The sequence below is a fragment of the Chenopodium quinoa genome, unplaced genomic scaffold (assembly GCF_001683475.1).
Source record: "Chenopodium quinoa cultivar QQ74 unplaced genomic scaffold, ASM168347v1, whole genome shotgun sequence".
NCBI lineage: Eukaryota > Viridiplantae > Streptophyta > Magnoliopsida > Caryophyllales > Amaranthaceae > Chenopodium > Chenopodium quinoa.
The window spans coordinates 2,742,823-2,814,911 of record NW_018744304.1 but is presented as its reverse complement, the minus strand read 5'-3'; the positions used below and the strand labels follow the sequence as shown (position 1 = coordinate 2,814,911).

The window sequence follows — 72,089 nt, the reverse complement described above, 5'->3', positions numbered from 1 at the left end:
ACCGGCAGTTTTGTTATCTTAGTCTCATTTGATCAATTCAAACGGCTGCAAACATGCCTTTTTTGACAGTCGATAGGGCCATTTGTTTTAAGTTTATAGAGCAATGTGCCACCCGAATGGGAGATGATCTCTGCGACGAATTCACCCGAATGGGCGTCGTCGGACGCCTCCTCATGTTAGAGCAGACGGATTGTTTAATTTAATAAGATCATCCGGCCATTGGCCTTGATTTGATCACTCCGGCCATTGGCCTCAATTTTGATCATTCTGGCCATTAGGTACCACTGGTATTTAACAACCGCCAGTTTTGTTATTAGTCTCATTTGATCAATTCAAACGGCTGTGAACTTGCCTTTTTTGATAGTCGGTAGGGCCATTTGTTTTAAGTTTATAGAGCAATGTGCCACCCGAATGGGAGATGCTCTCTGCGGCGAATTCACCCAAATGGGCGTCGTCGGACGCCTCCTCATGTTGGAGCAGATGGATTGTTTAATTTAATAAGAGCATCCGGCCATTGGCCTCGATTTGATCACTCCGACCATTGGCCTCAATTTTGATCATTCTGGCCATTGGCCTTATTTTGATCATTCCGGCCATTAGCCTCAATTTGATCATCCGGCCATTGCCCTTATTTTGATCATTCCGGTCATAGGCCTCAATTTGGTCGTTCTAAAAGAAACAACACAGCCGCTAAGTTGTTTAGACTTAGCTTATATCTACTCATGTTGGAGCAGATGGTTGATTTTAATTTTGCCGCCTGCACATTGTACAGGCGGTGGTTCTACTTAAGCCAGTTCAACATACTTTTAGACCTTTTGTATGCTTCCCTTAAGGGAGACTTAAACCAATATTAATATTCTCAATGAGAGTTTGAACGGTCTTTTTAGGCCGCCATACTTTAGTATTGAATCAATAATAATAACAATAATAACATGATAACAATATAATGTTTATATCGATGTATTAGAACGGTACCTTTCAACGGAGGATTTTTGCCAATATGTTGGACGCCATTTAAATGCCTCCTGCTTTATTCATGACACCGAGCTCTTCAAATGGCGACAGGAGGCCATGAGACGCCGAGTAAATAAGCTCGAGAAAAGAATTTGCTCTCAGATTATACAGACGACTCTTTTGTTGAGAAGCCTCCTGTTGTTGTTTTTTTTTTGAACCATAATAATGATGAACAACACTTATGCTGGCAACATTTATACATGAGGTAAGACTTCATGCAATATACATGCGGCAGACTTCAAACTCTACCAACACAGAAAAGCGTCGAACCCCACACTCGGTCATTACCCATGGCATTTCATGAGGTTGCATTGACCCATGTACATGCGGTAATGATCAAACCATACATACGACCAATATATTAGCTTCGAAGCGACGCTTGAAGCCACGCTTGTGCTTACACTCGGAGGCCGCCTCATGATAAGGCCAGCTGTTTCAAATGCTCAGCTTCAAAGACTTGTGATAATGCCATTAAGTGTCGACTGCTCATTGATCATTGCACCCACGGCAGCTTCAATGGTGTACCAAAAGTATCACCCAACCGGACAACTCATTGCTCTAACCACATACATACAGGCGGCTTACCAAGGATGCACCCACAACCGGCTTCAATGGTGGTTAGAGCTTGCTAGCTGCTCGGGTTTTTTGTTTTTTTTTTTTTTGACAATAATAGTTAAACACTTATGGCAAGGCATCCAACCCCACACTTGGTCATCACCCATGCTATTTCAGGGGGTTGCACCATATACATTTGGTATGACTTAAGCCAATGCACACGGTCAATCATGGTGCCGCTTGCAATGAACAATCTTCCATCCTTCATCATTTACAGCCGACTTTTCTTGATTTGCAGCCTGGCCGGATGCCTTGTTGTGGGCCGATCATTGTGGAGCTTACTTCATTAGGCGAATTGCAATAGGAACTCCCGCGCATACAGCCAGCTTCAAGGTTGCTGCCGGATGTATTGCACAGATGCATCACGTCGGCTGACTCTTGCTTATGATGTTGCTTGTAATAATCATAATAATGAAGATTGGTGATCTGAACAATGCTCAAACTACCCAAGCTAACCAGGCGATGCCTACGCATGCCGCTTGCTCTTTATTCGGCCTCAAACCACACATGATTGCCGCTTTATGAGTTGCATCAATCGTTTGGCATTAAGCATCATACCATGCTTGTGCTCACACAAGCGTCGCCCTACTTATTCCTGGTAAGGCCGACTGCTTTTTATGGCCACGAGGCTTGCTTAGTAACAATGGCCACCCGGTCTTTAAGTGTACACCTACAGCCGTTAGGGCTGTAAACCAGTCCAAAACCGGACCGGACCTGAACCGGACCTGTTTGGACTGAGACCTAAATCAGTGAATTTCGAGGACTGGAGACCAGACTTGAATCAACAGGTCCCGTTCCGGGTCATACCTGAAAATTCAGGTCCGGTCCAGGTTTAGACCTGAATTTGTATTTTTTCGTTTTTTTCCTTAATCAAGCCAAAGTTTCTAAAAAAAACATCATCAACTAACCAAATTTACATATCTCGAAACTTAACCTTCTAAATCTAAGGGACTAAAAAAAAATTCAAAATCGAAATTATCAGAAAAAAAATTATACAAAAATTTGAAATTATCTAAAAATATAAATTAAAATTACAATTATATATTTATATCAAAAACTAATTATAATCATAAATATTGAAAAAAAATTAGATCTATATTTTAAACTAAATTAAACCTAGATCTATAATTCAAAAACCTTGACGGTGTGTAGCGTCGGTGGGCTTGTGATGAAGGTGGCGGCAGCGGCGATGGCGAAGCGTACAGAGGTCGCTGGAGCAGAAAATTGTATAACCAATCGATTTATACAATATATATTTATATACTTGGTACTAGTATTTGATAAGGGAAGCGTTCACAATGATTCCCAAAATGCAATTTATCAGCTTGCAAGGCATTAGAAATCATTAGAAAAGTGAACAAGAAGGTAGGATAAATTAACAGAGGACTAAATAAAATAGCTCATTCTAAGATGGCTCATACTCTCTTAGGAAATTGCATACATCTATTAGGCGGAAAAACCATATAACTTACCCTCTCTTTGCTCTTTTTTTTTACTCCCACATCTGTACAAGTTTACCTGTTCCCATAGTTTTTAAGTTTCACCCCAAAAAAAATTAAAAATAAAGTGAAAGCAAGAAAATGAAAACGAGGGGAAATGGAAGATAAAGAGGTTGGGAAAACATCTCTGCAAAAAGGAGGAAGAAAGATGAAGCGAAGAATTTTTCTTAAAAAGAAAGAGACTGAGAGCCGTGAGAGAAGAGGAAGAAGAGGAGAAATGAGTGTGCTGACTGCTGAGACTTGAAAGTATGTTAGGGTTAGGGTTTAAGGGTATTTATATATAGACCTGAAACCCCCGGTTTTAGACCGGACCAGACTGGAAAACCAAAAACACTTGTTTTCAAGGACCAGGACCGGACCTTAATCAACAGCTCCGGTTCAGGTCCGGTCCGATTCAGGTCAATTCAGGTCGGTTTTATGTACACCCCTAACAGCCGTATTGTTCATGCTGGATGCCTCATTCGAGGTGATCGCAACGTTTGCAATGTATGCAACCACAGGCGGCTTCATTGGTTCAGCCAGTCAACTAGGCAAGTAATACAGCCGGTGATAAGGCAGGTTGTATGGTTAGAGTTGGCCGGATGCTTGGCTTGCTAGGTGCATCACACTGCTTAGTCCGGGCTATTGCCTTTTGGTTGTGTGTGCAGTTACTTGCCTTGGTCATCCGGGCTATGGCTCGGCTATCTTACATACAATCGGCTTTCGAAGTTATCCCAATGGGCATCCAGCCACGAGAAACCAGCTAACCCCCTTTGATAACCACAACATGAAGACCTTCGGTGAAGGATGATAATACAACCGGTTTTAAAGCTCCTACAACCGGCTGCTTGCTGGCTGGTTGCTCTCTCTTTTTTTATTTTTTTATTTTTTTACAATATAATAATAATAATGATGTACAGTAATCATAATAATGATATGATTATGATGTACAGTATGATAATGTTATACAATTCACAAGGAAGTTTTTAAGGGTGATACGACAATACCATGGCAATACCACCTCTATAATGCCGCTTGAATGCATATTTTGACCGTGCATTGCTAGGCTGGGAGAATTCTTCATTTGCCTCATGCATACTCTGCACCATAGTGCTTAGCTAACACAACACCCATGCGGCTTTCACCTAGGTAGTTGTCGTTAGTCATGTTGCTTGTACTCAAAGGAGAACCTCGGCAATCGCCTTTATCCACCGCTTGTATGTTAGCTGATGATGGCCTTTGGATTATGTACTCACAGCCGACTTTTATGGTGTAACTCATGTGACACCCATCCGGTTTCGTGAGCTTGCATTTGATTTTGTCCACACAGCTGACAATAATGTCGGATGCATGGTTAGAGATGAATGTGATGTTATGAAGTATGCTACCACAGCCGGCTTCAAAAGTACAACATGTGTGCCTGGCTTGGCTGCTGCCTGTCCAAGTACTTCACAGCCGTATGATTGCCTCTTGCTTTCAAGCTCGGCCTCGAACTCTTCATTTTGCAAAGCATCAAGCCATACACACGACCATTGCCCAAGCCATTGGCTATTTACACACGGGCTCTCAATGCTCTGCTTTGAAGACTTGTGATAGTGCCACTAAGTGTCGTTTGTATATGCTGCCCCTCACATCCACTTTTGTTGGTTGCTGCCATCCTTTATTATACCGCTTGCGCGCTACGCGATGGCGCTGAAACACGCACTCACAACCGGCTTTGTAATGTGTACATGTTAATGTTAAACCTCAATCAGGAGAGATGCCGGCTGTATGTGCTTGAAACAGCAGCCATTTAACTCTTGCTTTTAAGGTTAGGCACTTAAGTAGCCGGATTCAAGCGTTTGGATATGCTAAGTTGTCGTTTGAAAATGAACTGGCGAGGACCAAGGTAGGTGCTCATGCGGATTGGTGTAATAGCCTTGGGCAACCGGATGCCTGCTGCTTTGCCTACACTCAGTCGCCTTAACATTGACCGTGGCTTGGTTTGCATACACAAAGCCGGCTTAATGCTTGATCATGATGATGCTAACACACATATAATCGTTGGAGCCCCTCTCGGCAGGGATAGCGCCGGCTGCCCCATTGAACGCAATAGCATGGCCACTTCACTTGGGGTAGCATGACGCCTATGAATAAATTGTTGACCGGCTGTATGCAATGACTCAAGCCTCTTGTCTTATGCTTACAAGAGAGTTCTTGGACACCTCATCCATGTGTGGATATGCCGGAATCATTAAGGACATTTATACAACCGTACATTTTTTAACAACACTCATGCCACTATCGACCCCAGGCAATGCTTAAGAAGGCCGCTTGTATGTCTACAAGCTTGGGCATGCCGACCGGGTTATCATGCTAGGAGCACAGCTGATCTTCTATGCAAGCAGCGCAGCCGGTCAAGTGCAGTGTCGCCTCTTCCATGCGTGATTATGCCAGCTGCCCCCCTTGAGTGCAATTGCATGCTCTTGTTAGGGAGAGTGCCGACTGTATGGTATGCTTACAAGGGAGCTCGTGGATAACTGTGTATTAATCAGCCCCTGCTCACACGCATGGACGGACCCATTGGACTCAACATTGAGGCCGCCTGTATATAGCTGGGCTTGAAAGTATATGAACTTCCTTTAACCAGCTTAGCTACCGCTTTTTTGCTAACATGCTTGAGCATGTCGGCTGACTAAGAGGCTGCTTGGTGGCAGGATGCCGCCTGTTTAAGCATGGGATAAGTACAACCTTATGATTCCTGTAGCATTGGACCTTTGGCCTCATGGTGCCTGATGTGCTTGACAGTTGGCTTGATGACGCTTGTATTACTTGGCGGTCTAGCGCTTTCGCACCAGAAGGTTATTTCTTTGAGAACACAAGATTGTTCCCCAAGGTTTTTTGCAGGCGGAGCTACTAGTCCTATTGGACATTTTTGCTGCCTGGCCCTTAAAAAGAGGCCGGGTGAATGCATGGTTGTCCACACGGCATGTATGGCTGCTGAGGCACATACGGGCTTAGTGGATAATCTGAGAGTTGGTTCAGACGGACATGCCGCCTGACTGACCCTCTCGGTTTGAATGTGAATACCCCATTGAGGTATCCTGAAAGCTGTCTGGGTAGGTCGACGTTTAAGTCGACTCAGATATTTAGGATAGGGAGGAGGCACTCGGTCCTTGACCTCGACCATAGGCCATTTCTTAGTAGCAGATGGTATAGACTGCTATGAAGCCATCTTAGTAGTACTCTCCCCACAGACGACGCCAAATGTTTCGGGATTTTTTTATTGTCCTGTAGGAGAGTTACAACACCAAGACTGACCTACGGCTGCCCGTACCTGCAAAACAACGGAGACTCCCAGGGGTGGGAGTTCCGCCTCCGACGATCAAGTTAGAACGTGTATGAGGAGTAAAATGTGATCAGGCTCCTCTTAGGAGAGGGGTGATCTTCCAACTGTCTGGGACAACCTCAATTTCTGAGTGTTTCACTCTCTGATTTGTGTGGATTGAATGTGTATTCAATATGAATCCCCCCTTCAACTCATGTAAATGATCAGTATTTATAAAGTTTTAGGAGAGGTGCCTATTAGGTTATTTAACCTAATTTGATGGGCTTCCACCGCTTAACGGTTTCTAAGGTTATGGGCTTAAAGCCCGTTTTTCCCTTTGAATGACACGTGTCATGCTCTAATTGGCTCATTGAGCGCTGAGCTTAAGGACACGTGTTGCATTAGCATAGGTCCATTTGTTAGCGGTATTTTTACCCCAAACACTTTTGGTTTCGAGCAAGTAACCATTGTTATTCCCGATACAATGGAGGAGGAGCTCTATCAAATACAACAGTCCATAATGGTCTCAAATACTAACAATCATCGAATCTATCAACATTCTTCGAAAAGAGAATATTCATGAGGACGACGATCATCACAATTAGGGATAGTTTGTGCAAGCCCATATTGTCTCATGACCCTAGAAAGAAAATAAAAGGTCAATTTTGACAAGCTTGGGGTACGACAAAAAGGTTAATTGTTGACTCCCTTCATATTCTCAATCTTCCACCAAGGAACAACCCACTTGATGGAGAAATCGCGAGTCTGGAAGATTTTACTCCACTCCCGATAACCCAACCTTGTAGAAAAGCATTTCTTCCTTCTCACAAAATAATTTGGAGTATACTTTTCAACGTCATCGGGAGGATTAATTAATCCCATTCGCTCTATTAGCCAAATCTACAAACATAAAAACTAGAAATGGTTACATTACGAAACTAAATATTTTTTATTTCTGTAATTAAAAGTATTGATTTTCTACCTGTAATAATATAGAAGATCCTCGAATTGGTGCTTTAGGATCCTCTTTCAATTCATCTAACCCCATCATTGTCTCTCTAATAGTCGCAGGTGATTAGGGGATTTTTATCCACCAATCACCGTCTGACAAGTGGACCAACCAGGTTCCGCCACGTGTCCTTCACGTAGGCCAATAGGAGCCTGCCACGTGTCAATCACAGATACGTCCTCTACGGACCAATCGAGGCACGCCACGTGTCCACCCATGCCAAATGGGAAAACCGGCCAACAAGGCCCAGTCCTGTCTAGAGGCCCGGTCAGCCCTAGGTTTACCCTAAACCTAGAGAGTGGCACGCTTCTCAAGACTATAAATACTTAATTAATCCTCATTAATTGAGTAATCAATCAATCAAGAAATCAGGAACAGGGAAGAACAGAAACATTACGGAACACTAATAACCGGCTAATCTCGCTAACAAAGCAGATTACCAACATTAAACACTCTCACCTAGAGAGGTCTTGTTACTTTAATTTCCGTGTTAATTACTCCTTAATCAGGTACTAACTTGACCGTTGGAGGCGGAGCTCTAAGGAGTCTCCGTTATTTTGCAGGTACAGGCGTCCGGTTCCAGTCTCGGAATTGTAACTCTCCCGCAGGACATCAGAAAACCCCGAAACATTTGGCGCCGTCTGTGGGGAGAGTACTTCAGAGATGGCATCCAAGTCTGTACCGACTCCTGAAGAGAGGCGTCCCCTAAACGACCCTCAAGTTCAGTCGGACCATGACACCGAAAGTGAATTTGAAGTGGAAACTCATACAGCTCCAGACGGGACCCTAAGGGTCCGACGTACCCGTCATACCGAAAGGAGGGAACGGGAGCATCTTCAAACAGGAAGCGAGCCAGCAGGCGCACCGCCTGCTCGGCAACAGCCGACTGATGGGTCTGCTCCCATCACAAGGAACGAACTCATGACCTTCATGAGGGACTTCAAGGGAGAGATTCAAGAGTTGATCAACAAAAAGCCGCCTGCTTCAGTCAAAGAGCAGTCGGCCAAAAAACCTTCCACTTCACTGAAGAGGAAGCCAGTTCAAGGGCGAGAGGCGACTCCTCATCCTAAATCCAAGAAGCGGGAGCCACCTGCTCTTGATTTCACAAAATTCCGTTATCCTACGGGAAATAGGAAACCGGTTCGTCATATTCAGGCGGACGGGTCAAAGCAAACGTTCACAGATGCTCGGCTACTGCTAGAGCAGAAGAAGAGTGACCGATTGTCAGAGTCGGCTTCTACCTCAAATTTTCAAGACAGTTTGCGAAATGCCTCGATGAGGCATACTCAGTCGTACCATGAGAGTCAGTCAGGCGGCACCTCCCGTCAGTCCGGCTTTCATAGTGCCCAGGCGGTACCAAACTTACCATTTGTGCCGCAACAACAGTATTTTATGCAGCCACCTCCATTTGGTGGACCTGCAGCAAAAAACGTCCAACCTATGGACTGGCAGCTACGGTTGCTTAGACTTGGTGAACAGCCGTCGGCCTTCTCCAAGGAAATTACTGAAGCCGCTCAGCCGGCCAAAGTAAAAAATGTACTAGTAGGCGCCTATGACGGCACTACTAACCCAGAAGACCATCTGATGGCATTCACCAACCTGATGTACCTTCAAGGGTTGGATGATCCCACTTGGTGCAAGTGTTTCCCAGCGACTCTCAAGGGAATCGCACAGCAATGGTTCGGCAACCTGCCGACTGGTTGTGTAAACAGCTTCAGGACGCTTGCTTACTTATTTGCCTCCAACTTCGCCATGAACATCCCTGCGAAGAAAACGACCCTTGATTTGGGAACAATTCAGCAGGGCGAGAAGGAGGGGCTTCGTTCTTACATCAGGCGGTTCAACCTGATGAGAATACAGATTCAAGGGTTACCGGATGAGGTAGCTTATACTGACTTTTTTAGAGGTCTCAAAGACGGGTCTACCTTCAAATTTGATTTAGTTCGAAAAAGGGTGGCGACTCTTCAAGAGGCCTTGATTGAAGCAGAAGCCTATATACAGGCGACTGATCTGTGTACGATAAAACAGTCGGACGGGAAAAGGTTCGACAAAAGAGAAGGACGACAGAAACAGTCGTCTAACAAAGATGAGAAAAGAAAAGAGGTCTGGGCGGTTGATTCCTCTAAACAGCCGGCCCAGAAAAAGAAAAAAGAATTCAAACCATACTCCCCAAAGTATGTGTTTAACAAGGATAACCAGTTTATCCTAAAAGAAATAAAGGGACGGTTCTCAATTGAGAAGCCGGTCCCCATGAAGGGTTCTGCAAACAACCGGAACCAAGACAAAATCTGTGCTTATCATGATGACGTTGGTCATCACACCAATGACTGCATCAGTCTCATGCGGTACCTAGACCGCTTGGCTGAGCAAGGTGATCTTAACACTTATGTCAAGAAATCTACGGGGAACACTTCCTCAAAAAAGCAGTCGGCCAAAAAGAATCAACAGGCCGACAGTTCCGATACAGATGATGCAGTCGTCTACACCATTGCAGGCGGCTTCTCAGGAGGCGGCCCCACTATTAGGGGCAACAAAGATAATATAAGGCGGTTAGATGTAAATTCTGTTCACCAAGAACGGCCGTCCAAATATACATTTCCTGAGATTGTCATCACTGAAGAGGATCTAGGAGGGGTAAGGGGGCCGCATGACGACCCTCTCGTTATTGAATGTAAAGTGGCCAACCAGAGAGTTGGCCGAATCCTCATAGATACCGGGAGCTCCTCAGATCTCATCAGCAGCAAATGTCTGTCAAAACTGAAATATCAGACGGACTGCATACAACCGGCCTCCCACCCTTAAATAGGGTTTGGAGGAGGAGTCGTCCACCCACTGGGACGAGTAGATTTACCCATTCGCCTGGGCGAAAAAGGGGAAGGACGACACATGGTAGTCCGGTTCCTAGTAGTAGAGGAACTCTCGGCCTACAACATGATTCTGGGTCGACCAACCCTGAATAATTCCAAGGCTGTTATAATCCCGTCTCTTATGCTGCTTAAGTTTGAGAGGGATAATGGAACAGTCGGCTCCCTAAGGGGAGATCAGAGGATGGCCCGAGAGTGCTATCTCTCGGATGTCAAGCCCACTGTTATGGCCACTGGGTCAAGTGGAGAAAAAACAGACCTTGACAATGTCAAGGAGAGTGCGCCTGTTCAAGAAACAGGCGACAAAAAGAGAAAGGCGTCCCAGACAGAGTCCGCAAGAAAAGCAAGAAAATAGCAATCATTGGCAGAGGAGCGGCCGGATGAGTTTCGCCCTCAGCCGGCTGGTGAGCATGCGGACCTGATCTTAGACGACTCACGTCCTGACCGAACAGTCAAAGTTGGGACGACTGCTCTGAGAAACCTTGGTGACGACTTTCACAACCTATTGAAAGAATACAAGGACATCTTTGCATTTGAAGTCCATGAAATGCCAGGCATTAGCCCTGATCTGGCAGTACATAAACTCGCTGTGGATCCGAAAAAGAAGCCGGTACGACAAAAGAAGCGGAACCATGGCGAAGAAAGAAGTCAGGCGGCAGCCGCCGAAGTTAAAAAATTACTTGATGCAGGGTTCATTCGGCAATGTTACTTCCCAGACTGGGTTGCAAATGTGGTGCTTGTTAAAAAGCCGAATGGCACCTGGCGAATGTGTGTAGACTACACAGACTTAAACAAGGCGTGCCCCAAAGACAGTTACCCTCTGCCTAAAATTGATAACCTGGTTGACTCAACAGCGGGTCATGCCTTGATGAGTTTTATGGACGCCTATTCTGGTTTCCATCAAATTCCCTTATGGAAGAAAGATCAGGAGAAGACGGCCTTCGTCACTGATCAGGGGTTATACTGTTACACGGTCATGCCGTTTGGTCTTAAGAATGCCCCGGCTACCTTCCAACGAATGATAAACACAGTGTTCTTTGATCAGATTGGGAGAAACGTCGAGGCATATATTGATGATATGATTGTCAAGACTAAACTTCAGAAAGATCATCTGACGGACCTCCGAGAAACTTTCGCCACACTCAGGCGGCACCATGTCATGCTCAATCCCAAGAAATGTGTGTTTGGAGTTGAGTCTGGGAAATTTCTCGGATTCCTTATCAATCAGAGAGGAATAGAGGCGAACCCTGAGAAGGTGCAGGCGGTTATTGACATGCAGTCGCCTCGTACCATCCGAGAGGTTCAGAAGTTAACAGGTTGTCTGGCGGCCTTGGGGAGATTCCTAAGCCGATCAGGCGACAAATGCCTATACTTTTTCCAGGCAATTAAGAAAAAGGCAAGGTTTGAATGGGGGCCGGATGCTGAGGCCGCCTTCCAGAAATTAAAAGTTCACTTGCATTCCTTGCCGAGGCTGGTCAGCCCTTTGCCCAAAGAGGATCTCTACATGTACCTGGCCGTCTCTGATCATGCGTTAAGAGCTGTGCTCCTTGCTGAAAGGGACGGCTGTCAGCTCCCGGTCTACTTTGTCAGTCACGTACTGAAAAATGCCGAGTTGAGGTATCCCCTAGTGGAGAAATTTGGTCTTGCACTCTTCATGGCTGTTAAAAAATTGAAGCCCTACTTTTTGGCACATGCAGTCGTCGTGTATACCGACCAACCAATCAAGCGGCCCCTTACCATCATGGATTCGTCAGGACGAATGATCAAATGGGCCATAGAAATACAGAGCCTCGAAGTTACTTTCGAGCCTAGAAAAGCAGTGAAGGGGCAAGCCTTTGCTGACTTTATTGTAGAGATGACTCGTCCTCCTGACTCTCAAGTTCCAGACCAAGTCTGGAAGGTATATGTGGACGGAAGCTCTACTTCAAATGGTTGTGGAGCAGGCGTCGTATGTCAATCTCCAGAGGGCGACAGGTTCGAGTATGCTCTACGCTTCAGTTTTCAGGCTTCAAACAATGAGGCAGAATATGAAGCTTTACTAGCCGGGATCCGCATGTGCAAGGCGGCAAGGGCAAGAAAAATAGACGCCTGTTCTGATTCACAATTGATAGTGAGTCAGTACAATGGCGAATACGAAGCAACCCATCCGGCCATGATCAAGTATTTACAGGCGGTCCGACAAGCAGTCGGCTCCCTTGAGGATTTCCATCTGATCCAAGTGCCGAGATCAGAAAACAACCAGGCAGATGCACTGTCAAAATTAGCATCATCCGCCTCCTCCGATACTCCTCGAACTGTTTTTTGGGAAGTAATGGAGAAGAGAAGCATCGAGGAAAACCCTATTGGAATCCTAGACAGAAGCTCAACCTGGATGGATCCAATCAGGGCATATCTGACAAACGGTACACTGCCGGATGATCGTCAACAGGCGGCAGCACTGAAAAAACGAGCCTCCTGTTTTGAATTGATACAGGGAGAACTTCACAAGAGGGGGTACCTTCAACCCTTCTTAAAGTGTGTTACTCCTGAAAAGGGACGAGTGATACTAGATGATCTTCACTCTGGTTACTGTGCTTCTCATATAGGTGGTAGGATGCTTGCTCAAAGGGCAAGGCGGCAGGGCTACTTTTGGCCTACTTTGGAAGCAGATGCAATGGAGATGGTGAAAAAATGTGACAAGTGCCAAAGGTTTGGCAAATTAATTCACCGTCCGGCTACTGACCTCACTACCATTCACAGCCCACTACCGTTTGCTAAGTGGGGCATGGACATTCTGGGTCCATATACGGCTGCTACAGGCGGCAGAAGGTATATACTTGTTGCCGTTGACTACTTCACTAAATGGGTAGAGGCGGAGGCTGTAAAGGGAATCAAGACGAAAGATGTAATTTCATTCATTTGGAAAAACGTCATCACTCGGTTCGGGGTTCCCATGTCTATGGTTTTTGATAATGGTCCCCAATTTGAGACGCCTGTTCTCAAAAGCTGGTTGGGAGACCAAGGAATTGCACACTACTTTGCATCTGTCGGCCGTCCACAAGCAAACGGCCAGGTAGAAGCCTTTAATAAAATCATCTCAGACGGACTCAAGAAAAAGATTGAACGAGCAGGCGGCCTATGGGCGGATGAACTACCACATGTTCTCTGGGCCATTAGGACGACTGAAAAAGGGGCGACTGGAGAAACTCCATTCCTCCTAACTTATGGTGCGGAAGCTGTTCTTCCAATAGAACACTACGAGCCGACTCTTCGAGTAATGCTGTATGACGAAGAGGCAAACTGGGAAGCCATGCGCCTGGCATTAGACTCACTTCCTGAAAAGAGGGGCAATGCTGTTTTGCGCCATGAGATCTATCGCCTGAGAATGACTAGATCATACAACAAAAAAGTACACAGGCGTCCACTCAAAGTAGGGGACTTTGTACTTAGAAAAATGGAAGCAGTTGGTAGGGCTAATGAGTCTGGCAAACTAACTCCCAATTGGGAAGGACCCTACCGAATCTATGAGGAAGTCAGGGACGGTACCTACCGTCTGGAAACACCAGACGGACAACCGTTGCCACGAACTTGGAATGTAGATAACCTTAAAAAATATTTCTTCTGAAAGATGTAAAGTAAAGAGCTACTTAATAAAGTTTGCACTTACTATTCATTTTTTGTATTACGAGGGGCATGCCGTCAGTACCTTTACAGTCGGCTACTCTCCATTGAGTTTTTTCACTCTATCTTCAGAGGGGCATGCCGTCTGTACCTTTACAGTCGGCTACTCTCCATTGAGTTTTTCACTCTATCTTCAGAGGGGCATGCCGTCTGTTCCTTTACAGTCGGCTACTCTCCATTGAGTATTTTACTCACAATACTTAGCTAAAAAGATTAGGGCCTGGCCGACCCTGTGCCTAACAGGCGGCTACCCTTCTTTTACTTAGCACCTACGTTCACCAAGAACTTACCAAGGCCACCGGCCGAATGATCAGACCAGGCGCCAAGCCACCTGATCAAATCTACAAAACTAATACGACCTGTCCCAACATCATAGCAGGCGTCCGACGGCATCCCTCCGGATGAAATTCGTCGCAGAGAGCAGCTCCCTTTTGGGTGGAACATTGTTCTATAAACTAATTACACGGCACCTATACGACTGTCCCCAAGGGCAACCACGTAGCCGTTTTTGAGACAAGGATGACTCTATCACTAACCAAACCAGTGGTAGCAGTTGACATCTGAGTCAGATGACCGCCTGTATTACTTGGGATAAATGCAGGGGGTACCTATTGAGTTAATAGCCAACAAACATTGGCGAATCAAGGGGTCTAGCCGGCCTACGCCGCCTGGTACCTCTACTACTCAATCTCGATTGTGACGAAGACTAAGTAACTCCTATGTTAACTTAATAGTCACTCAAACTTAGTATGGAGCCTAAAAGGTATGAGTCCTCCGCCTGTTTTTAATAAACAGGGGCTCTCAACCACTACTCTTGCTAGGTTAACAAATTACGAGTTAAAAGCCAACATTGGCAATAAAGGGAAACAACCGGTACCCGCCGCTTGTTATCCTACTTAATTCCTTAGCAACTAGGTAATACTATTTACTTGGTCAGACCGATTGAATATATAGTTCGAATACCGATTGAATAAATGGCCGACTGATCGTCTATCCTGGAAACAGACAACCAGTCGTCCAGGGGCATAGGCGGCGTACTTACTATTTGTACCTGTCTGCAACGTTCGGCCATACACAACAGTCGGTCTAGTGAACAATGGGATATTAGATGTGGAATACTTAGACAAATTTGAATCAAAACAAAAATTTGATTAAAAATAAGCCGGTCATTAAAGACCAGCAAAATATTCAAAACCCCGGCCCCCTGGCCGGGTAAATACAAAGCAAACGGCACGCAGGCCGTGGAAAATATACTTTAAGCTTAAGAAGGGGGCAGTTCAGTATTAGCAGCTGCCGCCTGGTCAGCACTCTTCTTGCTGGACTCGGCTTTAGCTGCACCCTCTTTTGATGCCTTACCCCCAAGTGGCACAAGCGCCACAACCGGCTCTTCCTCCTCCTCCAACGTACCTTCCAACGCCTCTTCTTCAGCAGCCGCCAGGATCTCTTGATTATATGTTTCCGAACACTGGCGGTACGTTCTTTCCCATGAGGCAAAGTCGGCATTGGGGAACAGGCGGCCCCAGGTCATGCGCTGGATTTGAGCGGAGTCTTCCACCATCTCCCGGACGAGCTCTTTCTTCTCTTGCTCGGCCTTTTCCGAGAGCTCTTGGGTAAGACTCTTCTCTTGGCTCACCAGGCGTTCTTTTACGTTGGCCAAAGATTTCTCCATGGCTTCGTAAGAGTGCATTTTTTGGCGAAGTGGTTTCAGCTCGGCCTTAAGATTTGTGACGGTCGCCTCCAGCTCGTCATTCTTCTTCTGGGCCGCCTCTAACTGAGCCCGAACAGCGGCGGTAGCCTGCGCCTGATAATAAAGAATATCAATGGTCAGTACTTCATTTTGGGCAATTTGAAACATTGCCTTATCACAGTTGGAGGCGGCCATAGCTTTTGCGGCCTTTACCTCTTTGTTTTTCCGATCAATCGGCTTGCGAAGGCTGTTAACTCGGAGCAGGGCCTAAGTACAAAAAAAAACAGGCGTCAGTTTCCAAACAAAAAAGATAACAGGCGTCCTGGAACTCAAATACTCAAAAATATGCTAAGTATACCTCAGCAAGGACCCCTGAAATCCCATCAAGGTCAAGGGTGCCGGCACCCCTGACCGCCTCCCTTTCAGATGGAGGAACTACTTTGATCATGGACTTGGCTACCTCAACCAAGTCAAGCCCCTGAGGGCCGGCTGCATCAAGTGTAAAAAAAATAAAAAAAAAAAAAAAAAAAAAAAAAAAAAAAAAAAAAAAACAAGTTAGACCTAGTCAAGAAGGAAGCAAGTGTGAAAGTTTTTACAAGTGATTGTCCATACTTCTAGGCGACCCCGACGAGGTTTTAGAAGAAGTGGCCGGCTGCTTCTCAGCCGCCACTATTTTCCTGGAAGACCCAGGAGAGCTTGCAACAGTCGTCCTCCGGGCCTTGGGGTCCGGCTGTTGCGAGGAAGAAGCTCTTGGAGTGCCAGACTGAAAACAAAGAGTTAGTATATGCATAAGACAACTCCTAAAAGAGGAAGAGTTTTCGAAGCCTACCAAGGGTGCCCCCTTGTTGGGGGAGTCGGCACAAGACTGTTGCATGAGAGAGGCCCGCAACATGGCCGCCGCAGTCTTGGATGCTGTTATTTTACTCATGGCGTCAGCTGCAAAAAATAAACAGCAAAGTTAGTAAAGATCCCAAGTAAACAAGGCGTGAAAAAAACAGAGTATTTGTCAGGCCGGCTACCTCTAGAGCACCGACTGCTGAGGCCACAGGCGGCCAAAAAGTACTCGTCATAGAGCCACTTGAAGCTCGGGACGCAGTGTAGGGGTACTTGCTCTCGTACCCCTGAAGTAGAGTTCACCCTAATCTCTACTTTGAAGAGTCCTTTGTCTAGGATCTCTCTTTTAGCCTTTGGGGGAACAGGCGGCATGCTGCGGCCGCCTGCGAGAAGAGGCGGATCCCTATTCCACTTGTTAAAACGTTGGTTCAGCTCCGTGTCTGAACCCTCAATGATAAGGAAGGTGTTCCGCCAATCCTTCCATTTGTTCGCCTTACCTCTCGTCATGAGGTAACCCCTATGGCTTGTTAATTGATACCAGCCGGTACCTCCCGACTTAGGGGTCCGGCTGAGATAGTTCATGTGGGCGAAAGCCTCAAAGCTTGGCTCCACCCCGTACATTTCGCACCCGGCCACATAGCCGAGTACGTTTACCCAAGAGTTGGGGGCTAACTGCCATAACCCCAAATCATACCCATCTAAAATCCGCTGAACAGCCGGATGTAATGGGAAGCGCAGTCCAGCTTTGATGGCCGCCACATAGCAGCCAAAGCAGCCGTCATCATAGCTGGTACCAGCCGGCCAGACGACAGTGTCTTCTGGATCCGGCACGAACAGTAAAAATTCCGGGCCCATTCTGTGGTTAGCAATAAAGCTCTCCACTTTGTCTTGCATGGTTGCGATCCGGCCCCGGGGTACCATGCAGTAGTAGGGGGCGTTTTCCTCTCTGTAAGAGGCGGACGGCTCCGCCCAATTGTCCCCCTTCTCAACTGCATGAGAAAGTCTCGCCTCTTGTAGGCGGCTATGTCTTTCTTCTGAGCCTGGAGAACTGTGGCCAGAAGAGCTGGACTCGGACTCGTCCTTTGACGAGTCCGAAGAGGACGACTCCTCCCCTCTCCCAGAGGGGCCCGCCTCCTCTCCCTTAGAAGGAGCAGGAGGAAAATTAGACATATCAACGGTAAGATGGGAAGGGACCACCTTGGCCCCTCTCTCAGAACTGTCGGCTTGGCAGCCGCCTCGTTTCAATTCTACATCTGACGCCTGGTCAGATGTTTCACTAATGAGCACCCTTTGGGAGGAGCCGTCTGAGTTTGATATCATAGCAGTCTTTTTTGTTCTGGCCATCACGTTCTGCATAGACACAGATACAGTCGGACTTTGTATAAAGGGCAAAGATGGGTCCAGAAAAGGGCAGGCGGCACTCCTAGTCCTAGATTCAGCCGTCCCCGGTGACCGGCTGATCACTAACTTAGGTCGTGTCGTGTGCTTCCGTGGTGCCATTTCAAAAAATAAAAAGAAAATTAAGAGTAAGAGAACTGAGTTACCTGAACGAGTGACGGTTGATGAAGTTCTGGAAATCCGGTGCAGTCGGCTTGTCAGAACAGGCGGTAGGCAGAAAAGGTCCGAAATGTCAGAGCAAGTTCAGGGGTCCGAATGTTCTCGCAAAGTTCTCAAATGTGAAAATGACCGAAGTCAGCACTTCCTTATATAGGCAAAGTGAGAAGGCGAAGGGTCGCTTCCAAATTCAAAATTTGGGCGGGAAAATCTCTCGGCCGTTTGCAAGGTGACACCTGTAGCAGGCCGTCGCCTGTCACCGTGCGACACCTGTCACAGGCGACACGTGACCAGTCACGTACCACCTGTGAGGGGCAAATGATTAGGGGATTTTTATCCACCAATCACCGTCTGACAAGTGGACCAACCAGGTTCCGCCACGTGTCCTTCACGTAGGCCAATAGGAGCCTGCCACGTGTCAATCACAGATACGTCCTCTACGGACCAATCGAGGCACGCCACGTGTCCACCCATGCCAAATGGGAAAACCGGCCAACAAGGCCCAGTCCTGTCTAGAGGCCCGGTCAGCCCTAGGTTTACCCTAAACCTAGAGAGTGGCACGCTTCTCAAGACTATAAATACTTAATTAATCCTCATTAATTGAGTAATCAAGCAATCAAGAAATCAGGAACAGAGAAGAACAGAAACATTACGGAACACTAATAACCGGCTAATCTCGCTAACAAAGCAGATTACCAACATTAAACACTCTCACCTAGAGAGGTCTTGTTACTTTAATTTCCGTGTTAATTACTCCTTAATCAGGTACTAACTTGACCGTTGGAGGCGGAGCTCTAAGGAGTCTCCGTTATTTTGCAGGTACAGGCGTCCGGTTCCAGTCTCGGAATTGTAACTCTCCCGCAGGACATCAGAAAACCCCGAAACAGCAGGTATGGGATTTCTTCCGGCATCAACTTGTTCCATAATTGTTGCTAATATGGCTTGACCCATATGGCTACTACCATTAGTGAGTAAAAGTTGACTAAACATGTAAAAATAAAAAGGAAAATTGGCGAGGAAGGTCCTTTTAAGTGGTCGACCTTGTGAGGAAGGTCCTTTTATGAAAAAGGTGGCACTAAAGGTCCTTATATGGGGATTGGGTTGTGAGGAGGGTTTGTTGACCAAATTCCGGCGTTGACCAAAATTTTTCCGGCCAAAAAAAGTCACGTGCCTAGCACGTGACTTCTTTAAATGGCCCCTTTTTTTTCTTTTTTTCTATTTTTTCCCTTTCCCTATTCTTCGTCGATTTTCAGTTTCCCCACCCCCCCTTTATTAGTAAAATCAATCAACAAAAATTTAAATAACAAAGGATTTTAGATGGGTTTAATACCTTATTAACCATAGTAACAACAACTTCAAGAATCTCACCCTTAAAAGGACGAAATACAACACATTTATACTTAACAGGGAAAGTAACAAACCTAGTTCCATCCCTTATCAAACCCTTTCCAACATGCTTAATTCCCATGATTGCCACCACAAATCCATGACGCCCAATGTTAAAAATCAAAATTTGGAAGAAACCTAGAAAACACAATTCAGTTAATTTCAATCTAAGCTAGTAATTCAATAGATAAGCGTTGAATTGAAAAAATTAGGGATTTGATTTAGAGAAATAAAAAACCAGCAAGTACCCTCGACGTCTTTCATAAGCTTGGAGACGAGTTTATCGCGAAGGCACGTGCCAAAGTGGCGGGGGTGAAGCTGCATATTTCTCTTGGGTATGATGTGGAAAAACATTGCTGCTAATTTTTCCGGCGATAAATTACAAAGGGAAAGTGAGGAGAGAGATAAGATGTACAGAATTTAGAGAGGTTATAAATTTTTTTTTTTTTTATTCATTAGAAAAGAGGGAAAAAAAGAAAAAAAAAAGGAGCACGAAACTTTTTTTTGCCGGAAAATTTTTGTCAACGCCGGAGTTTGGTCTAAAGACCCCCCTCACAACCCATCTCCATAAAAGGACCTTTAGTGCCACCTTTTTCATAAAAGGACCTTTCTCACAAGGTCGACCACTTAAAATGATCTTCCTCGCAAATTTTCCAAATAATAAAGCTCTTCTTCTATAAATTTGGAAAGAACTAGACTTAGGACGATCAAAGAAAAAAGATGCAAATTTTCTTAGATCTACTTCTTTTCCATGAACCATGAAATTTAAATAGACTTCCCTAAGATTATTAAATTGACGCCTAGTAGGAAAACCAAAAATAGCTCCAAATTGCACCAGTAGAGGGCTAATTTCATCGGTTCCTAGCCTAAAACAGTGGGTGTTAGGGACCCAATATTCAACTGCAGCACGAATAAAATCACTATCAAATTCTACACTCCTAAGACCCAATAGGCCATTCATATGCAAATATTCAAGCTCTTTTCGCTCACCATTGGTCAAAGACCGACACATTCGCGAGTAATCTCAGTATATTTTTTAGCCATGGTTGTTAGAATATTAATGCTACAAGAATATGAAAGCTAAAGACTTGAATTATGCTGAATCTGATGAAGTCGAGGGCTTTTTATAACCAAAATTGACACAGAAGTAGATTACTATTCGGAGTCCGATTCTCGAAATCATCGCCACGCGACAAAACCATCGCGTCGCGACAGAGCCATCGCGCCGCGTCAGTACTGTCGCGCCGCGATGGACCTTAACGTCCCGCGACAAAAACGCGGTTATGCAACCCTTTAATTAGATTTCTTATATGGCTCGTTCTCTTCCATATTCGATTCAATCCAAACTAAATTTCTTCACCTTTCCCATCTTATCTCAAATTACTTATTCCTTATCATCTCCTAAGAAAATTCAAACTCTTCGTTTTTTATCCTTTGACGACTTGTATTTTTTTTCCTTTTTGAAAATTCAAGTTATTATTTTCACTCACTCATTTTCAATTTATTTTTTCATTTTTTCTTTATGTGGAGAAAGTCGGATACCCTCCACTTATAGTAAAAATGACTAATCTAGGGGGCTCAAAATCCACCAGATCCATCTCCTTCTACAAAATGATCAAACAATCAGTGTATCTAGGGGCTACAGAAAAGACATAAAAGATCAACGATGATTCACGAACCTCATCGCAGTAAGGTGGAGGATCCAATATCGGGATCAGCAACTCCTCATAATCCCTCACAAAAAGAATGAGCCCCTGAAAGCCCATGGACAGGGTGCCCTCACGAGCATGCTCCAGAAACTGCCCCTGGCTCCTCATCGAGGCAGGCGGGTCCTCAAGAACCAACGGGGAGTCAGATGAATACTGCTTCGCCATTCTCTCGCCCAGGTACCACACAGGGTGAGTAGTACCCAAAAAGATGTGCCTCTCTATCGTCATCTGAAATGCCAATGAAAACTCGCCGAAATCAAACCACGAGCAATAACGAACCTCAGGGCACTGAAATTTAAAAGACATGTCAAAATCTAAGACATTGAAAGAAGAGTAAGATGTAAAAGATATCCTTACCCAAAAAATGGCAGCTTGAATAATGGTTTTAGTGGAAACAGAACCAGCCAAACGACCGCGTTGCTAGCGGCCATCGGGAACGCCCTAGTCTCGAGCCTCCTCGGGGCCAAGGAAGGAAAGTACTCGTAGAACCAAACCTATGGGGAATCCAAGAACTCTAAGAACCAGCGAATGATGAAACTCGAGCAGAAACCAAAGGGTGAGAGAAAGGAATACCTCTACGGGTTTCCAAAGACTTGAGACGGTGACCTCTGCGCTCCTGCTCTGCTGACGACACCCCTGCTGTTGACTCCGAAGTAGGTCACCATAGCCAACGGTGGCCAAGTCAAATGTGCCAACCAAAGAGAGATCGCGCAAGGTGCCCAGGTAGCACAGTAAAAAACGACTCCCTCTGCCAGAAGAAATGGTCCCAGATAGAAGAATGAGGACAAAGATCTAGAATCTCTGCTCTAGAGTTGTCCTACGGTCATCAAAGCTCTTCACCAAAACAAAAGAACAAACAAACGTCATGCTCGTCCTCTTCAACCTCGCGTCGACCTGGGCCTTATGAATAATAGGACCTAGAAGTCCCTCAGCCTCGGGAGATGTCAACTGCGTCATATCAGTCATAGCAATCGAAGAGGAGTAGAACTCGAGTCTGCTGATGATAGAAAAGTCGAGCGTTGTGATAGTCATCTCATCCCAGGGAAAATGAAATAAGTTCGTGGTACCAAAGAAAAACTCTAGGAGACCCCGAACAATGAAAGGGCTCTCCCTAAAGGTCTAGAAAGCATCTACAACCCTCATCAAGGGAGTCAACCCGCAAGACTCCCAAAGCACCCTAGTCGTATCACTTCGAGTGATGCGCTGATGTAGACTAAGAATGAGCTTGTTACCCGAACCGTGACGACGCAAGCCCTCCTCAGAAATACCTGAGAAAACCCGGTGCAAAATGTGGTGGGTAGGCTCAAAAGCCAACGTACGTCCATCCCAGAGAGGAGGGGTTCACCTTGATGAACGACTAGTGGAAGCACAACCGTCACCTCTCTCCTCCTCCCAAATAGGAGAATACTCTCGATGAGCAGACCAAGAGCGCGAACCAGAATCAAGAACGCGATGATGCATGCTATTTTAATTGAGAAATAAGAAATCAATGCTTAAGAAACTTTGAGTTCACCTAAGCCGCATGATATTATGTTCTTCGAAATATAGACACAACTATGCAAAATAGAGCATGATTCCAATTCCTGAAAGGATTGGTGTCCTTCGAACAAGTGTATTATTCAGATAAAGGGTTCAGAATTAATCACGGAGTTAATTATTCAGTGAAGTCAAGTGATCAGAAAGTCAGGCTAGAGGTGATCTCTGATTCATGAGATTAATATTAAACCTTGATTAATATTATATTCATCTCACAGCTTTCTTTCTACTGAACCCAACGGGTCACACCCAAGCGTGCAACCAAACTAAGGTGACAAATTAAGCCGAAGGCGTTAATACGTCAAACTAGAGGATATGTATTCCGACGTCGGATTCCAAGATTCCAGCATCGAACCTGAATGTCGAACGTCGAGTTAAATTCTAAGAATTAACGAGATGTACAAATAAGTCAAAGTGCATAGCCCTAACCTCGTATCGGCCTAGCCGTACGAGGGCTTGGATAGGACATGCTGCCGCAAGCAAGCCGCAAGCACCAGCAGCCCGCAAGATCGTGCGAGCTTGCGAGAGCAGGAGCAGCAAGTAGTAGTATGGCGTGGCTAGCAAGCCCGCATGCTGGCAGCTCGCAGCAAGCCTGCTAGTACAGCACACCAGCAAGCTCGCAGCGAGTTGTGGCTAGCGAGGCTTGCTAGCAAGCCTAGCATAGCAGCCGAGCAACACACAATAGCCGAGCAGCACGGGGGGGCTTTCGATGCGTGCTAGCAGGCGCATGTCGAGCAGCGCACAAGAGTAGCCCAACCGAGTGGGCTTGCGGTATGGCTAGCAAGCCCAAGCCAAGTCAAATGGCCTTGACCGGCTATACCTTGGTTCCCAAGGGTGTTGACCGGTCATAGGCTGTTGTGATTGGTGGGTTTAGTGAATTGGGGAACAAAGAGGAAAACACGCATCAAGGGTATGATTGTCTTTTCTTCTTTCTCTCTCTCTCTCTCTCTCTCTCTCTCTCTCTCTCTCTCTCACTCTCTCTCTCTTGTTGTTATTAATTATGTGTTTAATTAATTAATTATTAGAATGCCATGTTTAGTTGCTTTTATTTATGCGTGGATCTTTAGGCGGGTTTTGTTTCCGCGCGATGTCGACACCACAAAACCCAACAATTCGCACAAAAACAATAAGTTTTCATACCAAGATATTTTTTGCAAGATTAAAACAATCACTACAACATTTCAAGAGCAAAGAAACAAGAAAAACAACGAAGAACAAGTAACATTGTAATTCACAAACAAGTGATGTTCAAAAATGGTGAAATGCCCATTTTTTCACCAAATCAAGCAAACTTAGTCTCAAAATTCTCTCAAAACAACATACATTCATATACAAGCAATTTCATGGCAAGAATTTAAACAAAAGTCATCACAAACAAAAAACCCTAAATCGATTTTTTCACGGTTTTCGCACGAAATTTCACCAATTTCAACCAAAAATTGAAGATAATTCAAGAAGAATTACATTAAATAGTGTAAGGAATTAGGATTGTGAAGTTTTGCAACAAATTTGAGGCGATTTAGTGAAGAAATGAGTGAGAAACGGCCGAAAAACGCAGCAGCAATGAACGTTCGAAATGAACTGAAAAGAGGAAGATGAAAAGAGTTTAAAAACTTTGACGTCAATTCCAACGTGGCGCGACAGAACTGTCACTGCGTGATGAAAGCTGATGTAGCATGTCAGTCTTGAGGTTCTGCAAAATAATCTGTTGAACGACGATTATCTCACTTAAGCCTCGTGATGAGCAATTGATCCTTCCCGAAGCCTTGTGATGAGCAGATTATTCTTCCTTAAGCCTTGTGATGAGCATTTTATAAAATCTTGATTTGACCAGTCACGTTTGATTAGTGATCAGCCCGATGACGACCACGTTTGATTAGAGATCGGCCTAATTACGATCAAGTTTGATTGAAGATCCCCAGATGACAATCCCATTTTGATTAGGTCACATTGATTAGTGATCGGCCCAATTACGATCACATTGATTAGTGATCGGATCGATTACGATCACATTGAGAAGTGATCGGCCCGATTACAATGACATTGAGCGGTGATCGGCTCGATTACGATCACATTAAGCGGTGGACTGCCTGATTACGATCACAATTTCTAAGGATGGTTCGATAGGACTCTCGAGGCGAGATATAACCATTGGAATAAGATTTCCACGGAAATCAATTTAAGCTCGATAAGATCTTGAAGAGTAAGGTTTTACGATAGGTTAAGGCATGAAGACGAGAAGATTTGAGAAGACAACTCAAGGCAAAGTGGTCTCCGACAACTCTCCCTAAGAATGAGAAAGTTATCACCCGATTTAAGAAGATGGCTCAAGGCAAAGTGGTCTTCGACAATGCTCCCTTAAAATGAGGAGGTTGTCAAACAAAATGATTTGATAAGATGTCACCCAGAGACGTGTACCCAGCGATATTAGATACGCGTTTCTTTCCCTTAACTCCTTTTTTTGTAAAACTGATGTTTTCTGCATATATCGGAGTAAAAAAGAATGGTTTAGGATCGCAGAACGCTCTGGATCATTCTCCGTCCCTATCGACTTACTTTGACTTTTGTTTGAAACTTACATTTCTCCAAACTCAGTCAAAGTAAGGGCTTCTGTAGACAACTAATTGTGTCTCCCCAAGAACCAAACCCATTGATGAGTACCTTTCACATTTTGATTGACGAATTCGGCAAAGTGTTGAAGAATTGCTCAAGGTTTCCTTAAGCCTTGACCATGTTTCTAACCTTAAACAAAGTGTTTTTAATCCAAATCATTCATTTCGTGTCTTTAAATCCCAAATCATTCATTTCAAGTCCTTAAAATCATTCATTTCGTGTCCAAATTATAAAAAAGTCCAAATATGATTTCTGGTCCATATTCCCAGTCCAACTATTGTTTGGATGGATGGGGATTGAAAAGAGCTTTCCAACGATATGACTTAAAACGAATGAGTTATGGCCAAAATACTAAACTGAGCCCAAACCGAGCCTAAGTCCACCTTTAGTACGACCCAATGATTATATGGAGTCCAACTATTTTATTTTAGGCCCTATCATATCATATAACTAATATATAAAGCAAAAATTTTAGCTAGGCCACGAGACAACGACACTTGGCATTCCAACTTTTCGCCAAGTATCTTGCCACGTAGGCGACAATTAACTATTAATATGACACTTAGGATTTATTTGAATATATATTTTGTAGAATAGGATAAAAAAAAGTTGGTTAAATTCAGTAGGATAAAAAAGTTATTTTAGCGTTTTATTTTCAATAAAATTTGGATGATTTAGTAGGGTAAAACATTTATTTTAGAGTTTTATTTTCAATAGAATTGACGGATTTAGAGAGGTAAAAAAGGAAAAAAAAAATAAAAAATCAAATAGACATGTTATTATATATAACTGTTCTCTGAAAGTTTAACATGCAACCAGTTTTTCCTTAGATGTTCAGAGAAAATGAAAAGAGATCACAACATTAGAGAACTGTTCTTTTTTGTTGCACATTATTAATTCTAATTTTTTTTAGACTGTCAAGTGAATATTAATCCCTAAAATACCCATAAATGGACAAATATGATTGTCAAGTGATTATTAATCCATAAAATACCCATAAACGGACAAGTATGATTGTCAAGTGATTATTAATTCATGAGTAGAAAATTCAAGTAACATATATATTTTAGATTAAAAGTTTTATTTTAAAATTCAATAAACAACCTGGGCATCGCCCAGGCACAAAACAAGTATGATTATATTCCTAATCCTAAATCAGTTAGGAATTTCTAGTATTCTCTAAAAGGTTCTAATATATCCTTTCCGAAAAGATAAAGATCAAAGAAATTCGAGATTGAATAAAACTTCTCATATGATAATCCTTATCTTATTCGAATTCAAAGATGTTCGGATATATTTCGCAAACATCATTCCATTATATTAGAAATCATACTTTGTATAACTTTGTTATCTTCGGAAACCGTTGCATAACAACGGGACCGTCGCGCCCCGTCAGCCCTGTCGCACCGCGACAAAGGCCATGCGCCGCAACAATCCTGTCACCGCGCGATAGAGATGTTCTATTTTGTTCAGAACTTTTGATCTTTTTCTGATCGTTTTGACTCTCTTTTTTCCCTATAAATAGAGGTCATTTTCCCCATTTCAAATCATCAACAATCCTTATCAACAACCATCATAATCATCATACTCGGAATTTCTAATTCCCATGTTCTTAGCCTTAGCCTAAACACATCCTAGATATACTCCCAAATCATTCACAATACTTCATTTGCGTGATTCGAATACTCCGAACCATACTCGACGTTGCCTTTGACCTCGACGTGAAAGGTTGATAGTTTTGAGGGTTTGGTCCCAAATCTAAAATTCAATTCTTAATTAATTTAGTTTATTATTTAATTTATTGATTTCTTGAAGTTTACTAACGTGTGTATTATTTTAATAGTAAGAAGGTCGAGGCATCAAAGTAAGTAATTTAATTACTTAATTATTCTTTTGATTTGGAATAGAAATAATGTTTAGGATAATATATTAATTGCTAGTATCATGTTTAGGATAACGTGATTTTTTTTTATTAGTAACATGCTAGGATCGTTATTAATCTGTTTAGTATCATGCCTAGGATCTTACTACTAACGATATTTTTATGATGATAATTATTATAATTATATGTTGCTTAATTATCAATGATTTATTGTTATTGCTTGACCAAGTCCCTTTTTGCAGGTTTAATGGGAATTTGTAATTGAAATCACGCATAATAAGATAATTAATAATTGGATTTAGGTTTATTATGATTTTTATTCAAGTGATCAAGAATATTAGATTTGATTGTGCATTAATAATCAACCAGCGTAGAATAAACAAGTTTAGGATTAATTTGATGTATGTATGTTGATCGAAAAGCGCGCATGGATATCATAAGAATTCAGTGGAGGCCTAATTTAGGGCAGGTTTGATCTCTTTGAGGTTGAATTCGTACCATCATCCTCGAACATACAGTCATGGTTTTAGACCACTATAGATTAAGCAGTCTTTGTGATTGTGAATGGGGTGTAACCTTCACGATTGTGAACGGGTTACAAGTTCCTAAAACTTGTTGGCGACTCTTTTTCTTCAACTTCTTTTCCTTGGAGCGCCGCCATACTTAAAAACATGGCCCACAGCAGGGCGGAGTTAAAATTCCCTAGATATATACAATGCAAAGTACATAGTATTAGCTATGTATCATGCATGTTTCATTTAATTTAATTTAATTAATCAATTATTAATTAACTAGAGGAGAACAATTTTCATCTTCTATTATTTTTTTAATATAATTGCACCTCAAATTTTAGTAATAATAGTAGATTGCTAAGATATTAGATAATGAACATATTAGTGATTAATATCATTTGTTGTAGAGATGAGCTACATGTGTAGATTATCGACGACTTTCGTATTTATTAAATTTTGTACATTATTTTGTTTTTAATACGTATATATGCTATAATATGACAAAATATTACTTATAGATTATATATATGTAGTTTAATTTTTATTATTCCGCAAGATTTTTTTTTTACAAAAACTAAATAAAAATAGATCATTTGTTTAAAGTAATAAAAAGAATTTTCCTCCTTGATAAAAAATATTAAATTATTGGGCCCCATTATATTAGCTTCCCCCGGGCATTTGAAATCTTAGAAACGACTCTATTCACAAAGCAGATTGTTCACGCGATCATCATGCCCATCAAATTGTCAGAGAATAGATGCTGCTCTAAATTCTGTATGCAACAGTATTAATTTGTGATCATTTTAAGCCTTTGTTGTTTACAAAAAAAAAACGAATAAATCTTAATTTGTATTAATTTAAGCAAAGTTTACCAAATGAAAAAACAAATTTACTAGGGACAGTTAAACCCCTAACATGTACTACAAATCATCTTAAAGGCAAAGTGATAAACAATGTACTCCCTCTATTCTTTTTTTACAATTTTTTTATAACATTTTAGAACATGAAATCCCTCTTTTGACTTTTAGGTAGGAAAAAGAAAATTGTGTAGAGATGTTAATATTATTATATAATAAATGTAAACCACATGGTAGGTGGGGGTACGGTGGTATAAAATTGAGTATTTTCTTTACCATAAAAAGAATAAAGAAAAAGTAAAAAAAATAAAAAATAAAATAAAAATAAAAGAAAACACAACTAAGGAAATAACAAAAAATAATAATCTCTCTTCTTATTTGCCATTAGTTTTTGAAATAACTTTGTTTACACCACAAAAATGTTAGCATGTCAAAGCATACAAAACCTGTGGTTTTCTTAATATATGTATATATATTTAAATAAAACTAAGTATGTATATAAAATCTTTCTCGTCTTTTTTATTTTAACATCCTTTATTTATATATAATAGTTAATTTTATTACATGTACAAAGTAATAGGAGTCATAAAAGTCTGCATAGGATCTTCAGCATTTATTTAGTTACACGGGAATATGTTTAAAGAGTTAATACAAAAAAAAATTGAATAAAAAGTTTTTAACATTGTCTGTTGGACAACTCATAAAAAAAAAATTTTATAATGTATCCTAAATTCACTCAAGTATATCACATTATTTATTATAAAATGAATTTTTCCCATTATATTAGTTACGCCCAAGAAAGAAATATTCTTTTAAAAACGACAAAGAGAGGAAATTATGCCAATAAAAAAAAATAATAAATTGCCGAAAGATATGGACAATAGTTAAAACATTTAACTAGAAAAGGAAAATCTATTTTTAGTAGTAGATTAAAAATTTTAACAAACCAATGCTTATGGCCTAGCGATTTCCTAGTTAATTATTCTATAAATCAACATCTTTATCTACATATATATACTCAATGTCCCACCATTTTTATACCCATTCTTTGTCTTTGCAGTTGTCTGCATGCAAATAAAAAGGGACACATTACATTTTTTAAAATATCACCTTACCAGAAACATCATTTCCCAAAATTTTTGAATTTTGTTTGTTTATTTATAAAATAAATTATAACCATGGCTTGTCAAGCATTAATTATTCTTGCTTTGGTGTTTGTTTCTATGGTTAGTCTTGTGATGGCAGAAGGACCTTCGCCATCACCATCCCATAAAGCTGCGGCCCCTGATTCTCTTTCCCCCTCAACTAATGCCAAGGCCCCTACAACATCTTCCTCTGCAACAAAGGTTTCACCAACACCTAGTGATGCAACTCAATCGGCCTCGCCTTCCCTTTCTCCCACAAACTCTACCACTGAAGCCCCGAGCCCCGGATCTGAGGATTTTAACGACTCTTCAAGTAGCTCCCCTGTGGAAGGACCAGCTGCAGGGCCAATGACTGATGCTCCATCACCCTCCGAATCAACACCAGCTGATGCTCTAGCCCTACCTCCTAAGAAGAATGGTGCTGTGAGCATTGAGTTGTCATCCTTTATTGCTGTTGCAGCTGTTATGGTCATTTTCTTTAATTGATCAGCTAGATATACTCATTTCAATTATTTGAGTCATTTCAGTAATTAGATTGGCTATTATATTAAAATTAATTTTACTGTATTACTATTGATTGTATTAATTAAATTTAGAAGGGTGTCAAGTAGGAAGAACGTTGGCTTTCAATTTAATTATCATATATTTTACCTAAAATATGTATTCATGCATTGGTAATGTGATATAAAATAGATTTTGACCTCTTTGAGGGTTTTGGAAGCTACTTTTTGAATTTCTACAACGTTGAAATAATATATTACATGAATATATATTGTTAAGATAATTTTATATTAAATGTTATTAAAAACACGTATATCACTACACGAATAGAGCAAATTGGCAACGGTTCAAAACCCCCCAAAGGCAACGGTTTTGAACCGTTGCGTATTAGAGAGTTGCCAAATCCCAAAATAATTGGCAACAGTTCAAAACCGTTGCCAACTCAAGCAATTGGCAACGGTTAACCGTTGCCAACTCAACAAATTGGCAACGGTTAACCGTTGCCAATTGTTATGGCGCCTTTTTTTTTAATTAAATTTAATGTAGTTGGCACCGGTTAACCGGTGCCATTGACTTGTTTTTCTTTTTTTTTTTTACAGTTCAAAATCAGCATCAACTTGCACCATAATCGTTTAAACCAAAAAAAAAACACCAGAATCGTATCAATGAACAACAAAACACCAAAAAAACAATGAACACCATAATATACATGAATATATTATATTAATTAAATTGTTATTTTACAATTTATAAAAAAATTATATAAATAAAAACGTAACAATGAACAACAAAACACCAAATCCTTGAATCTTGAATCCTTCGTCTATGAGCAATCGCTGTAGTTGTAATACTACCTGCATCAATTAAATTAAAACCCCAAAAATTAGAAAAAAATTCGAACCAATAACCATGAAACTAATAAACCCAGAACATTAAACAAAGAAAAAACCATTGTTACGTTTTAATCTAGAACCTAATAAACCCAGAAAAAACCAATAATCTAGAACGAACCTAATAAACCCAGAAAAAACTAACAAAAAAACTAGAAACAATAAACCCAGAAAAAAACAAAGAAATTCGAACCTAAAAAATTCTGAAAAAATCCGAACCCAGAAACCCAGAAATTTAAACAGAAAAAACCAATAAAATTCAAACCAATCAAATTCGAAACCCAGAAAACAATCCGAACCCAAAAACCCAGAAAAAACCAAAGGAATTTGAACCCCAAAATTCAAAAAAAATCCGAACCCAGAAATTTAAACCCAAAAAACCCAAAAAATTCAAGAAACTAAGAAACCGAGAAAAAATCGAGAAAAAAAATACCAGGTATTCGAACCTAGAAATATCCCAAAAAACGAAAAAAATTTCGAACCCAGAAATTAAAACACGAAAAAAACCAGAAAAAATCTAAAAAATACCTTGCGAATATGAATTGGAGAGATCTGAGGTGCATGCGAGATTTTGGAGATAATTCTAAGTGAGATGAGAGAGAAGGAGCTCTGAATGAATAATGAATTTGAGGGAGATGAGAGAGAACGAGAATGAATTTGAGGGAGATGAGAGAGAACGAGAATGAATTTGAGAGAGAAATAGAGGGGCGGCTAAGGGAAAGAATAAAAGGAGCCCAAATTTTTTTTTTAGTTGCCAACACTAATCCTCTTATTTTTTTATTTTTTTTTTAAATAATCAGTTGGCAACGGTTAACCGTTGCCAACTCTAACCCTTTTATTTTTTTTCTTTTTTAAAAAAAAATAATCAGTTGGCAACGGTTAACCGTTGCCAATTCTGAAATTTTAATTGGCGCTCATTTTAGTTGGCAACGGTTTTCATGAACCGCTGCCATAAGGGGGTTGCCTATTTAGTTTTTTCTACTAGTGTATATGATAATATTATAAACATACTCTCTATGCTATGTGTTAAACTTCTACATTCATACCCATATATATATTGTATTTCTTTTAAAAGGTAATAACCCTAAGTATTTAATCTAAATCAAACAATGGCTTCTTCACCTATGATAATTTTTTTTTTTTTTTTTAAAAAAAAATCTAATGTCATTACAACATGTCAAACAAATACATTTTTTTCCATGTATAATACAGAAATCTATAGTGTAAGATTTCTATTTTACATTTCCAATTAGAGTTAAGAAACTATCGTAAAAAAAAAAACTTTAAAAATTACACTATAATTAAACATGAATTATGCAATAAATGAACTTTTGCTTCGTATTGATCTAGTATTATTATATTCAAGTGATTATGGATATATTTTACCTACCTAGCAAAAAAAAAATAGTATAAAAGCACATAATGTGATATGCAATGTTTGATATGCTCATAATCATAGTGAATTTACCACGATTTAAACTTAAAAAAAAAAATACAGGCACATACATGAACTAGCAAACACAAGCAAGTTCATTACTCAATAACTCAATGAAAAATTTAATAAATAAGTATATGATGTCTTCAATACATCAATATTTATGTTTCGTTTTGATTTTATATTTTTTTATTGGAAAAATACACTTTAAAAATCTCAACTATGGGCGATTTACTTCTAATAATCCCAACTAAGGTTTATTATCTAATAATCCCAACTATGCTATGAGTTTGCCTCCAGTGGTCCCAACCAGTCAACACCAAGCCAACGACTTGCTATAACAAGTAACTAGACACGTGTCAACACGTGATTGGTCTAAAATAAACAAAAAATTAAAAAGGAATAAAAAACCCAAAAAACCCTAATATCCACTACCCCTCTCCTTCCCTCACCGTAACACCCCTAGCCTACTGGAAAACGGCCAGCCGACCCCTCCCAACCCCCGAAACCACTCTAGCCGGCCCACCCCCAAACCACCCTGCTCCCTTCTCCTGCCCTAAAAAATAACCCTCCTACCTTCCCTTACTGTCAAAACCGTCCCTCCTCCCTTCCCCAACCCTCGAAAACGGCCCCCCAGGAAGTTTGGAGGGTGGGGGAAAGGAGAGAGAACGGCTATTATGGTTTTTTTTTCCGCAAGGGGGGAAAGAAGAGAAGGGTGGTTAAGAGGGTGGGGTGGATCGTCTGTGTATTAATTGGGGTGACGGTGGGCAAAATTCGATGTTGTTTGCTTAAGGGCGGCTTTGTTGATGTTGGATTGCTATGTGCGGTGGTTAGGTGCGAGGTGGCCTAGTGGTACTTGTGCGGCATTGATGGTTGCACGGGAGTTGTTGCGGTGTTGTGGGATTGCTAGGTTATTAATGCGGCATTTGGAAATAAGGTCTGGGAGTGGTGGAGGTTAATGGGTAGCCTAGGGTTTCACGGTGAGAGAAGTGGTGAGGGGAAGGGGCAGGCGGTGGCTGGGAATTGAATTGGTTTTTAGGTTTTTTCTTCTTTTTTTTAATCTTTTTTAATATTGGAGAAACCACATGCCGACACGTGGCTTCAAAAAAATATTTACCTTTTCAGCATGTTACCGGTCATTGGGACCACTGGAGGCAAACTCATATCATATGGGATTATTAGATAATAAACCTTAGTTTTGATTATTAGAATTAAATCACCCATAGTTGGAATTATTAAAGTGTATTTTTCCTTTATTATTTTGTATCACTTATAGTGCATAATGAATTAATTTTTTTAAAATGATGATTTTAATCTTCAACTTAAATATCTAATTAATAAGAATCCAATTGGATTAGTTCATACTCCTTTTTTCATTCACTATAAAAATATTGAAATTTATAGAGGCATAAATTGATGTGAATAAGGGAATGGAATAGAACATTTACTTTTCCCTTATATAGATTCCAAACAATAGTGAAATGCTGCATTTTTATTTTTTTTTATGGAACATAATATGTTGTGAAACATATGCGCCGTTTTATGTTGTATATTAAACTTTGTGCGACTTAAGTCTCTAATTTAATGGTGAAACAGACTTCAGCAAAGCCTATTCAGTTAGTCAAAGTTATGTTATTCAGTAATGTGTATGTTCTTAGAAAAGCTTTGAGAATTCATGCTATAGAGAATAGGTATGAGTACTACTTTCTTCACAATGACACAAAGGGTCGAATATTCATTATTGCAAGAGGAGGTGTAACCATGTCTACAATAATAAAGCCTGTAGACTGCCTAAATGTTCATGTAGGAAAAGTGTGATGTTTTGGGTAAAAATACACATATCACGTGGCCTAATCAGAATGGGACACGTGTCACCCCAAGACATGTCCAATAAAGGCCACTCACCAGTTGACACGTGGCACTCCAAATCAGCAAGGGAAAAAGACGGCTTTCAGGGCCCAATTCCCTAAACTGCCAAAAAATGGCGCAGCCTGTCAGTCCTAGATTTCCGTAACCTAGGACGAGGGCACAAATTTCAATGATCCTATAAATAGGGATATTTACCCAACTTTAAAACACATTCAATCATTGAACACTAAATTCTCTCGAAAATAGAGAAAAACACCTGATCTCGAAATCCGAGAAGATCCTACACTAGTAGAAAAATTGAAAAAGGCACCCCCTTTTTGCCACCGGTTCTTGAAAACCGGTGGGAAAAGTTTTGTTTTATAAAAAAAAAAAAAAAAAAAGAGGGAAAATGGATTTGCCACCGGTTCTAACCAAAACGGTGGGAAAAGTATGTTTCTCTCACCGGTTCTAACAAAACCGGTGGGAAAAGTGTTATGAAATAAAAAAAACCGCTTATATTCTTCTTTCTTTCTCCTTCAATTCCTCGATCTTTCCTCCTTTCTCGTCTGCGCTACCTCTCTCTCCTCTCCCTCTCCTCCATTAAAATGAACCTCTCTGTACTCCTTCATATCTTTCTCGCCGTACTCCTTCCTCTCTCCCTCGTCCATTTAAGCGTTTCTCGTTGTACTCTTTCCTCTCTCTCTCTCCTCCATTTAAGCGTACTCCTCCCTTTCACCGCTCTAATTTGTGGTCAATTTTTCCGCTCGCCACAGCCCTCTCTTTCACTCACTCACTACTAAAGGTAATGTTTGAAATTATCACCTTAATTGAGAATGAATTTTGATTTGGGTAGTGTTTTGGGTGTTTGTACTATCCCTAATTTATGGGTAATTAAACGACATGCAAATTGGAGTTTTTTACTTTTTAAAATTTTCTTGCTTTAATTGATTAGTTCTTTCTTTAATTCATTAGTTCAGATGTAATTTATAGGTATTCATTTTGGTCAATGCAATTGCATGTGCTATGTAGTTCTTTCGCCCATTTATGTTTGAGAGTTGCTGTATTTTTCTGGGTTCTGGTTGAATATTGTGAAATTTGCAAGATCTGTGTTTACAAATTTGATGAATGAAGCATGTGATAACTTTCTGTTAATCGATGTTGGTGTTAATCAGGCATGACTTGAAAATGCATTTCACAATGTCAGAATCATTATCACTAAATTCATCATCATTATTTGATATGACGTTGTGTTTTATTATTATTTATTTAGCTTTATTTGTGGTGATCTTAATCTTAGTGTTGTTACTATTGTTAGTTGTCTTGAATTTGAGCTAAATTTTGTAAAAATAATAATTTGATATTTAATTTTGTTGTGGTGTTGTATTCCATTTTTCGCACAAAACTGAATTGAAAGTTCATATAGCACTTGTTACCTCTGTTGTTGTGGTGCCTTGTTCAAGTAAGCTCTGGGTGTTTATCTTTACAAATTGAGGGATCCAGAGTACTTGTGAATATCTTATGAAGGTAGTGATTAATTAATTCTCAATGTCGTCTGAATTATGTTGCTACTTTTGGTCAACTCAAGCTAAGTTTCTATATACGAGTCTCTAGATACTAGATTAGGATTGCATATTTGGGAGGGTTGAAGGTGAAGGATGTTGTTAGTGGGGAGGTTAAGGATGTGCAGGTTTCTTATTTTTCGGTGTTTAGAGAGACATAAAGAGCAATGATATAAATCGAAATGATGACCGGATTACGGAATGCACATTCTAGATTTGTGGTACAATCGTATAAGTGTTGTGATATGTTTTGTTGATGATGTTATCAGGGAGATGATTTGTGTGTTAGCTGCTACTACATTGATAGTGAGCTCAATGCTTATGCCATATCTTCTTCTCAGGTCAACTGCTTAGCTTGCTTATCTATTTTTATACAACTATTGTACGAATACACAAAGGAAGTACGGAATTATGTTGAGTACATTTGATAATTCGGTTCCATGGAAAGTCGAAAAACCTTTAAACTGTTGCCATGCTTCGGTGATTGTAAGTTGTAATTGCTCTGTGTAAATGGATCATTTGGTAAAAAAAAAATAAAAAAATAAAAAAATAAGTTGTTTGGATGAACTATTTTAATGTTAATTTGTTTTATGGAATGAGCGTTACCCTTGGCCCTGAATCTCCAAGACGATACAGAAAAAGTGTCAGTGGGATGTCTTTGTGGCTTGACGGCTTTAAGAGAAGTAATGTTGTTTCTGCATCTGGTATACTTGAGTTTGTTTACAGGTTTGCTTTCTGAAATTTACTTAAGTTTTTAGTGACAATGTTAAAATTATTCCGTTGAGACATTAAAAATAAGGAATTGGCAATCCTCTTTATGTGATCATAGGGACAAAACCGAATTGGGTAGTGAAGATGAGAAATCTTATCAGTCCGATTAGTGCCATTTTTATAGATTGATCAATGGATTTTGTAAATGTTGCTAACAAATCAATTATGTTTCATAACTTGATGCTTGAATCTAGGTGTTAGATTTTATTACATATATGCTGCTGTTTTGATTCTTTGTAATTTACGTGAGAATCGTAAAAGGAGGTATTAATTGCTTTCTTATGGTAATAAATAATTGTCGTAGCAGACCTCATTACAGCTTATAATGTCATATTATTGTGTTTGGCTGGTGTCATTGCTTTGCTAAGAATGTATAATTCAAGTATAATTTACATCTTAATATGATTTTTGGTCTCAGTATCTCAAGTGCTCTCTTTCTCCACCCTCTTTGTCAATCTATCCTTGTTGGAGAGTAATTTCTTGTAGATTCAAATCATGGTGAAACTACTGATATGAACAGAACTCTGATTGCACTTTACTTGATGACTATAAGAGTATAAGCTGGCTACTTCTTTTGCAGGGATTTGTAGAAGGCGACTCAGAATTTCACAACATTGGTTGGCCAGGGTGCATAATGTGCTGTGTACAAAGCTCAGATGTCAACTGGTGAAATAGTTGCTGTGAAGGTGTTGGCAACTGATTCAAAGCAAGGGGAGCAAGAATTTGAAACAGAGGTAATGTCATATTTTAATCAGTGCAGCTTCTTAGTGGCAATATAATCTATACCAAGGTTCATCCTTACATGTCCTGTGTGGTAGACAAGTTATTGTCTCTTTTTATGCTGTAGTTATTGTGCTGATTGATTCTTGATCTCACCTTCTTTTATTGCATGCTCTTGTTTCTCAGGTTAAACTGTTAGGAAGGTTGCATCACAGGAACCTCTTGAATTTGCTTGGATATTGTACAAAGAAGGGAAAAAACATGCTTATATATGCGTATATGAGCAATGGCAGCCTAGCTTCCCATTTATACAGTAAGTGAACAAATTATATCTTCAGCATTTATGCGAGCCTAGGTTAATGTAGAAATAAGAGTGTTCTAGCCCTTCTAGGTGTCATTGCAATGATATGAAATAATCAGATTTAACCAACTTTTTTTCCAGGAAAATAATTACTGTGCATGTAAATGGATACATTGAGATATGTTGAAAAGTTACGATATTTGATTTTCATCTGTGGATTGACTGACGAACATCAATGATTAAACTACCTTGCAAACCTAGTTTTGTGAACCTTTCTTACGTTGGAGCCTGCAAATTGACAGGTTTCCTCATTTTTCAGCTTAAGTGATCCCATTACAAGGATAATTGCAATTGGGGCTTCCATGCATGCAACTATGCAAGCTTAATTAGGAAGAGGTTCTTCTGTGAAAAGTGGCTCTATAGGAAGTTCTTGTCGCTTGAACTTCTTGTTCAGCATCCCTAATTGGTATCCTCCTGTTCAGACCAGTGACACCAGTCCCATTAACAAAATCTATAGTTGTCTGAATAAGATTTTGTTTCCCTTATCATCTATTAATCAAACTTTGATTTTTCCTTTTCTTATGATCTTCTAGAGCGTAATTTTTATTGCTATTCGCGTGAAGTGATGGAGGGTAGTATCCGAATTGGGTTGAAATTTGTTGTGAAATAGAACTACAGGACTTGAATTACAATCTTGGGTTGATTATTCCAGTTTTAGGTGAGCTGTATCTTAGAATTTTACTACAATTAAATAGATTCTACGAATGCTCATTTGGACCCTTTTCTTTTGATTTTAGCATGGTGGCATTGAGGTACTTGGGGAACTAAATTCTTTGCTTTGCAACTTATATACTGTTATAGCTGGACGATAAACTGAATGAATTGTAGTAGCGTAATAATAAGTTTGGGGAATGCTTTGGGTCTGATATTCCTGTTTGTCTGTCATATGATTGGTTCCTTTTGGCAATAGGACATTAATAAAAAACCTCTATTTTGGCATTAAATCATCAAAAATACATATAAGTAGGCATTCATGTTGATTTATAATAGGCTGATGAATAATATAGGTTCTCCTTCAGGAATTTGAGTGCATTAAATTTTAACCTGCCTGACCTGACTCGTGCTTCTACTGTATATATATGTAGTATGAAATTTGGTTTTTTGCTGTTTTCAATCTGATTTCTTCCTTCTGCTTTCAGGCAGTTCCTCCTGTGATACATCGTGACATTAAATCTTCCAACATTTTGTTGGATCAGTCAATGAAAGCTAGGGTATGTACATTGTTATCACTTAAATCTCCTGTGATACTCTAGAGTTAGCTTGAATCCTTCCCCTACAATGGACATCAATGCTGCCATCGGCAATGAGGACACCAGCTTGGGTGGGGAAATGGCATTTGATACTACAAAGACAAACTCATTGCCACCAATGTCACTGTGCTCTGCTCTGCATCAGTTTTGCATTCTTGCCACCCTTGAAGTCCTGAGTTCTATTAGTTTTTGTATACTGTCAGACAACATATGTTAGTGTTTATATGTCCAAAAGTATATATGTTAGTGTTTATATGTCCATTTTTTTTAGTTTTTTAAAGTGTAATATTACAAGTTATTGAGGCAAATATATGTGTTTTATGTATATTATGATTATATATAAGTATTTGGTACAATTTAAGTGAAAAAAATGCAAAAAAAAAAAAAAACAATTTAATTTTTTGGGGCACTTTTGCCACCGGGTCAGTGTGAAAACCGGTGGGAAATGTTATAGTTTTGCCACCGGTTCACTTGAAAACCGGTGGGAAAAGTGCTCATCTAAAACATAAATCAGAAGTTTTTGCCACCGGTTCACTCCAAAACCGGTGGAAAAAGTTGTTTTTGCCACCGGTTTAAAACTGGTGGCATATCTTTGAGGATTTACCACCCCCCAAATCAAGAACAGTTCAAAACCGGTGGGGAATGTGTGGTTTGAACTGGTGGGGATTGGGGTTTTTCGTCTAGTGCTACTTTACTTTTCGCACTTTTTTACATTCTCCGTACACGTTCTAACTTGATCGTCAAAGGCGGAACTCCACCCAACCGGAGTCTCCGTTGTTTTGCAGGTATAGGCGCCCGGAATCTAGTCTTAGTGATGTCACTCTCCCGATGGATACAGAAAACCCCAAAACATTTGGCGCCGTCTGTGGGGAGAATACCTCTAAGATGGCTTCACAACAGTCTGTACCGTCTCCTAATGAGAAACGGCCTACGGCCAAAGCTGAGGTCTATTCGGACCATGACAATGATGATGACTTTGAAGTCGAAACGTATGTGGTCGCTGATGGGTCACTCGACGCACCCGTCCCAAGGAAAGAAGGGAACGGGGCGATGATCAGACTGGTCCAAGTAAGGCACAACCCTAATCACTCAAGACGAACTCATGAAATTCATGACAAGTCTCAAGGGGGAGATTAAGGACCTAATTAACAAGAGGACAACTAGCTCCAACAGAGGTCAGTCGGCCAAGAAACCTTCTCCCTCTGAGAAGAACAAACCGGTCAGGGACCGAGAGCCCACTCTGCATCCTAAATCAAAGGAGGGGAAGCGGCCCTTGATCGATCTTACCAAGATTCGATTCCCTAAGACAGGGAAAAGGAAGGTCATCCGACATGTCTAGATGGATGGCTCAAAGAAGACATACTCTAATGCCCGGTTCCTAATCGAGCAGAAAAGAAACCAACAATTATCCGAGTTGACTTCAACGTCGACCTACCAAGACAGCTTCCAGAATACCTTAATGAGGTATTCTTAATCTGCACGAGAAAGTCAGTCAGGTGGCCTGTCCGTCCACACCGGCCCTCAGATGATCCATTCGGTCCTGTATGTACCTCAACAATGATACCTGCTGTATGGACAACCTTACATGCAACCGTCCCTCTTTGGGGGTCAGGCGCACAAAACGTCCAACCTTTGGACTGGCAGCTCCGTCTGCTAAAACTTGAAGAACAACCTTCTGCATTCTCTAGGGAAATAACCGAGGCGGCACAGCCAGCCAAGGTTAAAAATGTTTTGGTGGGTACATATGATGGGACCACCAACCCTGAAGATCACCTCATGGCATACAACAACCTCATGTACCTGCAGGGGTTGGATGACGCCACCTGGTGTCGATGCTTCCCGGCTAAATTGAAGGGCATTGCCCAACAATGGTTCGGCAATTTGCCAGCCGGCTGCATCAACAGCTTCAAGACATTTGCGTTCTTGTTTGCTTCAAACTTCTCTATGAATATCCCTACCATGAAAACAAGTCTTGACTTGGGTGCAGTGCAGCAGGGGGATAGAGAAGGGCTTCGGTCATATGTCAGGCGGTTCAATTTGGTGAGACTCCAGATTCGAGGGCTGTCTGACAAGGTGGCTTATACAAACTTCTATAAGGGTCTGAAGGACAGGTCGACTTTTAAGTTTAACCTCGTCAGAAAGAGGGTTACCATCCTACAAGAAGTGCTGATAGAGGCGGAAGCCTATATACAGGCGACCAAGATCTGCTCCATCAACAAACAATCAGACTCCAGGAAGTCTGATAAAAAAGAGAGTCAGCCTGCTCAGCCGGCCAAGAAAGCTGAAAAGAGTAAAAAGAGAAAAGAAATATGGGCGGTTAATGACTCTATTTATCCGTCCTAGAAGAAAAAGAAAAAGTTTAAATCGTACGTTCCAAAGTACGAGTTTAACAAAGACTCCTACTCCATCCTCATGGAGATAAAAGATCGGGTGACCATAAAAGCCGGTTGCTATGAAAGGTTCTGCCAAAAATCAGAACAAAAACAAGTACTGCCATTTCCATGAGGATATTGGTCACGACACCAACGACTGCTATAATCTCAAGCGGTTGTTAGACCGTCTGGCTGATAAGGAGGTGTTAAAGTCTTACATCCTGAAGTCCAAGGTGACTCTAAGGACAAACCCCGGGTAGTCATCCAAAAAGGATGCCCAACCTGCTAGTAGTTCTGACACTGACAAAGAGCCGATCTACACAATAGCAAGCGGCTTTGCTGGAGGGGGCCCGACCATCAGGGGCACGAAGGACCATGTTAGACGACTGGACGTCAATTCAGTTGATGAGGGCCAGGCGTCTACTAACACCTTCCCTGAGGTCATCATCACTGACAAGGACAGGGGCAAGGTTCGTCGACCGCATGATGACCCCATTGTCATTGAGTACAAAGTGGCCAACCAAAAGGTCAGCAGGATCCTCATTGACACCGGAAGCTCGTATAAAATCATCAGCCACAAGTGCTTGTCAAAGCTTAAGTACAAGCCCGGCAGCATGCACAAGGTGTCTCACCCCTTGGTTGGCTTTGGAGGTGGGGTTGTGCACCTAGTCGGACGGATTGATCTGCCCATCCGGCTGGGGGAGAAAGAAGAGGGACGCCACATGGTAGTCCGGTTCTTAGTCGTAGAGGAGCTGACCACCTATAATTTGATATTGGGTCGTTCGACTTTCAATGCATCCAAGGCCGTTATTATCCCATCCCTCATGCTCTTTAAATTTCAGAAGGATAATGGGTCTGTTGGCTCCCTGACCGGGGACCAGAAGACGACTAGGGAATTTTTCAAACTCAACCTTTTGAGCCCCACTGTGTTCATGCTTTTAGGCATGGCGGAGCGCCAAGGGAAGGAAAATAGAGATAGTAGAGTCGCCAACAAGTTTTAGGAACTTGTAAACCGTTCAAAGGTGCGAAGGTTACACCTCATTCACGATCACGGATATCGCTAACTCCAAAGTGGTCTGGAACCATGACTGGATATTCGGGGATGATGGTACGAATCCAACCAAAAAGAGATTGAACCCGCCCTAAATCGGCCTCTACTCCATTCTTATGATATTCATGTGCGCTTTTTGATCAACATACATACATCAAGTTAGCCCTAAACATGTTTAATCTACGTTGGTTGATTATTAATGCACAAACAAATCTATTATTGGTGATCACTTGAATTAAAATCATATTAGCCTAAATCAAATTATTAATTATCTTATTAGGCGTGGTTTCAAATACAAATTCCCTTTAAACCTGCAAAAAGGGCATGATCAAGCAATAACAATAAACCATGAATAATCAAGCAACATATGATTAATTGACACAACAATCATCATCATAATCAAAATCATCAAAATATGATTAGCAAGATCCTACGCATGATACTAAACAGATTAATAACAAATCCTAGCATGTCACTAATAAAAATCATAATCAAAACATTATCCTAAACATGATACTAGAAATCATAAAAACATTTAACATGATACTAGGAATTAAAATAATATCCTAAACATGATTTCTACTCCAAAATCAAGGATTAAGTGATTGAATAACTTACGTTGATGTTCCTCCCTTCTTGCTATTAAAACAATAAACACGTTAGTAACTTTAAGAAAGATTAAATCAGCAAAGTAAATAAATCAAATAATAATTGAAATATAGATTTGGGACCAAACCCTCAGAACTATCAACCTTTCACATCGATGTCGAAAGCAACGTCGAGGATGGTTAGGATTATTCGAATCTCGTGAAGAATGTATGGCTTTTGATCTAAGAGAGTACCAAGGATGTGTTTAGGCTAGGCTAAGAACATGAAGAATTAAGAGAGAGAAAAAGAGAGAGTGAGAAAGAGAGAGAGAGGGTTGATGATGAATGTTGGTGAATGAAAACGGAGTGATACGGCCTCTATATATAGAAAAAAGAGAGTCGAAGGATTAGAAAATAGTCAGAATTAAAATCAAAGTAAAATGCCGCGATGAACCTGTCGCGGCGCGATGGTGCTGTCGCTCAGCGATGGTTTTGAAAAGATAGAATCCGTACGGAGTTTGATTCCCTATCGGATTGGGTCAACCAAATATTCGTACGTATTCTATTTTGACCGGGATTAGGATCATTGAAAAAATAGATGTTTTATCCGTTGTATAATTCTTAAACCTTTATCTTTTCGAAAACAAAATAAATTAGAACCTTCTAAAGGGTTCTAGAAGCTCATAATAAATCCTAATGGATTCAGGATCAAAAACAACCTTCTAGAATATTCTAGAAGCTTGTGATAAATCCTAATTGGTTTAGGAATGGGATTAAGGTAAATGGACTTTCCTCATGATCATTGGGTCGCAGGCAAGGCTTGGTTCAGGTTCGGTTTAGTATTTTGGCCATAACTTCTTCGTTATAATTTGGATTTAGGCTTATAATATATCGTTGGAAAGCTCTTTTCAAGCCCCATCCAACTATAAAATAATTAGTCCGATATCATGGACCAAAACAGACTGGTTTGGACGTTTTTATAAAGTGGACACGAAATGAATTATTTTGTTTTAAAACATTTAAAGAAAGGTTAAAGGAAATTCACAAGACTCTTCAACCTTTCACCTAACTTGTTAATCAAAGACGTGAAAGGTACTCATCACTGGGTTTGGTTTTTGGGGAAACACAATCAGGTGTCTACAGAAGCCCCCACTTTGACTAAGTTTGGAGAAACGTAAGTTTCGAAAACAAAAGTCAAAGTAGATCGATAGGGATGGAGAATGATTCAGAACGTTTGGAAATCCTAAATCACTCTTTTTAACGTCGTTACCTACAGAAAGCGTCTGTTCTAAAAATAAAGGTGTTAAGGGGAAAAAAACGCATACTTGGGTTTTGCCGAGCACATGTCTCTAGGTGACATTAATTTTGCTGAATCAAAGTTGTTTGTTTGACAACCTCCAAATGATCAGGGAGTGCTGTCGAAGATTGTTGTGCTTCGCCATCTTCAAATCAAAGTGACAACCTCCAAATTATGAGGGAGTGCTGTCGAAGATCACTGTGCTTTGCCATTTTCAAATCAAAGTGACAACCTCCAAATTATCAAGGAATTTTTTCAAAGACCATTACTCCTTGAGCCGTCTTCAAATTTTCTCGCCTTCACTCCTTGGAAGTGGTAGCTTCTCTCTCCTTAGAAAATCTACCGTAAAACCTTATTCCTCAAGGTCTTACCAAGCTTTAAATTGATTTCCGTAGAAATCTTCCATCCTAGGAATTCTTTCGTGATTATGATCAATCACTAATCAATCAATGTTCTTAATCCATGCTCAAATCAATAAGGTGATCGTCATCAGGCCGATCATCAATCAAAATTGTAATCAGGCCGATTACTAATGAAATCAAGTCAAATATTTATTAATTGCTCATTATTAGGCTTAAAGAGTTCGTTCATCATTCGCTCATCACGAGGCTTTAGTAAATAATTATCGTCCAGCAAATCGATCAGCAGGAACTCAAGTCCGATGTGCCACACCAAGTTTCATCGCGCGGCGTTGTTTTTGTCGCGCTGCACTGGAATCAAGATTAGAGTTTTTAAACTCATTCAGCTTTGTTATTGTTACTCGCGCCTTTTCGCTCATTTGCGCTCAATCAAATGGCCTCAAATCTTTTCTAAAGGTTGCTCGTCCGCCAGGGACTTAGTGTACCTGCATCTATATTTTGGACTATAGGACTTTGCTCATAATGTATTATACATTTTATTGACACTTATGTACATATGTATATATTAGACTCAATCTGTTTAGACTTTATCTATCTATTTTATGTACTCTTTATGTGCATCTGAGTGTGTGATTTTGTGACAAATTTTATGTAAATATTCCGTCATTTTTATTATCATTGAAGGGTATCTCACTTTCTCCCCAAAAAGAAATAATAAAAAAAGAAAATGTGGAAAACATAAGTTTATAGTTAATTAATTGAAATTCGTAAAAAAAGAAATTCCAAGTCAACTAGGATTAAATCAAAAAAGGTTGAGTCATCATAGGAAAAGGTGAACAAAATTTTTGATAAGGTAGGAAAAGTGAAAAAAAATCCAGATAATCAACGAGTTCAAATCAAAATCGAATCAATGAATTAATCAGGACACGCTTCTTCATCGCGGGCGTTAGGTTCCATCACGGCGCAACAGGCTCATCGCGGCATGATGATTCTATTGCGACACGATGGATCCAGAGAATCCGACTCCAAATAAAATTCGATTTCTGCTTCAATTTTTCTTATAAAAAGTCCCCAAACTCGTCATATTCTGCATAATTCGAGTCATTAGCTTCTATATTCTCTTAGCTTCCATAATATAGTAATCATGCCTAAGAATTTCTGTGAAATCACCCGTGAGTGGTGTCGGTCTCTGACCAATAATGAGAGAAAAGAACTTGAACACCTTAACATGAATGGTCTATTGGGTATTAAGGGGGTAGATTTTGATAGCGATTTTATTCATGCCGCCATAGAATATTGGGACCCTAACATTCATTGTTTTAGGCTAGGAAACGATGAAATTAGCCCCTACCAGAAGAATTTGGTGTTATTTTTGGCTTTCCCTCTTTGCATCTTGCCATAATCCCCACAAAATGTTAATATTATTATAAGGATTTTGAGTGTTTTTACAATCGTAGGGACACTGATTTTAAATCTATAGTTCATGGAAAGAAATACGTCTAAGAAAATTTGCATCTTTTTTCTTTAATAGACCAAAGTCTAATTCCTTTCACATATATAGAAGGAGAGCTTTTCTTTTCTGCATGTTTAGTCAATTCTTGCTTACTAGTGGTAGTATCCATATGGGTCAAGCTATATTGGCATCCGTTATGGAGCAAATTGATGCTGGAAGAAATCTAATGCCTTTAATTGTTGGAGAAACAATGATGAGTTTAGATGAATTGAAAAAGGATCCCAAAACACTAATTCGAGGATCTCCAATATTATTACAGGTAAAAAATCAATACTCTTAATTACAAAAATAAAAAATATTTAATTTTATAGTGTGATAACAATTTATTTTCAATGTTGCAGATTTGGCTAATGGGAAGACTTGGATTAATCAGCCCTCCTGATAATATTGAAAAATACACTCCTAATTGTCTTGTGAGATGAAAGAAGAGATTTTCCATAAAGATGGGACGTCGGGAGTGGAGGAAAATGTTTGAAGCTCGCGACTTCTCCATCAAGTGGGTTGTGCCTTGGTGGAAGATTGAAAAGATGATTGGAGTCAATACTTAAGCTTTCTGTCGTGTTCCAAGCTTATTAAAGTTGACCTTTTATTACCCTTCTAGAGTGATGAGGCAGTATGGTCTTGCTCAAACCATTCCTTCTGGTGATGATCGTCGTCCTTATGAATATTCCGTATCAAAGAATGTTGAAAGGTTAGATGATTATTGGTATGGTAGACCCTTATGGACCGTTGTATCTGATAGAGTCCCTCCTCCATTGTCTAGGGAATATAAACAATGGTTTCTTACTCGAGATCGAAAGGACAAGAACAAGGTTCGAAACTCAAACTCTAAAGGTGCAGAGAAGAGTAACATAAAAGACCGCCTAGGGGATAAGAAGGATCCTCCTAAAGATCGTCTAGGCTCCAGAGTTGAATTCAAGAATCCTATCATGCCTAAGAAGAAGAGTGTTCTAGAGGGAAAAGGGAAGAGGAAAGGTACTCCTATAGAGAAGGAAAAGAAGACTTGGGTTGAGAAGAAGGTTAGAGTCTTTGCTAAAGGGGAAACTTCTTCCTCTAAGGTTTCTGTTCGCTCCTCTAAAGGATCACTTTTGGTCAAGGACTTGGCGGAGGATGAAGACACGGACAAGAATTGGAAAAGGGCTCGAAAGGAAAAGGAAGATTAGACTTAGAGTGTTGCTTTACCTTTAATTTATTAGACAAATTTTAATTCCAAGTTAATTTTATTTTAAGCTTTTAAATCATTAATGTAATTTCAATTTCAATTCAATCATTAATGCAATTTTTAGCTCTTAATTAAATTAACTTTATTTTAGAATAATAATTTTTTTAAGCAATGAAAACAACTTGAGAAAATTTCAGAAATAATCCGAGTAAAGATGCCGGAAAATTCTCAAAATAATTCGCCACTTATCTAAGCTTGCTTCGGAGGAAAACCAATTTTGTCGCAGCGCGATGGGACCATCGCGGCGCAATGACTCTGACGAGACGCGATTGCGCCACGATGGATTTTTTTTGCTGAGATGCTGAATTTTTGCGATTCTGTGTTGATCTCTTGTGTTCAAAGGAGAAATTTTGAATTTTTAAAGTGGGCGCACCCTACGAAAGGGTTGCCTACATATCCTTATTAAGGATTCAGGCGAAACATAGCTCTCTTGAGTACAGAACTTATAAGATTATGGGTAGAACTTCTTGAGTTGGTCAAGATTTGTCATATTGGAAAATTCATTGTCGTCCATATCTGTTAACTTAGATACGCCTCCAGATAGGATGGTTTTGACGATGTATGGTCCAGACCAATTAGGCCTAAATTTTCCTCTTGGATCCAAAACTTCATTTCTAAGTGCTTTCAACACCAAGTCTCCTTCCTTGATGTTTCATGTCTTGTCCTTTTTTATTGAAGTGTCTAGCCATTCGGTTTTAATAGTGTTTCGGGGTTTTTTGGATGTCATGCGGGAGAGTTACAACGCCAAGACTGACCTCTAAATGCCTATACCTACAAAATAACGGAGACTCCTGTGGGTGGGAGTTCCGCCTCCAACGATCAAGTTAGAACGTGTTCGGATGTAAAAAAGTGCGGAATGTAAAGGGATCAGGCTCATCTTAGGAGAGAAGTGATCATCCGGCTATCTGAGATAACCTCAAAATCCGAGCCTTAGCTCTCAAGTAGTGCAATTAAAGCTGGAGTTAATGCTCAGCAATTAATTTACACGTGTCTTTTATATTTTCTGAATGATGTTCCTCAGGGGGAAAATCTCCCTTTTATAGGGTCTCATAATGCGTGCCCAGTACTAAGTTTCAGAAACCTAGGACTGACTGGGCTTGCCTAGGCATTTGGGCCGTTAAAGGCCACTTTCCTAGTTACCGATCTGTCTGCCACGTGTCGTGGCCTGATTGGTCCACCTTGGACCTCTCACGAGGTGACACATGGCGGGTTCTGGTTGGTCCACGTGGATGACACGTGGAAAGATCTCATTGGACCACGTGGCGGGGTTAAATCCCCTAATCATTTGCCCCTTACAGGGGTGACGTGGCTTACCACGTGGCGCCTGCGACAAGTGTCACACTCCGATTGGATAACTTTTTTTTTACTGTCCCTTGAAATTCACCCTTATAAATAGGGCATGTCCCAATCATTTTTTGGATATTTCCAAAAAATTTCAGACAGAACTTCTTGAATTGAGAATTTTGTCTTTTTCTGAGAAAGAACGAGTGCCGCCTGCTACCAGACCGCCTGCTCTTAGAGCCGCTGCAGATTTTTCAAGCACCTTCATCTTCTCAGACTAAAGGTAACCGCCTGTTTTTCTTTCGTACTTTCTCTTTGTTTCTCTTTCTTTTAAAAATGGTTTCTCAAAAGCACACGGCACGGCCTAGGTTAGTGATCAGCCGGTCACCGGGGACGGCTGAATCTAGAACTAGGAGTGCCGACTGCCCCTTGTTGGATCACCCTTTTTCGAATTGCCCCAAGTTCGACTGTCTATGTGTTTGTGCAGGACACCATGGCTAAAACTAAGAGAACTGCAAGCATGACGAACTCAGACGACTCCTCCTTCTATGTGCCTGTCAGTGAATTATCTGACGTGCCGCATGGCGCCCCTAGCACCCCTAGTGATTCCATTTTAGAAGAATCAGGGGAGAAGGCTCAAAATGACATGTCAGGCTTTCTTGATCTAGCCCATCAGGCGGACGCTAGGTCCGAGAGCTCAGGCAGCGACTCTGAGCCAAGTACCTCCAGCAAGTTCTCTGAAGAGAGGCACTCCCAGCTACTGACAGCGAGAGAATCCCTCTTAGTAGAGGGAGAAAATTAAGCGGAGCCATCTGCTACCCGCCGAGAGCAATACGCCGCCTACTATCATCATGTTCCCGCAGGTTGGCGGAAAATGATGGCAGACAAAATTAGGAGCTTCAGAGCTGACCATGTCATGGGGCATGGTTATGTCCTATGCACGCCGGATGCCAAGGACACTGTAGTCTGGCCAAAGAAGTCCAGCTACGGGGACGCATGTTTTGGCTGCTATGAGGCGGCTATTAAGGCAGGCCTAAGATTTCCTCTACATCCGGCTGTGGAGCGAATCCTGGACGGATACCAGCTGGGTGTCTAGCAACTGGATATAAACTCTTGGTTCAATATATTAGGCTATGTTTCCGGCTGTGAAATGCATCAAGTAGACCCCAGCTTTGAAGCATTCGCCCACATGCATTACCTCAGCCGAACCCCAAAATCAAGCGGGACCGGCTGGTACCAGTTGTAGCCACAAGGGCTATATGATGACTTTGGGGAAGGAGAACAAGTGGAAAGATTGGAGGAGCACTTTCTGCATTGTCTCCAGCCCTAACACAGTCAGGAATAAAAAGTTTAACAGGTGGCACAGGAACCCACCTTTCCTAACAGGCGGATCTGAGCTGCTGCTTGTTCCTTGTAGAGCTAGAGAAGAAATCCTTGACAAAGGCCTCTTCAAAGTGGATATACAAGCGAACCCCGAGACTAGGGTAAGGGAGTTCATTCCTCAAAATTACATTCCCAAGTATAACTAGCTATACGATGGGACATATTTGGCTGCATGTGGCCTTAGTGAAGAGATGCCGAGAGGTAGTTAACCGCATGTTCAAGTGTTTTGTAAGACTTGGTTGATTTTGTGTCAAACTAACTCTTTAATTCATCTTTTGCTAATAAAGCCATGGAAAAGCTCTCGGCATCGAAGAAAGCTGCTGCCCAGTACCGCTCGGCCATCCTGGGTCAACTGAAGAGTCGCCTGCTTTGCAGGCGCCCAAGGTGAACTTATTTCAACTTTGAACAAGCCTCATTTAGCTTTTCTGTCGCCCGCTTCTTACTTATTGTGGTTATTATTGCAGGAAAACTTAGCAAATCCTTCCTCTTCCTCACAGCCGGATCCTAAAATTAGGAAACAGGCAGCTGGTGATGTGACGACTCCTAGGAGGGCCAGGAAGCACGTGGCCTCAAGGCCAAGGAAGAACCCACCTCCAAAATCCCTAGCCATCCCTGAGGGCAGTCGGCCTGAGAAGGAGAAGGAGAAGAGGGCGGCTGCTGAAGGTATCAAAGACTTGTTTCCTTTCCCTTACCCTTTGAGGGTCAAATTCAATCAGCAAACGTTTAGCACCTCTGAAAGCAGTCGGTCTATTGGCCGAATTTACACCAAGTACTTATAGGGTATTAATTGTGCAGATGCCTCTCAAAGGCCGGATCTTGTACAGTTGGCCAAGTCCATGCTGAAAGCCGTCTCCCTTGAGGACAGGGAGGCGGTTAGAGGAGTCGGCACCCTCAACCTGGATGCCATCCTCGCTTTTCTTGCTGAGGTATACATGTAAAAAAAAATTATTTCTTGTTTATATAACTTGTGAGCCGCCTGTAACTAACGTCTGTTTTTGGCTGAGTGCAGTCTATGCTCCGAGTGCATGGTCTTCACAGGCCAATCAATGAGAAGACCAAGGAGGTAAAGGCTGCGAATGCTCACTACACCTCTTCTCATGATAAGGCCATGTTAGGGACCAAGGAGGTAAAGGTTGCGAATGCCCAAAATGAAATATTGACGACAGATATACTATATTCACAGGCGACCGCCAACCTGCATGTCAAGGTTGACTTGGACGCTGCAAAGAAGCGGGTCTCTGAGCTGGAACAGCAGGTCAAGGACCTCAAGGCCAAGCTTGAGCCTCTTCAAGAGGCGGAGAAGGAAGCAGAAGGCCTACGGTCTCGGGTGGATAAACTGAAGCAGCGACTGGCCAACCAGGAAAACCAGCTCGCCAAAAAATACACTTCTAGAGCCGAGGAGGAAAAGCAGGCCTTGGTCAAAGACATGATGGACGACTGCAACATCATCAAGGAGATGACCTGGGTGGCTTTGTTCCTGCACTTTAGCTATGCTAGAAGAGTCAGTTTACCGCCTGCACCCAGGAATATAAAGCCAAGATTGTGGGCGGAGGCCAGGGTGGAGAAGAGGAGGAGGACGAGTCGTCTAATTCTGCATCCGGGGGGTCGGACCAGGATGATCAGGAGGACGGGGAGGATAATGAAAAAGAACAGCGGTCGGCTAGGGACCAAAAGGATTGCTGATACTGAACAACCCCCTCCTACTGGTTAAGCTTCCCCTCTCTTTTTTACATCAACTTTCTTCGGCCTGCGTGCCGCTTGTTTTGTATCTTTACCCGACCAAGGGGTCGGGGTTTATTGACAATTTCAAATCTTTTTGTCGATCTTCCGGCTGACTGTTTATATGAATCATCCGGCAGTTTTATCGGATTTTCCAATTTACACTTTGCTTTTAATTTTTGCATTTCATAAATTTTGCTAAGTATGGCTTGACTTTTTGTATGGATGCTTTGAATAGTTTCCACATGCCGACTATTTTTGTATACCGACTGTTTTGGTACACCGACTATTTTTGTCCCTGGGCGGCTATGCACCTGGTTTTCAAAGGTTGATGGATTGACTTGGAATTCTTTGATACTTTAAAGAGTATGGATGATTTCTATGTCAATCAATCACTATGGTGATTGCCCCAAACCAGACGGAGAGACGACCATTAGACAGACGGTCATACGTTCAGCATTATTAGGCTCTTAGCCTCAATATAGTTCTTTTAGACGAACCATGCTTAGCTAATAAGTTTGGTACCTGTACAGAAACCAACCGCTTGTTAGGTTACAGGCAGTAGCTTTAATTGTTTTGCTAACCTAAATAGGAATAGTGGCCGAATGTCGTCTGTTTATCAAAAGGACAGGCAGCTTCGTTCGTATCGTTTAGGTTCCATTTTAGGTTAGCTAGGTCGAGCGACTATGAGTTAATCCTTTGGGATTAATCAATCTTTGTCACCTTAGTTTTAGTAAATAGAGGAAGTAGTCGGCCGTTAGTTGCATGTTGTTTCCTCATAAGTGCTGAGCTTTAGACTTAGCTTTTTACTTAATTAGTTGCTAAGTGTGGAACTTAGCTTATATCCTCAAATTTTTCCGGATGTGTTTCCCCTAAGCAACAACATTCGGCATCCGACTTAGATATTGTAGATTACCGCATGTTTTAGAGAAGTCGGTAATCTTTGTTATCTTAGTCTCATTTGATCAGTTCACAGAGCAATGTGCCACCCAAATGGGAGATGCTCTTTGCGACGAATTCACCCAAATGGATGTCGCCGGACTCCTGCACATGTTAGGGACAAACGTATTGTTTTATAAATTAAGAATACTCGACCATAGGCCTCATTTTGATCGTCAGGCCATAGACCTGACTTAGATCATCCGGCTATAAGCCTCATTTGTTCTTAGTGGAATAACACATGGCTGCTAAGTTTGCTAGACTTAGCTTATTTCTACTCATGTTGGAGTAGTAGGAAAATAATAAGAAGGTTGTCTGCTTATTAGGAAGGCATCCCTCCCTTGGGGGACTGCGTACAAAGTATTGAAAACAAATAGCAACTTTTTATTGATATGCTTTCATTTACAAAAAATTTACAAGTCTTAGAAGTAGTACTTTTTCAAGTTGTCTACATTCAAAGTTCTGGCTAGCTGCCTGCCGTCTGGTGTTTCCAGGCAGTAGGTGCCGCCTCGAACTTCTTCGTAGATTTGGTTGGGGCCTTCCCAATTGGGATTCAGTTTTCCCTGCTGATTGGCCCTACCAGTCACCTCCATTTTTCGCAACACAAAGTCCCCTACTTTCAGGGGCCGCTTGTGCACTCTTTTATTGTAGGCTCTCGTCATTCTCAGACGGTAGATCTCATGGCGCAAGGCAGCATTGCTTCTGCGTTCTGGGAGTGAGTCCAGTGCTAGCCGCATAGCCTCCCAGTTAGCCTCCTTATCATATAACATAACTCAAAGAGTCGGCTCATAGTGCTCAATAGGCAAAATAGCTTCTGCCCCATAAACCATGAGAAATGGAGTTTCACAAGTCGCCCTTTCTTCAGTCGTCCTGATGGGCCACAGAACATGCGATAGCTCGTCAGCTCTTAGGCCGCCAGCTCTTTCAATTTTCTTTTTAATGCCATTAGAGATTAACTTGTTGAATGCTTCAACCTGGCCGTTTACTTGGGGACGGCCGACTGATGCAAAACAGTGAGAGATCCCTTGGTCTCCCAACTAGTTCTTGAGAGCAGGCGTCTCAAATTGAGGACCATTGTCAAAGACCATAGACATGGGTACCCCATACCGAGTGATGACATTTCTCCAGATGAAGGAGATAACATCTTTTGTTTTAATCCCTTTGACTGCCTCCGCCTCTACCCATTTAGTGAAGTAATTGACAGCAACCAAAATATATATCCGTTCGCCTGTAGCAGGCGTATACGGACCCAAAATGTCCATGCCCCATTTGGCAAATGGTATTGGGCTTTTTTCACTATCCGCCTGTAGCAGGCATATATGGACCCTAAGTGGCCGGACGGTGTATAAGCTTGCCAAACCTTTGACACTTGTCACATTTTTTCACCATCTCCATGGCGTCTTCTTCCAGGGTAGGCCAAAAATAAACTTGCCGCCTGGCTCTCTGTGCTAGGGTCTTGCCGCCAATGTGGGAGGCGCAGAAGCCCGAGTGCAAATCTTCTAGGACTTCACGTCTCCTCTCTGGGGTAACACATTTCAAAAAAGGTTGGAGATAGCCTTGCTTGAAAAGCTCTCCATTGTGAATTTCAAAATTTGTCGAACTCTTTTTCATTGCGACCATCTCTAGGTAGGTATCCGACATGGTGTCGTCTGTTAAGTAAGCCCGGATATGATGTCGTCCATCCAGGTTGAGCCTCGATAAAGTATTCCAATGGGATCTTCTTCAATACTTCTTTTTTCCATAACTTCCCAAAAGACAGACCTAGGTGTATCACAAGAGGCGGATCATGCAAGTTTGGAGAGAGCATCCGCTTGATTGTTCTCAGACCAGGACACCTGACTTAGATGGAATTCATCAAGGGTCCCAGCCTCTTCTTTGACCACCTGTTAGTACTTGATCATATCCGGATATGTGGTTTCATAGTAACCATGGTATTGGCTAACAATCTATTGTGAATCAGAATAGGCGTCCACTTTCTTTGCCCTAGCCGCCTTACACATGCGGATGCCGGCTAGTAGGGCTTCATATTATGCCTCATTATTTAAGCCTTAGACCTTAAAATGTAGTGCATACTCATACTTGTCTCCTTCAGGAGACTGACATATGACGCCTGCACCACAACACTTCAGGGTGGCGCTCCCATCCACATATACCTTCCAAACCTGGTCAAGGTTTTCAGGATTAGCCGGCTTGGTCATTTCAACAACGAAGTCGGAAAATGCCTGTCCGTTCACTGCCTTTCTTGGTTCAAAAGAAATTTCAAGGCTTTGAATTTCAATTGCCCATTTGATCATTCGGCCGGATGATTCCAAGGTTGTCATTGGCCGCTTGATTGGTTGTTCTGTGTAAACCACCACCGGGTGCGCCAGGAAGTAAGGATTTAACTTCTTGACTACCATAAAGAGGGCAAGTCCAAATTTTTCAACCATAGGGTACCTTAGCTCTGCATTCCGTAGAACATGACTGATGAAGTAGATCAGGAGCTAGGTGCCACCTTTTTCAGCAAGGAGAACAGCACTGAGCGCATGGTTAGAGACGGCTAGGTACATGTACAACACTTCTTTTGGAAAAGGATTGACCAGTCTTGGCAAAGAGTGCAAGTGTTCCTTCAACTTTTGGAAGGCCGCCTCTGCATCCGCCCCCTATTCAAGCATAGTTCTCTTCTTAATTGCTTGGAAGAAGTAGAGGCACTTGTCGCCTGATCGACTGAGGAATCTCTCCAATGCAGCCAGACAACCTATTAATTTTTAAACTTCTTTTACAGTACGGGGCGACTGCATGTCTATGACCGCCTGTATTTTTTCCGGGTTGGCCTCTATCCCCCTTTGATCTATAAGAAATCCGAGGAACTTCCCAGACTCAACTCCAAAAACACACTTCTTGGGATTAAGCATGACCTGGTGCCGCCTAAGTGTGGCGAATGTTTCTCGGAGGTCTGCAAGATGATCCGCCTGTAGTTTGGATTTGACTATTATATCATTAATATACGCCTCCACATTCCTTCCAATTTGATTATTGAAGACTGTATTAAACATTATTTGGAAGGTAGCAGGCGCATTCTTCAAACCAAACGGCATCACAATAATAACCCCTGATCGGTGACGAATGTCATCTTCTCTTGATCTTTCTTCCACAAGGGTATATGATGGAAACTTGAATAAGCGTCCATAAAGCTCATCAAGGCATGGCCGGCTGTAGAGTCGACCAGACTATCGATCTTTGGAAGGGGATAACTATCCTTTGGACATGCCTTGTTCAAGTCTATGTAATCTACACACATGCGCCAGGTACCATTCGGCTTCTTTACGAGCACAACATTGGCAACCCAATCAGGGAAGTAACACTGCCAAATGAACCAAGCTTCTAAAAGCTTTTTCACCTCAGCGGCTGCCGCCTGGCTTTTTTCTTCACCAAAGTTCCTCTTCTTTTTCCTTACCGGCTTCTTTTTAGGATCCACAACAAGTTTGTGGACGGCTAGATCTGGGCTGATGCCTGGCATCTCGTCCACTTCAAAGGCAAAGATGTTTTTGAACTCTTTCAATAGGTTGTACAGATCTGCACCCAATTTAGCAAAGCAACCGTCCCCACCTTAACTTTACGTTCTGGACGAGTGTCATCCAGAATAATATTAATGTGCTCTCCAGCCGGCTGGGGACGGAGTTCATATGGCCGCTCTCGGGTCAGTGATTTCTATTAATTTTATTTTTTCACGACCACCAACTGTTCGGCCTTTCTCTTTTTGCCGCCTGCTATGTGAGCAGGCGCTGCTTCCTTGATTTTGTTAAGGTCTATAGTTTCTCCACTAGGGCCGGATGTGACCACAATGGGTTTGACGTCAGAGAGATAACACTCCCTAGCCGTGTTTTGGTCTCCCCTTAGGGAGTCGACTGCTCCATCATCCTTTTCAAACTTGAGGAGCATAAGAGAAGGGATGATAACAACTTTGGACTTATTTAGGGTGGGACAACCTAAAATCATGTTGTAGGCGATCAGCTCTTCAACAACTAAGAACCGGACCATGACAAGGGTTAAATCGGTCGCTACAATCTAACTCTCAATCAAACAATACTTATACGAACACCCTATAACCAAGTACAATGGCAAATAAAGGTTCGGTCCACGAGGAACGAGAGTAATTGCAAATCAATCTTAAACCTAAGCTAGTTCAAAATCAATGAAAATGGTGTTCTAAAATACTACTAATAAGATGGAATAAATCAATAAACTAAGACACTAGGGAGAACGGGAATTCACCAAACCATCGGTAACTACGCAACAAAGAATTATAGAGACAAATGGGATATGCAAAGACTATATGTCTGATCAATATCGTGCGATAGGAAGACAACGTGCAATACTAAGCTTGGATTTATCATGCACTTAACATTACTCGATACATAATCAAACCACATTCAACAATGAAATACTCAATTCATAATCTCTTGTTCAAATCAAGAATATCATGCAATCAAATTCAAGATTCTAGGTTAGCTACTCCTATTATAATGAATTAACATGCAATCGCATATAATCAATTTAATCACAATCCGTTTATTAAAATCAACCCTCAATTACATAGATTACCTAGGCCGGGTTTCATCCCGAAACCCTAGCTTGGAGACTACTCACACATATTCATAATCAAAGCAATAATGAATTCCAAAAGCATAATAGATATAAACATGAATTCTGATTAAGGAATAATAAAGCTTGATTAATAAACAAGAATGAATAATACCAATTGTATTGATGCAAATCAATGACAAAGTTTGGAACTTTGATATCTGATGTCAATGAATAATACAAAGAATCCCAACGAATCTTGCTTCGAATCAATCCGGAAAACTACGATTAACTAGATCAAATCTATGGAATCTCAACTACGGAAGTTCTCTCTACCTCTCTACAAAAGCTCTTAAAAACTATCTCTAAAACTGTCTAAAAACGCCCCTTAAAGTCAGGCCTTATATACGTCTTCTAATTTGGAGAAGTCAAGCGCGCAGTCAACCCTAGATCAGCACGGCCGTGCTATATTTGGCACGGCCGTGCTAGCTTGTCAGTAGCTAAACCGGATTTCTTCTTCAATTTGGCACGGCCGTGCTATATTTGGCACGGCCGTGCTAAAAATGACACGGCCGTGCTGAATATGCTCTAGCACGGGGCTCATACTGAAGCTGACACGGGCACGGGCAACATCTGGCATGGCCGTGCTGGTGCGTGGATACTGACACGGCCGTGCTATTGGCTTGCACGGCCGTGCTGCCTTGCCTGGGGCTGCTTGCTCATAGGCCAGCACGGGTGTGCCTATGGTAACACGGTCGTGCTGCCTGTGCTATGTAATCAATGCACGGCACTTGAACTTCCTTAACTCCTCGGACTTTGGTCAAGGCTAGCTCGGTTACGTATCAAGGGCTCGGGATCCGACTAAACTCGGTTGATATTACCTGAAAACACATCAAAAATAAACCGAAAACCCGTAAAGCACGTAATATAGGGGACATAAGCATAAAAAGGTAATAATCGGCCAAAACGGCCCCAAATACATCCAAAATCATCCTAATATTATGCTCTAAAGCACGCCCTAAAGTGCGCTTGTCAGACCACTAAGTGACGTCCCTCTCCCTGTCCTCCCAGCCGAATGGGCAAGTCTATTCGACCTACTGGATGCACAAACTCCACCCCCAAATACCACTAAGGGATGAGAGACCTTGTGCATGCTCTTAGGCTTGTACTTGAGCCTGGTCAGGTACCTGTGGCTGATAAGGTCAGAGGAACTGCTAGTGTCAATGAGGATTCGGCCAACCTTTTGGTCGGCCACTTTGCATTCGATGACAATGGGATCATCATGTGGCCTCCTAACATTTCCCTTGTCTCCCTCAGAGATGAATACTTCAGGGAAAGTGTCCTTAGACGCCTGCCCCTCATCATTTGAGCTGACATCTAGCCGCCTGATATAGTCTTTTGTTCCCTGAATGGTAGGGCCGCCTCTAGCATAGCCACCTGCTATTGTATAGATCTGTTCCTCGTCAGTATCAAAACTATTAACAGGTTGAGACTTTTTCTTGGACGACTGCCCAGGGTTGGTTTGCAGGGTAACCTTGGACCTCAGAATGTAGGACTTAAGCACCCCTTTATCAGCCAGACGGTCGAACAGCCGCCTGAGACTATAGCAGTCGTTGGTGTCATGGTCAACATCCTCATGAAAATGACAGTACTTATTTTTGTTCCGATTTTTGGTGGAACCTTTCATAGCAGTGGGTTTCTCAATGGTCACCCGGTCTTTGATCTCCATGAGGATGAAGTGACAATCCTTGTTAAACTCATACTTGGAGGTGTATGGTTCGGATTCTTTCTTTTTCTTCTTGGACGGCTGTTCAGAGGTACAGCCACCCAGACTTCCTTTCTTTTCTTTCCTTCTTTCTTAGCCGGTTGTGATAACCGACTCTCTCTTTTATCGGACTTTTTTGAGTCCGACTGTTTACTAATGAAGGAGAGCTCGGTCGCCTGAATATAGGCGTCCGTCTCCATCAGTGCTTCTTAGAGGGTACCAACCCTCTTTCTGACAAGGTCGAACTTAAAGGCCGACCCGTCCTTAAGACCTTTGAAAAAGTCTGTATAGGTCACCTCATCAGACAATCCTTGAATCTGAATTCTCATCAGATTGAACCGCCTGACATATGACCGTAGCCCTTCTTTCTCTCCCTGCTGTATAGCTCCCAAGTCAAGACTTATTTTCTTCACAGGGATGTTCATTGAGAAGTTGGACGCAAACAAGTATGCAAGCGTCTTAAAGTTATTTATGCATCCGAGTGGCAGGTTGCCAAACCATTGTTAGGCGATGCCCTTCAATGTGGCCGGGAAGCATCTACACCATGCGGCATCATCCAACCCTTGAAGATACATAAGGTTGATGTATGCCATAAGGTGATCTTTTGGATTGGTGGTACCGTCATAGGTACCTACCAACACATTTTTCACCTTGGCCGGTTGGGCAGCCTTAGTTATTTCCTTAGAAAACGCAGAGGGTTGTTCCCCCAATCTTAGGCAGTTGGAGCTGCCAGTCCAAGGGTTGGACATTATGTGTCACCTGTCCCCGAAGAGGGTCGGCTGCATGTAAGGTTGTCCGTATGGAATGTATGGCTGTTGAGGCACATACAGAGCCGCATGGAGCAACTAAGGACTAGAGTGAGCGGACATGCTGCCTGTTTGGTCCTCTCGGTTTGATAGTGAATACCTCATTGAGCTATTTTGAAAGCTGTCTTGCAGGTTCAACGTTGAAGGCAACTCTGACAGTTGCATGTTCTTCTTCTGCTAAATTAACATCCGGGCATCAGAATAATTTTTCTTTGAACCATCCGGCTGTACATGTCGGATGGCATTCCTCTTCATTGGCTCAGGGAACTGGAGTTTAGCCAAATTTATTAAGGGCCTCTACCCCTCCCTAGGTTAGGGTAAGGAGTGGCCTCTCGGTCTTTGACCGACTTATTCCTCCCAAAATGAGAGGGCTTCTTGGCTAACTGTTCCTTGGTGGAAACAGCCGTCCGTTTATCAATCAGAACCTTAACCTCCCCTATGAAACTTGTCATGAGAGTCATGAGCTCGTTTCTGGTGATAAGGATGGAACCTTCGGCCACCTGGGGTTGACCAGTCGACTGGCCAACGATTTCACTAGGGCCCGCCTGTACGTCATTCCGTTCCCTCCTTTCGATGGGACAGATGCGCCTAGTCCTTAGGGACCCGTCAGGGGCCGTGTGTGTGTCGACTTCATAGTCGTCATTTGTATCCTGGTCTGTATAAACCTGAACGTCGACCATAGGCTGTTTTTCATTAAGAGTCGATATAGGTTCTTGTGAATTCATCTTAGAATTACTCTCCCCACAGACGGCGCCGAATATTTCGGGGTTTTTTGGATGTCCTACGGGATAGTTACAACACCAAGACTGACCTCTGGACGTCTGTACCTGCAAAACAAGGGAGACTCCTGTGAGTGGGAGTTCCGCCTCCGACGATCAAGTTAGAACGTGTTCGGATGTAAAAGAGTGCGGAATGTAAAGGGATCGGGCTCCTCTTAGGAGAGAAGTGATCATCTGGCTATCTGAGATAACCTCGAAATCCGAGCCTTAGCTCTCAAGTAGTGCAATTAAAGCCGAGTTAATGCTCAGCAATTAATGTACACGTGTGTTTTATATTTTCTTAATGATGTTCCTCAAGGGGAACATCTCCCTTTTATAGGGTCTCGTAAAGTGTGCCCAGTACTAGGTTTCAGAAACCTAGGACTGAATAGGCTTGGCTAGGCATTTGGGCCGTTAAAGGCCACTTTCTTAGTTGGTGATCTGTCTGCCACGTGTCGTGGACTGATTGGTCCACCTTGGATCTCTCAAGAGGTGACACGTGGCGGGATCTAGTTGGTCCATGTGGATGACACGTGGCAAGATCTCATTGGACCACGTGGCGGGGTTAAATGCCCTAATCAGGTAGCATTGGCCTTGATGCAAGGCTTCCAACCGCTTTTCATTGAGTAGAACTAGCTCTTCATATCGAGCTCATGTCCATTCAACCTCATCAAGCTTACTTTCCAACGCTATGCGTAAGGAAGGTATTTCTAGCTCTACAGGTTGTACGGCATACATTCCATAGACTAGGGAGAACGGCGTAGTTCCTGTGGATGAGCGAATTGACGTGCGATATGCCCAAAGAGAGAAATGGAGTTTGTCAAGCCAATCTTTGTAATTTTCTATCATCTTCTTGATGATTGTCTTTAGATTTTTATTGGCTGCATCTACTGCACCATTTTCTTGAGGTCTATATGGAGAAGAGTGATGATGTTGAATTCCATACTTTTTAACTAGGTCTTCACACTCTGCTTAAAAGTGAGTTCCATTGTCATTTATCATTTCATGTGTGACTCCATATCTACACATGATATTTCTTTCGATGAAGAGTGTCACATGCTTTGCGGTGAGTTTTGCGTAAGATGTCGCTTTAACCCATTTAGTGAAGTAGTCTATGGCAACGAGAATGTATTCATGATCTCCTAATCTGGGGGGAGTGATCTTTCCAATGATATCTATTCCCCAAGTTGAGAATGGCCATGGAGATGTGTAAGTGTAAAGAAGGGAAGGTGGAACATGTTGTAAATTGGCGTATATCTGGCATTTTGCACATTTTTTCACATATTGATGGCAATCTCTTTTCATTGTAGTCCAATAATAGCCTTGGCGCATGACCTTCTGGACTAGCATTTTACCATGCATGTGTGTTCCACATGCTCCTTCGTGGACAACTCTCATTGCCTTTTGAGCTTCCTTTTTGCTTACGCATAGGAGAACTCTTCCTTTAGGTACCCTTTTGTGAAGTACACCTTCTATGAGTACGAACTGTGAGGCTAAAAGTCTTAAGGCACGTTTCGCTCTTTTGTTAGCATTAGATGTATATTCCCCTTTGGTGACATAGTTGAGAATGTATGTATACCATGGTTCTTCTTCATCCTCTATGGTTTGAACATAAGCAGGCTTATGCCTTTTCTCTATGGTTGGAGGTATTTGATCAATTAGGAATTTAACCATCAAGGCTAGTCTTTCCAAGGCATCAACAAATTGATTTTCCTCTCTAGGTAGGTATGTGTACTCTACCTTTTTGAGTTGATCAGTGAGAGTTTCTAAGTAGGTTTGATATGGAGCGAGACTTTCACTCCTCACCTTCCACCTCTTGGAAATTTGGTTGATGATAAGGGATGAGTCTCACAATATTCGAAGTTTCTTAACTCCCAGTGCTAACGCTGTTTCGAGGCCTACCACACATGCTTCATATTCCGCACCATTATTGGTATCGTCGAAGTCAAGCTTTATTGAAATTGGGACATGCTCTTCTTTAGGTGACACTAATAGGACTCCTATGCCACATCCTTTTTGGTTAGATACACCGTCAAAGTATAGTGTCCAAGTGTCACCCTCAGTGACCATCAACTCTTCGTCTGGAAAATAATTTTCTTGCACTAGTGTTGAGTCTTCGATTGGAAAGTCTGCCAAGAAATCAGAGACTGCGGATCCCTTAATGGACTTTTGAGGTATGAACCTTAGGACGAATTTAGCTAAGTTGACTATCCATCTTGGTATTCTTCTATTAAGCGTGGATCTCTCAAAGATATACTTGAGAGGATCCATTCGAGACACCACATGGACTGTGTGAACGAGCATGTAATGCCTTAACTTCGTTGTGGCCCACACAAGTCCGAGGCACAACTTCTCAAGTGGTGTGTAGCGGACTTCATATTCAAGCACTTTCATACTTAGGTAGTTGATGGCATTCTCTTAGCCTTCCACTTCTTGTGGAAGCATAGCTCCCATTGTTTCTTTGATGACTTTCAAGTATAAACGAAGAGGAATGTTTGGTAGTGCTGGCACTATTATAAGAGGATTTGCAAGGTAGGCATTAATCTTATCAAAGGCTTCTTAGCACTCATCGTCCCATATCACTGGTACATTCTTCTTGACTTTCTTGAATATGGGTTCACACACCATGGTGAGTTTTGATATGAACCTAATTATGTATTGCAACCGGCCAATGAATCCTCGAATTTGCTTCTCGGTCTTGGGCGGCGGCATTGACATGGTAGCCTTGATTTTAGTGGGGTCTATTTCAATTCCTCTAGAGCTAATGACATAGCCTAGAAGTTTCCTTGAGGTAACCCCGAATGCACACTTGGATGGATTTAGTCTCATGTTGTACTTGCAAAGCCTTTCGAAGAATTTTCTCAAGGCTATTTGGTGTCCGGGGCGATACTTAGATTTTACAATCACATCATCCACGTACACTTCGACTTCTTTGTGCATCATGTCATGGAGTAAGGCAATTGTTGTTCTTTGGTACGTGGCACCCGCGTTTTTCAACCCGAATGGCATCACCGTGTAGTAGTAAGTGCCCCATGGTGTTATAGAGGTAGTCTTTTCCATGTCTTCTTCCGCCATGAGAATCTGCTTATAACCTGCATACCCATCCATAAACGAGAGAAGTGCGTGAATAGTTGTGTTATCTACTAGAATGTCAATGTGTGGTAGAGGGAAATCGTCCTTTGGGCTAGCCTTATTGAGATCCCTATAGTCGACACACATTCTTACTCTACCATCCTTCCTAAGAACCGGTACCACATTAGCGACCTATTCTGGATACTTGGACACCTTGATAAAACCTGCAATTATTTGTTTTTGAATTTCTTCTTTTATTTTAAGTGCTACAACGGGTTTCATTCGACGTAATTTTTTCTTTACAAGTTTCATTCCTAGAATTAGTGGTATAGTATGTTGAGCAATTTCTCTGCTTATACCTGGCATATCTTCATATGACTAAGAAAGGACATAGATAAACTCAACAAGTAGATTTATTAATTCAGCTATTTCTTCTTTATTTAGAGTTAGGCTAATTTTAACTTCTCTTTTAATAGTGGGATCTTTTGAGATGTTAACAGTTTCAGTTTCTTCGATTGCTACCATTTTATTCTCAAGTGCTTCCATTTCTTTAATTATTTCTTTGTCATTTTCATTATTAGCAAAGCAATACTCGTCATCTTGGGTAAGGGAATAACACAAGGAGTAAGCGGAATATGTCATATTAGTAAATTCCTGAATCATTACATCAAAAGAGAAAGGTCTGCGGGGACCTGGCTACTAACTATTCTAGGGGTAGATGCTAAGCTAGGTTTTATAGTAGGGGGTGCAACTACAAGATACTTGGAAGACTCGACGATAGAAGACTCAAACTCAAACTCAGACTCAGACTCAGATTCAGATGACTCAGACTCATCAAACATGGGGCCTTCTCCCGTGGTTATAAATATCTTTCTTCCACTTAGCGTAGTCACTCTCACGGTCTTGCGCCATCCTTGGAATAGTCCTTCCGCTTGAGTAATAAGCTTGGAGGGATCAAAGTTTTCACTTTGTAACACAGTCTGTATAAGTGCAGAGTTGTTGTCAATGCACCTAGGATCATTTTTCTCGTATCCAAAGAGGAGACCCATGAAATTAAAGTCAAAGCAAGGGGTTGCTCGTTACTTAGAAATAGGAGCAAGGATCTCATCTAGAAAGTTGCAATCCAAGAAGATTTCAAACCCAAGCTGGCGTATTCTGTTCATGACAAGTAGTTTAGGGAATTCGTAGCATGGGCAGTCTTCTCCCTCTTTTATGAATTGTTCATTCAAAGTAAGAGGGTATGGATCTATTGGTATTATATCTTTTTGGGTACGAGCTCTTCTCCGCGCATTGGATTTTTCCAAGGCTCGCTTAAGGTCCTCTAGGGTTAGGTTGAATTCAAGTCCAAAAGTTTCCTTCTTAGGGAGGCTGGGTAGTCCCATGCGCTTAGCTACTTCTTTCTTCTCTCCTAAATTCATTCCAAGAAAGTGTCCTTGTCTTTTAAGAATAGCATTGACAACAAGATTCGAGTGGGGGTTATAGTCAAGAGGGGTCTTTTCATCTTCTTCGATAAAAGAGACCTCTTCGGCATTTAAGCCCCACAAATCTTCGTCATGCTCATCGTGCTCCACATGAATGATTGGTTTGTCAATCGCTTTGATTCTCATGTGAGATGCATCGATCGTGATAGGAATTCCTCTAACTATAGCCTTTACTTGTTGATAGAGAGACGAAGGGATGGTCTTGAGGTCATGGATCCAAGGGCGTCCCAACAATAAGTTGAATGAAGCCTTGATATCTACTACTTGAAAGGTAGTGCTATGTTCAATGACCCCTGTGGTAACATTCATGGTGATAGTTCCAAGGGCTTGGCGACGAGTGTTTTCATAGGCCCTTATGCCTTGTATGGATGGAATTTTATTCCCAACATTCTAGCAGTGCGAAGTGGGCATACATTGGTTGTTGAACCATTGTCTACAAGGGTCATTGACACATTCATTCTTTTACACACCACTGTGAGGTTTGAGGCTTTATTGTGCTTATCACCTTCCGGTGATAAGTCTTTATTAGAAAAAGGTGATTAAATTATTTGGACTAGGGAGGTCACTGGTGAGGAAGTTGGCTAACCCTTCTAGAGTAGTCTCGGAATCTATTCCCACCTTTGCTAGAGCATCCATTACTACAAGTCTATGCTCATAAGATGAAGCTAGAAGTTTCCAAACATTCATCTCTACCTCAGTCTTTTTGAGTTGCTTGACAATGTCGTTGTCCTCCATGATAGGTATTGGAGCTTGTTAAGTTGCGGGTATAGGCACAGTTGTGGTTGGTTGTTGTACTCTCCCAGACCTTGTAAGTACAGTAATTGGGGATTCCTCATCCCAAATGTTATCATTGTCTTCAAGTGGGTAGAGCGCAGCAAGTGGTGATTCCACCATGTCTTTGAGGTATACGTCCTCATCGTCACTGTCCCAAATTCCATAGATGTTAGCATCATTGTCCCAGATTCCAGTGGCATCCATTCTTCGGATATTGATAAAAAGTTTCCCATCATCTATGAGTCCTTGGATATATTCTTTAAAATTGAACCAAATTCAGTTGTATGACCTCCGGATTGATGATACTTGCAGTAGAATTTGTCCATCCTGTTAAGGGACTCGAATGGCTTTGGTTCAAGAGGCTTGACCATACCCCTGTCGAGGAGCATGTCAAAGGCTCTTTCATAAGTAGTGCCTATAGGTGTGTAAGCCCTCTTGTTCCTTTTTATTTATGGCTCAACAACGTTGAAGATAAATGGCTTTCTCCCAACGATGTTTGGTTTATGAGAGGAAGAAGAGGAGTCACACTTTCTTTTATGGATAGGCTTGCTTTTCAGTTTGTTTACCTTTCTATAAAGGACTTGAAGTTCAAGGCTTAATTCTTGAAGAGTGTCACAAAGGCCATTCAAATCCACATTGATGGGATTTTGGGAGGGACTAGCAATGTCCTTATTGGTGATCTCATCCTGAAAATTAGTCATGGCGTCGAAGAAAATTTCCTCTTCTTCTTTAATGGCATGAATCTCTTCCATTGAAGCATCTTCAACCGGCTTAATAAGGAGTGACGGATCTAATGGATCTTGATCATCAGAAATTGCCAAGGAATCAGAAAGTGGAGAATTATTGATGCTTGGCTTCTTACTAGCTGGAGGCACTGGAAGTTTATTGTATCAATCAAGTATTGAATAGCTTCTTTTAACTTCCAACAACTTTCAGTAGAATGGCCCCTACCTTGATGGTATTTGCAGTGTGCATTTGGATTCCAATTGGATGTTCTCCTTTCAGGTGGAGGATCTTGCATTGGTCAAATGGGAGTAATAAGTCCTTTGGCATGGAGTTGATCAAAGGCGGTGTCATAGCTCATCCCAATAGGGGTGAACTCCTTCCATAGTTTCCTTCTTGACCCTTGATTATCCATGGCTAGGAAATCATTAAGATTAAAGGTACTAACATTGTTACTAGAGTGGGTGTTCTTGGAAGAAGAAGGATTGTCGTTCTTCTTTCCTTTCCAACCACTGTAGTTACTATTGTTAGCAGCTTTCTGTTTCACAAGGTCATCTTCAATTTCAATGCCTATATTATAGACAGCTTAGAAGGTATTCAAGTTGCATTTATATTTCAAGTGTTTTTGGTATTTTTCTTGGAGATACTTAATGAACATCCTCACAGATTCCTTTTCACTTGGAACTTCAATCATTCTAGCGGAAGTTTCCTTTCATCTATTATAAAATGCAGTGAAACCTTCATTCTCTTATTGCTTAAGAATTTCAAGCTCCCTATGATCGGTTTTTACTTGAATATCACATTTGTATCTATTAATGAAAACATGCGTAATAGTATCCCAAGTAGCAATTTTCTCAGAACCTATAGAGAAAAACCACTGTTGGCATACTGGTTCCAAGGAGAGAGAGAAGAGCGAGGGGAAAACCTTCTTGTCAATCCCCTTGATCTCCATGATTGTCTCAAAATCCCTCAAATGAAAGTAAGGGTTGTTAGTAGCTTTGAACTTAGAGATGTTATTGGCAAAGAACTTCTGCAGAAGAAGATCTGAAGAAGATCTTTGTCCACTGAGACCCCCTCAGAGCTTATACCAAGGTACTTATTATCATTGGAGATTTGACTCAGACTATCTTTAATACGCTTGAGTGTCTCTGTTGGTACTTGCTTGTTAGCATTCTCAGCCTTTTCCATTTGAGTGCTAAGCCCTTTGTGCATTTCAGCCAGACCATTCACGGTTTCTTAGAGTTTATCAAAATCTTCTTGATTAGCTGCCATTCTTATCTTTCTTCTTTTTCGAACTGGATTATCAAAAAGGAATACTTGTATAAAGGTATTGTCTTTGATTAAACATCCTTCTCTCCTTGGCCAAACGCTGTAACATTAAATCATTGACTCTTTTAATGACTTGACTCAAATTGACTCGTACTTTTATTGGGTTGGAAAAGCAAAAAATGGGTGCATATTTTGGGAATCAAGTATAGGGATCAAATCAGGTTTTCAAGCAACATGGTTCATGTTGGGAGGATAATATTTGACTTACCCCCGCTAAAATTATGACGGAAAAACGCACGCAAGACTCTAGACATGGTTATGGTGAAAAGACATGTACAAAGTATGTGCAATGACTCGTGAGTGAAAGCGATATGTTCAAGATTCTTGTGATGACCATGGGACTAAACATATGATTAAACTAAAACAAAGACCAAGTTAAGACCTCATGTATTCATTAAACCGGCTAATTATGGAAATTAGACTCGACACGAAGACTCGGAAAAAACGAACCGAACCATCGCGTGGCGATGGAACTATCGTGGAACAATGGTTCCATCGCGGCACGATAGGGCTACCGTGGCGCGATGAAACTGGTGTTTTGCGGCACAAACCAGATTTTCGCGCCACTAATGGAACGTTCATATAATTTGTTTTCGGTGATCCCTTCGAAGGTATAAACCTATAGACGGCTAGGTCGAGTACGTTTAGACTTGGTTCAAATTTTAACCAATTTAATTGAGCAAAGTCTTTTTTAGTCCTTGGTTAATTTGTTAGACTTTATTTACAAGAAACAAGTCAACACAAAGGGTTAGTTTAATCACAAATAAGGATATGCACAAGTAAGAGATGCACAAGTAGTCACAACATGATGCAATGAGTTTGCAACCGAACCATGACTCTAGTTCTCTAAGGTCAAGGATCATGGTTTCAAAAGGGTCCATGGTTATTTGATTTTAGTTGTGAAAGATATTCCGGCTTTTCCTACGTGTATAATTCCTATGTTTTTGACGCATTATGGATGGTCTTTCCAATACGAACCTTTTATGCTTATGCCACAATGTTAATCAAAATTACGCACAATGAATATCTAGAATCTTTCAAGTCTCATTCACTCATTCTAAATCGATTGCCAAAATTAATTTTAGGAATCAAAAATAGAAATCCTCCCCAGTGGAGTCGCCAAAAGCTGTAGGGAATTTTTCAAACTCAACCTTTTGAGCCCCAATGTGTTCATGCTTTTAGGCATGGCGGCGCTCTAAGGGAAGGAAGCTAGAGATAGAAAAGTCGCCAACAAGTTTTAGGAACTTGTAAACCGTTCACAGGTACGAAGGTTACACCCCTTCACGATCACGGAGATCGCTTACTCCATAGTGGTCCCATGGCTGGATAATCGGGGATGATGGTACGAATCGAAATTAAAAGAGATTGAACCCGCCTTAAATCGGCCTCTAATTAATATTGATGATATTCATGTGCGCTTTCCGATCAAGTTAGCCCTAAACATGTTTAATCTATGTTGGTTGATTATTAATGCACAATCAAATCTATTATTGGTGATCACTTGAATTAAAATCATATTAGCCTAAATCAAATTATTAACTATCTTATTAGGCGTGGTTTCAAGTACAAATTCCATTTAAACCTGCAAAAAGAGCGTGATCAAGCAATAACAATAAACCATGAATAATCAAGCGACATATAATTAATTGACACAAAAATCATCATCATAATCAAAATCATCAAAATACGATTAGCAAGATCCTAGGCATGATACTAAACGGATTAATAACAAATCCTAGCATGTCACTAATAAAAATCATAATCAAAGCATTATTCTAAACATGATACTAGAAATCATAAACCACCCTAACATGATACTAGGAATTAAAATAATATCCTACACATGATTTCTACTCCAAAATCAAGGATTAAGGGATTGAATTACTGACGTTGATGTTCCTCTCTTCTTGCTATTAAAACAATAAACACGTTAGTAACTTCAAGAAAGATTAAATCAACAAAGTAAATAAATCAAATAATAATTGAAATATAGGTTTGGGACCAAACTCTCAACCTTTCACGTCGAGGTCGAAGGCAACGTCGAGGATGTTTAGGAGTATTCGAATCTCGTGAAGGAAGTATGGTGTTTGATCGAAGAGAGTATTAAGGATGTGTGTTTATTGGGATGTGTTTAGGCTAGGCTAAGAACATGAAGAATTAAGAGAGAGAGAGAGAGAGAGAGAGAGAGAGAGAGAGAGAGAATAGAGAGGGTTGATGATGATTATTGGTGAATGAAAAGGGGGTGATGCGACCTCTATATATAGAAAAAAAAAGAGTTGAAGGATCAGAAATGAGTCAGAGTACAAATCAAAGTAAAACGCCGTGATGAACCTGTCGCGGCGCGATGGTGCTGTCGCTCAGCGATGGTTTTAGAAAGATAGAATTCGTACGGAGTTTGATTCCCAATCGGATTGGGTCAACCAAACATCCGTACGTATTCTATTTTGACCGGGATTAAGATCATTGAAAAAATAGATGTTTTATCCGATGTAAAATTCTTAAACCTTTATCTTTTCGAAAACAGGATAAATCAAAACCTTCTAAAGGATTCTAGAAACTCATAATAAATCCTAATGGATTTAGGATCGAAAACAACCTTCTCGAAGATTCTAGAAGCTTATGATAAATCCTAATTTGTTTAGGAATGGGATTAAGGTAAATGGACCCTCCTTGTGATCATTGGGTCGCATGCATGGTTTGGTTCGGGCTCAATTTAGTATTTTGGCCATAAGCTCTTTAAAAGCCCCATTCAACTATACAATAATTGGACCGAGATCATGGACCAAAATAGACTGGTTTGGACGTTTTTAAAGTGGACCTGAAATGAATGATTTTTAAATACACAAAATGAATGATTTTGGTTTAAAACATTTTAAGAAAGGGTAGAAATGATTAAGGCTAAAGGAAATTCACGAGACTCTTCAACCCTTCACCTAACTCATTAATCAAAGACGTGAAAGGTACTTAACATTAGGTTTGGTTTTTGGGGAGACACAATCAAGTGTCTACAACAAATTATATATATTTTGAGTTATCATCCTTATGTCAAATTGCTACCTCAGGCCGAAGGCCTGACCCAGATTTTGAAATTCGATAATGAATAGAAGTATAGAACACAGCTGAGTCCCACCTGCCCGACTTCCCAAACATTTCATTCCTTAAAATGAAAAATCCCAAGTATTGAATCCAAGCCAGCAAGCCAACATTTCTATCAGCTTTTGTGATCCTAGTAATAATCTTGGCACTTAAAAGTTATATTTCCTATTGCAACTAATTTCAAAAGAACATAATTTCAGACAATCTACTCTCTTACCATCTTGCTGCAAGAAGCATTCTAAGCAACTGCATAATTAAGATAAATTTTATGCACATTAGCAAATCAATAAACGGAAGCCAAGCAATAAACACAATGTCACACAAATTAAACCATCAAAATCATTCTTTTCATCTCCAAATCAAGCCATCTACCTAATTCATCAATTGCATAATTTAATCACAACATTCATTCTTGCAAACCAAACTCCAGAAAATAGATAAATCAACCCAATGACACACAACAACCAAGATCAAATCTTTCGCTCTCAAAAACCAATCTTTATGCAAGAAAAGTCCATATTTACCAATTATTGACAGAATTAAATGAATTTCTGAAGCAATCCAAATCTAAAAATTAGTCTACCAATAGTTATGGTGATATAACCTTTTTATTGACAATTTACAATGCAAAATCACAACAACTCCACAATATGTCAAATCAATTTTGTTTCAGGAATCATACCCCATATAGAGGCCATATGTTTTTATATGCTACAACTTAAACAAAACTATCAACACATAAACTGAATCTTCACCAATTTATCTGTACCTAAAAACTTAAAATTAAACAATAAAAATTAAAAAATATTTTGTTTTTTTAAAAATAACAGCTCCTCCTAAAATGTACTTCCAATGTTCCAAAAGAAGATTGATTCGGTTGATACTTCTGCACAAAATCTCTACCATAATTTTTTTTTGAAAGTAGTAAAAACCTTACAAGTTAAACATCCCGGTCGTCCAATGCTAACGTCGGGGATTTCGACAATCGTAATTCCTTCCGTT

At 41.3% G+C, this 72,089-nt stretch overlaps 1 protein-coding gene across 2 annotated transcripts; it reads left to right on the top strand.

The window, feature by feature from the left end:
- The first annotated feature begins 34,598 nt into the window (after positions 1-34,598).
- Positions 34,599-39,296, top strand: LOC110695640 (calcium/calmodulin-regulated receptor-like kinase 1). 2 transcript variants are annotated; one of them, XM_021872850.1, is made up of 4 exons: positions 34,599-35,138; positions 37,247-37,400; positions 37,573-37,699; positions 38,887-39,296. In XM_021872850.1, the coding sequence occupies exons 2-4, from the start codon at positions 37,323-37,325 to the stop codon at positions 38,910-38,912; spliced, it is 231 nt and encodes a 76-aa protein (XP_021728542.1). In that variant the 5' UTR covers positions 34,599-35,138; positions 37,247-37,322; the 3' UTR covers positions 38,913-39,296. The 2 variants fall into 2 exon arrangements, with proteins under 2 accessions (XP_021728542.1, XP_021728543.1); XM_021872851.1 differs by lacking the exon at positions 34,599-35,138 and having other exon boundaries at positions 35,170-37,400.
- The last annotated feature ends 32,793 nt before the right edge of the window (positions 39,297-72,089 follow it).

Coding starts and splice junctions, on each gene's coding strand:
- LOC110695640 (XM_021872850.1), top strand. CDS start 37,323: ATGTCAACTGGTGAAATAGTTGCTGTGAAGGTGTTGGCAACTGATTCA. Junction 37,401..37,572: donor AGCAAGAATTTGAAACAGAG/GTAATGTCATAT, acceptor CTTGTTTCTCAG/GTTAAACTGTTAGGAAGGTT. Junction 37,700..38,886: donor CCTAGCTTCCCATTTATACA/GTAAGTGAACAA, acceptor TTCTGCTTTCAG/GCAGTTCCTCCTGTGATACA.